Raw genomic sequence first — 65,777 nt, 5'->3', positions numbered from 1 at the left:
TCCATCACGAATTTATTTATTTTCCGTTGAAATAAGGTGAAACAGTTTCGGAAAGGGCAGTCTAAGCAAAATAAATTTAAAAATGCTTCCTAGGATATCAAGAGTTTTTAAGAAATTATAAATAGGTCCCAAATTGATACACATCTTCTGTCTCGAATGGCTCATTGGATGCACCGAGATAGGCGCCATATCAGATGGGATTGCTGCCAGTTACAGTGTCCTAAATCTGTAACGGTTACCTCCAACTTTTCGTGGGTTTTCGCCTTCAGCAGATATGACGTACTGATCAACCTCCGAATGTTGCTCCGCTAGACTAGAAGTAGGTGCCCAACTACTTGTTTGGCATCTCTCACCGAGATATTTTCCTCGTTGAAATGTCAAATGGTTTATCCGAACTACCAGCTGTCGGAATTTTAGTTCAACCGACCCGCTTTTGCAACCTTGCATCGGAAAGGTCGATTCATTATTGGCAAAGCATAGACGCTGCACTCTTCTTGAGTATAACACTTTTGAAAATGTATAACAGTTAAGAAATCAAAGAGAATGTTACTAATTTCTTCTAAACATTCTTTTGTCTTTTGAGCTTAGAAACGAAAATTTTCCACTGACTCAACCGCGATCGATCGTAAACAATAATTGCATCAATGCATTTAATCACATCCATCATACGGCTTTGGCCGGGTTTCAGATATTCCACCCCCTGACCGCCCACGTCGAACCGAACGTTTTTCGAGGATCAATCAAATAAATTTTAACTCAAGCTCAAATTTCCTCCAACCCGTTTTTCCTTTGGTTGTATTTTCTGGGAGGAAAACCCAAGAAAAAAAAAACGAGGAGGGAAGATCGAAAATCGAACGATATTTTAATGGCCGAAGTAAAATTTATAATTAGCGTCAAACATTTATTTATTACCACCGCCTCTTGCCTCGACTAAATTCTGCTGACGAAAATCGAACCGCTCGAGCTCTGGCTTAATGATTTCCATGTGGAAATCTGTCCTAAGTTAGTCGAAAAGGCCTAAAGATGAATTGATTTTTTTTACTATTTAGATCTCCGGAGAAACAGTTGAACAGAATGAAGATACGTCCCTACGCTATATCAAACTAGGAAAATCAAAATTTTCCTGTAGGGAAAATTGTGCGTTGGGCCGAAAAAAAGGAAAATCTGTTGAAAAAAAACCGGCCGTTGGGATCGCGCGAGAATCATAAAATCAGTGCTTCAAGCCTTCGACAGCAAATCAATATCAAAATTCTATTTCCCCAATCGAATGGACCGGGTCCGATGATGAGTGGCCGCCCCTTTTCCTATCATCATTGAATGCGTATCCGTACGGGAGGGAAATAAAAAACTGAATAATCGTAAAAAAGCGGTTCATCGATTTCTCTGCCATTGAGCGGGTTTTCCTTTCTTTCTTGTTGATTTCTCTGGTCCATTCCTATCAGTCTGCCTCTGCACAGCTGTGCAAGAGGCAGCTACGGGTGATAGATCATGTGAACGTGAATGAATTGCCAAATCTCGAGTCAAGGAATTCGCATGGCACGTTTCCGCACTATAGTGAATGAATTTGCTGTTCGGATGGTATCGATTGAAAGGTGCATGCCAAAATTAGATCTAACGACTATTTTTAATTAACCACCGGACCTTGATTTGTAAAATTATACTTTTTTTGAGTATAGATATATGCTATATTTTAAAGCCCATTAGTAAATTTTTCGGACTTTCTCGAGAAATAAGACATTGAAAACCCGAGACATTCTAAGAATTTTGAGTTCCAAAGAGTTTGGGTTGTCTGAAATCCTGTTTTGAAATAAAAAATTTCCAAATCTGATTTATAAAATTGATTGAAACTATGTCCTCTAATATTAGTGATATGCAGTTTAAAGGATCAAAAATTTGTCAGATTTTAGTAAAATTTGTTAAAATTTATGAGAATTGATAAACAAAAATAAAACAATTCAAAAGCATAAACAAGTTTGGATCAATTTGTGGTCCCTAATTCAGATCTGGTTTTAAATTTTAGCAAGATGTTTTAGATTCAGAAATAAGATTTTTAAGTAACGTTCACATAAGTAAATTTCATCAAGGTTTGTATAGGGAAATTGAATATTTTGTACTAAAAAATCAACCCCCCTTATTCTGCGCCGCGCGTGAGGTGACGATAGTCGAGTCGAGACCCTAGTCGCCCGATTCCAGTGATCGCTTTAGGTGAGAAACGACTTTTAGAATGAACTTTGTGAGTTCTTATCCTAATCTACAGCAGGGCATGAACCTCTGTCACATCGGCTTCGGGAATAAGGTGACAAAACTCACGTGACTCCGACTCGACTCGACTATCTTCACCTCACGCGCGGCGCAGAATAAGGGGGAACATCATTTTTGTTTCTTCTGGGGAACCAAGTCTGCTTATTGTTTTTGTGTCAACTTATTATTTCTCTAAAGGAAATTTTCCGCTGAAAAACTTTGTACATTATCGTAACTTCGTATCTTATTAGACAAAAAAGTTATTAGCTGTTGAATAGGGATATGTCTTCTGGCATTGAAAAACAATAAATTCCATTGACATCACTGTTGGTGTAAAGCGAATTATTGCATAAAACTAGTCATACAATATCTCGCTAAGCACTCAGCAGTGATGTCAATTGAATTTATTGTTTTTCAATTCCGAAAGACATGCCGCCATTCAACACCTAATAACTTTTTTGTCTAATAAGTACGAAGTTACGGTCTTCGACAAAGTTGCTCAGCGGATAATTTCCGTAGAAGAATTAATAAATTGACACAAAAACCATGAGCAGACACAGTTCCAAAGAAGAAACAAAAATGATGTTGATTTTTTAGTACAAAATATTCAATTTCCCTTTACAAACCTTAAAGTTGAAATTTACTCATGTGGACGTAACTTAAAAATTCTGCAAAAAACCATGAATAAGTTTTGATCCAAAACGAATTTTCTTAGACCAAAAGGTTTGAGAAATTCAAAAATCGACTTAGTCCACTGCTAAACTTATAATATCTTCTGGCTGCACTGGAAGACATTTTCAAATTTTGGATATTGAGAAATTTGGTTCATTTACATCTTTGTTCATCGAAAAACGTTCAGCATTATGCTGTTCAACATTTCCAAAATTAGTTGTTGTTTCTAGTTTTCTACAAAATTTTCACATTTTACCAAATTGGGAAGAAGAAACACATAGAAATTTTCTATAGCCTTTAACAAGTGGATCTTGATTTGAAAACCTTTGTGCGTTGTTTTCGAAAATAGTGTCATTATTTTGTAAGCAGTTTACCGATTATTTTAATTTACATCTTTTATCTCAAAAGTAGACCAACTCATTAAGTAAAATTAAAGGCAGGATAAGCCTATTTTTTTTATTCTTACATCTGTTTGTCAGTCGGTTGATTAAACAAACATAAACTCACTAATGGAATCGCAGAAACCGGTAGTTTCTTCCAACTGACAGAGTGACTTAAATTATGCAAAGTCCAGCGATGAAAAAGGTTCACTAAATAATATGCGAAAGTAACTCGGTGCTCAATTATTACTCGAATATTGTAATATTTACCGAAAAGACTTTCAAATGAGTTAAAAGTTTTTACTACAGAACGTTCGGTAATTTTTAATAGGATATTAGATGTAGAACATTTTTCGGATGGGATAAAGATGTGTCTCGATTTGTCAACGAATTAAACAGAAGAGGAATTTTGTTTAACACACATAAAGCAGCAGTATACTTTTTTCCGCTCCAAATAACTTTAAATTTTCATAAAAAACCTATATATCTACTAGCAAAACTCAGCGAACCACTAACAGACTCACAGTTTAAGGGGCTAACTTGACGTTAAGATTTAAGTGACCATGTTCCATGAGATCGATCACAGAGTTTTCGATATTTTTTACCGAAAGTTCGTAAATTTTAGCTGAATTACTGCATGTTTTAACCGTAAAGTCGGTATTTTTTACCGAACAAACTGGAAAAGATCGGTAGCTAACTGGTTAGTAAAATTAATTACTGAAGTCTTAATTGTCAGTGTGAACTTTACGATTCTTCAGCTTCAAAATATGAATAACTTTTGTAAGCTAAGTAAACCTAAGTAAACCTGATCCGTGCTTAATTAGAAATTCCATGAAAAAAAATTGAAAAAAAATTCAACTGTTATTTGTTATCAGGAAATTATAAGAACAAAATTTGAAGAAATATCTCTTACTGCACACTAATCCCACAGAGAACAGACGTACAAGCTAGCCCACGAAACTCGTGTAAAAATCCCAATACCCTTTTTGAACTATTTTTTGTTTTTTGGCTACGATTACGCCTTTTCGAAAACTGGGCACTTTAAAGTTGATTTGTAACTCTTGAACGGCGCAATAGATGGCACTGTTTGCAGTCAGTTTCTAACGTATTTTTTTGGTGATAGCTTTTGAAATTTTACACACTTTTTTGACGGTTTTTTGTTCGAGCTTGTACGTCTGTTTTCTGTGCTAATCCTTAGGTATTTTTTACAAACGCATGAATTTGACAATTTTTTAATACTATGTAACTGTTTGAAATCAATAAAGTGCTTAAGAAAAAGAATTAAAAATTGAACCAAAAACGCAAAGAAAATTGTCTGAAAGCAACATGCTGAGAAAACATAAAATAGTTTAAAAGTGGAACAAAACATCTTCTCAAATGTAGTGAATTTCAATTGCCACTCAATTTCGAAATCACAAAAATAGTAAAACTATTAAAATTGGGGATAAATTTCCTGAATTTCGGTAAAAGCCCTTATCTTGAAAATCGTCTTACTTTGACCTCTTTACCGAATTTAAGAAAAAAATCAGATTTGAATTTTTAAGCAAACTGAACGAAATAATTAAGTTGTGAGTTTTGAAGTTCAAACGAATATTGAAACAAACAAATATATAAAATTTTAAAAACAAAATCATTTGATTAGTCCAGAAACTTTTAACTGTTATACTGAACTGTATAAAAGTACAAAGACAAGTTGACTCAGCTCAACTGACATACATCGGATTAAACTGAGAAGAAAAGATTTTTTTTAAATAACACGTTTGAAATTTGAAAAAGTCATCACACTCGGGCAAAAGTACCAGTTAGAATGACCCCAATGTGCCAAAAATAATGCTAAAAGTATGTATGTTTCATTTTCGAGTTGGTGCAGTTACACATTGAAACATAGGCACAAATTTGCAAGTAACAAGTCTCGCTGCAACCTGTCAAGTTATTCATCACTTGCCATGACAGACCGAGGCAATGCACCGAGCGGACAACATCGGATCGCAATTCGACATTATAAAATCCTAATGGCAAAAAATGAAAGTGAAGAACAACACGGGTTTGCATTTACTTTCTTGTAATTTCCACACCATTATTGGCAGCCTTAACCGCTGCTGATAATGACGTAAATCGAAATTAAAAGTTCTTCTTTTTGCGGTGGTGGCTCATCCCGAAAACAATGTTACCCACTTTTGAAAAGGGAAAAAAGCTGCATGGGAGCGTTAATTGGGCGCAGCCGAAAGAGTTGGCAACCGAAATGAGTTACCTACCACACGATCGACCGGCCAACCAATGACGACCACACACCGGTGGAAATTATATTTATTTTAAAAATAATTTACTTTTAATCTAATATTGTAATGCGCGACCCTGGGGATCTCTCTCGAGCGGCGCGGAATCGAAAATAATTGCGGCCGCACGCGAACAAAAGGGAAAACCGCCGTTTGCTGCAGCAGCTGCCAAAAGTGTATCAAAAGATCTCAAAGTTTGTAGGTGACTGATAATGATGATGATGATGATGATGGTGACGGAAATTCACCACACTCCCATACACTTAAAGACAAAAGTCTGAAAAATTTGCAAAACTCTCGGGAAAACTCACATTTTCCCTGAGTGGGTACTCACCTACCGGTGAGTGCCTGGTTTGAGAATTGATTTACTTATTCGAAATTTCTTCCACAAAGTTTTTCCCCGGGGATCCTGTTAGGTCTAGTCCGGGAAAAAGTGGGAAAATTTTTTTGAGGTGTATTTTTCCCCAAACTCATGGTAACTCACTCTCCCGAGTGAGAGTGAGAGCCCCAAATCTGCGCACGGTTTCCAACTTTTGACGCCCAAACACCCCGGGAAAACTGCGACATCGGGAAAATATTCGACTGTGCTGTTGCGCCGAATTGGCAATTTTCTTTGGCGCGCACGCTGATCCTTGTTGCCGACAGTGTGTACTCAGTCGTTCACGATCTTTTCACCAGTGCGCTACTCAACAGCATCCCAGTCGCACCTTAGCCTGCTCCGCTTCTGGCCGGGACCCTGGGGTTTGTTATATAACCGCACTATTGTGTTTTATTTTATTGGTGTTTAGTGGTGGATCGGCAAATTTCAAGCAGAACCAGTGACATAGTGTAAGTTCCTTGCAGCTCGTTAAGCTGGAAAAGGGCATAAGTGATCCTTTTTTGCTAGTCCTTCAAAAATCTGTGATATCGAAGACCTCTTTTAAAAAATACTCCATCGGAGAGACCAATTCCGTGATCTCCAAAATATTGGCAACTACAGAGGGACGGCAGAAAAAAATCCCGCTGAAAAGTGTTCCGGAAGTCATTACGGGTGCGTTTGGACATGAAATATGACCTTTTAAATAACAACCATTTACACTGACTCCGGCCAGTAAATCAGGAGGAATTAAATTCATAAATTTATAAATAGCACCCGACCACTCAAATGATCTCCTCCGGGCCAGGCGCGCTGGTCTGGTCTGGTCACCCAGAAGCAGTGGCAGGAAAAAATCAACACAAGTGTTCTAAATTAAACTTCAAGCTCGCCCGTGTGATCGGGGCCGTCCTCGATCGGCTCTCGAGGGTAACCTGTCAAACCAACCTGAAATCCCCATCGCAAAAGGTAACCACCCGTCTTTGAAATGGAACAGCTGAACTCCGTAATCTTAACAATAACAACGCCCAAATTGGATTCTTTTTCGTCGGGAATTCGACCCTGTAATCGAAGACGCATCGATTACTTTAAGAGAAAAAAAAGTCAGCACCAAATGTCAATCGAAGATGTAGTCAATACTTTTTCGTTGTGGATTGCGTGGTGCTTCTTTTTTTAATTTAGAAAGAGCAACTCTAGAAACTCACCGGGTGTTCCGCAAATAGAACCAGAGACCAGGTGATCGTTCCATTTATAACTTGTATAGCCAGACGAGAAGCGCGAGGCCCCCTCACGTACAAGCCGCTGCCGCACGTTTCTTGGAAAACCAGTTTTTTGGCAGCATATTATGACATTGATGTTGAGGAAATTTTAATAAAAATTTGTGATGAAGAAATTATTTCCAAGTTAAATTTGACAACTCTATGGAGCCACCATTAATTCAATCCTGCGAGGATTTCGAAAAAAAACAGGTTATTTTAATTATTCCAAAGCCAATTTGAGAATTTTCGTGTAGTAGCGCAAGTTGGAACAGTTTTCCGTGTGAGTATATCTCTAAAAATGTGTTAATTTTTTTTTAATTGTTGAGGTATCTCACATTTCAAATTGTATTTTTCAGAAGTTTGAAGGAAAATAATCCCGAAAAATGTGTTCAGCTCACAAGTTGCTATCATATCATGCGACCTTTTCAAAACAAGCTCAATATATTAAATTGTGAAGTTTTTAGTGCAAAGTTTTTTGTTTAGTACTCACATTTTAGTACAAAGTTTGTCATTTAGTACTAACTTTTTCCGGAGTCGTATGGTTTTGATTTGCTATCCAATTTTGTCCATAACTGAGATTGAAATAAGTGACTTTTTTTTAACTAGATTTACTGAATAGTTAAAAAAAATCGAACTTACCTTATAAGCGATCCAATTTCTCGGAAACACGTTGAACTTGGATTTTCTTTCTCGACGCAGCTTGGCCATATTGTGTTAAATCACATAACTACATTTTCCTGTTCGATCTTTTCAACAATGTTACTCCGTTATTCAGAACAATTTCAGCCTCAGAGGCGAACCAGCCTGCGGCTGAAAACCTCTTCAATAAAGACAAAAAAAATCAGCCTTTTTGTGGACATGACGAGTTGGGGAGAAAAAGTGCTTCTATTTTCTTAAACATTTTCGACGAAAATAAAAACGATAATCTGCCTGCTATGTTTTATTGGCTTGCCTAATTGCAAGGTAAGCATGCCAGTATTAATTTTCCACTACAGTTTGGATAAATTTAATGAAAACGTTAAAGTTTTAATATTTCGTCTCGAAGTTATTTGGCTTCCGCCAATCTACAAATATATTTCATACATCACTTGTAAATATTCAAATAAAACCACTACTGTTGTGTTCCTGTCCAAATCATGTTTGTAAGAGTTTTTTTTATGACACACGATTTAAGAAAAAAACAAATAAATTTTCAGTCTATTTTTGGACAAGTTTTGTTATTGAAATAATAGTTTTAATATTTAGCTTTCTTCCAGCGGTGTTTGATGTCTATTTACGCTATCTAGTCAAAACTGTCATTATCGGTATAGCGGTCGGAAAAACTTAGACAGACTGCGAATTTTGTTTACGTGAGATGTCATTCCTTGACAATCCACTCCCATATGTTCAAAATTGTTCATTATTGAAGAACAGTCGTAGAACAAACTCGAAGAAGAATCCTTGGCTTGTTTCCATCGAACACAGACAAAGTTAATGGCAAGTCACGAAGCCTATCTTATCTTCTTGAAGATTTATTTTATAAGAAACATGGTTTTAGTATTATTTTTATTTACATAGTATTCCGTCTCACGACATAACTTGACGAACATAATTCCTAAAATTCCTAAAAACATGGTTTTAGATATTGGTCAAATTAACTTAAGGGGGGGGGGGGGTAGGGTCTAACACTTTCAAAAAATCGATTTTTTAATTTTTTTGTTTTCCTATTGTAAAACATTTCAAGAATGTTGTGTCAAATTTTCAAGTCAATTGAAGCAAAACTGTAGAAATTATAGGCCTTTATCTCCTCCTATCTAATACTGCAAGAAAGCAAGAGCAGAAACTTCAAACGTGTTTTTCTCGAAAGCACATTTTTAAAGTCCGTGGACATCGTCATTTGAAAACTACTTATCCGATTCTTTTCAAATTTGGAACATATTTTCTACATATGAAATACCAGACCCCAACGTTTTTCTTTTTGTTTTTTTCTACTTTGGGGAGATTTTACAGGTGAAAAATGGCGGATTTTTTCGTGAAAAATCGTATTTTTTACTTCAAACAGCCACATAAATTTCATAAAATTTTTTTAAGTTAAATTAAAACGTTGGGGTCTAGAAAAACATCTATTAAAAATATTTTGCTCTGATCTTTTGACTTCAGATGATTCTGTGCTGAGATACAGTGTCCACCGCAAATCCTGTTTTCTAAAAGGCATCCTCGAAAGTGCTCCGTCACCGGCTCATTTTTCAATATTTTTCTACGAAAAAATTACTAAATGTTCTTTTAACAATGCTTTGTATAATGCAAAAAATTTGAAAACATTTGTTTGAACGATAGCTCTAGAAAAAAATCGTGAAAATGGTGTTTTTTTTATAGCCTTTTTTTTATAGCATTCTGCTTTTTCCAAATTAGAGCTCTAAAAAGCCAACGGCGAAACTGTCAAAACCGAGTCCACTTTAACCGGTTCACGCAGCTAACCATTTTCTGTTGGAAAAGCGGGCTGGACTCCGGCATCCAGTATTTGTTATTACACGTCAAGAACTAACTGTGTGAATCGCAGCTACAGCAAATCACTAATGGACTCTGCGTTTTGGTATACAGACACCGTCGTACTATAAAAACACATGTAGGTATAGGTCGAGAAAAGCCAACATCAATTGTTTATCTTATCAGCTGAACACGTTTTGGGGAGGGAATGGGGGGATGTGTGGGAGTCATGACGTGTAAATTGACGGCATTCTCCATCAGTTTCGCGAAGAGAGGGGGATCAACTTTGAGAAAAAGGGATGCGGAAAGCGACGTGCTTCCTGCTGTCAGCGTTGGAGACTTTTATTATAAATTTAGAAATGTTTTATAAACGAATATCGTTAGGAACCCCAATAAGCGAAGGGTGGCGCTTCCTTTTTTCTGCACCCAAACCTGTGGTGAGAAAGTTTATTCTTAGTTCCAGACTGGAAGTGTCAGAAACATGCATTGCTTATATAAAATTGTTGTTTTTTTACTTTGGCACCGTTTTTCAACATCAATAAGCTCAATAAAAAAAAGCGGACGTCACACTCGGCCAAGTGCTCTGTCTGTATGGGTTTAATTTTTTGTTAATTTTTGCATATTTTTCGTAACTGAATGTAAACAAATCGGGTGGCGGAGTTGATCCTAAGCAGTATTCTCATGAAAAGAATGGCGAGCATTCATTTTCGGTTTGAGCGTTGGTAAAATTTCGCTTAAATTTTCATCCGAGTATGTATTCAGTTTAGATTTTGTTATATCATAAAATCTTAAAGAAGGTTAAGTTCCAAAACTCAATGTTATACAACTTTGAGATACCGTTTTTAATCTGCTACAAAAACAGAATTGTTCAAAAATGAACGATATTGGTATGATCAATTGAACTGTTGTCCACAAATATCCCTAAAACTTTCTGGAAACAATAGTATATCAGTTGATAGTTAGCTTCTTAATTCGGATTGTTGTTTATATCAAAAACGCCATCTAGAGGCAATTTTTGTACCCATCGATTATTTGCAATGCCGCCCAAGCCTAATTATAGATGCGTTCACAGAAGCTTTGTCGAAGGCTCGAACAGCAGAGGTGCCAGGTGTCTTAATTTAAGCCAAATTTAAGTTACCAGTTTATATTTGCAAACTAAACAAGAGTGCATCTCAAAAATTGAATAAATGGTAACACTACTTTGTAAAAACGTTTGTAAATTGGTTCATGAACTTTTAAGAAATGAGGTATCTACTAAAAATTAACAAATACGATGTTTTCCCTTTTTTTATTCAAATTTCCAAGATTCCAACCGTGATCTTTGGGGTTCAATACTCTTATATTAAATTTCATTCAAACCCACTGCAGCCAAGAGCCGTTGTCCGTGAAGCGGCCATCATTGCTCTCTTTCTTTCACCCCTTTCTCGTTTTCCCCTTCTCGCTTACTCTTGTACCGTACAAGGGTAACTGTCAAAATCAAGGAAACCGGTTCACGTTCGCAGTTATCACCAGCTGGTGCGCGGAGAGCCTTCACTGTAGTGGTGTGTGCATTTCTCGCACCTTTTTACTCTCTCTTTATCTTCCCACAAAGTCCAAATTCCAGTTTCGCTCCATCCAGAGCAAGCATTCAAGCAGTCAGTTTATTCTTCCTCTTCGTTGCTTTGGTCTAGTATCGGTGCCGTTTATTCTGTCGCGACCTTCCGCCCAACAAAGAAGACCGGGAGCTTTTACCACTTTGAGACAGTTTCCTGTGCCACTGGTTCGTTCGGTATTGTGTTTTGCAACAACAATGCACCATCACCGTTAGCTGGGACAAACCGTTTCCGGTTCGCGTCCGTTCGGGCTCCGCGGGTTTTCAATTTCCAATCATCTTCCCTCTACAAATAATGACGCTCGCGTTTTCGTACTTTAATAGTTTACTGTTGCTCGCTGCTGCTGTTACCCTTGTTGAAAATTCGTTATCGTTGCCGAAAAGCTTTGCTTATAATTTTTTTCCAAGGAAGCAATTGGCGAATTCAATCAAAAGTTGGATTTAAGGAGTCGTCTTGTGCAAAAAGCGGAAACGGGATACCAACTCACACACACTTGCTGCTAGCGCCGGTGTTTGTTGAGTATCCGTTAGCGGTGCGGGAGAGAAGAGAAGTTTCTTTACATCGGCTCGTGGAAAAGAGAGGGGAGAAGTGTGAGAGCGTTTACAGAACAGCCGAGTAAAAGAGAGGGCTGGTGTTGGGTGCACGTTCACAGAATATTCCGTCCCCCGGCTGGCTCGCTGGAGAAAAGAGCCCCGAGTAGCAGTGGTGTTTTTAGTAGTACAAAAAGATCCGCAAGTTTTACCATCATATTGCCGAGGGAGAAAAGATCGAAAATTCAAGCAAGCCTGAAACGAGGGAATACACGACATTGTGATACTTTAATTTATACATCGTAGTTGTTAAGTTAACAATATTTATATTTTACAAAGTCTGAGTAGAGTTAACTAGTTTTGTAATAAGGGAATTTATCCGAATTCGCGTGTGTGCAAAAAGTGCAAGGGGAATCGAGCAGCGCTGGGCGCTGGGGGAATCTCGAAATCCGGACGCGAATCGCGCAACATACCACAAATCACCACGTAAGTGTTTACGGAATAGAAGTAGGCCGAGGTTTAGCAGAAAGGGAAAAAAATGAATCCAAAAACGTGATAGTCACCAAGACTACGTACAGGGTGGGCTGTTTTGTGAAATGATTACAAATGGTGGTTCCCGGACGAAGTCGCTCCGGGAACGGAATGCACTGCCAAAGGTCCCGGATCTCGATTTATAGGTTATGTTGTGCTTGCTCGAGTCTTCTCATCGGACAATGTTGAACGGAATGATGAGGACGGTTTCGGCAGTTCCTGCACACATCGTCATTTTACATGATTATTTTGCCTTCCCATCTGTCATCAATACCTGGCCAATGTCTGGTTATTGGTCCGGCTGCATGCGTGTAGCTTTTCTTAGCACCATTTGCACCTTCCTTTGCCTTCAGCTGCTCCTAGCCGACACGTCTTCGATGTATCTTCTACGGCTCTCGCTATATGGGCTGCACCAATACAAATAGCGACCGGGGGCAATGGGTTTGTCGAAACTGTGTGCCGATTTGTAAATTATTAACTGCATTTACTTGGGAACTTAGCGCAGCATTTTAGTGGTAAATTAGTAACTTGTTCTACAAACAATTTAACAGCTCCATTTCTAATCAGTTGTCAGGAACCACGAAACGAAGTAATCGCACCTGTCGATTTTCTCTTGACGACGAGGTACAGACGTTGATGTAACGATGTCAATGTACCCTTGCCCAACAAGTTGTTTCGAGAACCGTTAGCAGAATGTTCAGCGGATGTTTTTTCTTTTTCGGTTGTGGAATCGAATTGTCACCACACATTTTCTGGTACCTATTTGGCGTTGCTAATTTTGGATTGAAACGTCTCTTCTCACGAGCAATCAATTATGGAAAATATATCAAAATAAATAATTAACACCTTTAAATGTCTTATAACATTCATGAACAACATGAAGAGCAACAATTAACAATTAAAAAGGTACAAAAAGTAGGTAATAAGTTCTGATCGATGAGCACAAACCTCTTTGCGCAATCTTAGGCCGCTAATAATTGTGTTTTCTTTTAATTGGTCTACAATCCCGTTCAGCTTTAGTGGATGAAGAAAGAATGATGTCTTCAAAGATAAATGCTTCGATGCAATCCATGGATAAAAAAAACCGATGGCTGATGAAACCATTAAGATAATCGAATAGATGTTGGGGAAAGAAAATATGACGATAAATTAATATCATTCGGTCTAGTGAATAAAAAAAACTTAGGTATTCTGCAATATTTGAGTTTAAAGGCTAAAATTGGCTTCCGTCATTAAGTTGTATGTACGAAATGATAAATCGAATATTTCTTTCGAATAAAAACACGTACAAATATATTTTGTTTTGAACTTGAAAAATATTTTTTTCAATAAAAGTGGTTCTCTTTGTTAATGCTCCTTGACAATAATTTCACACTAGACAACAATTTAGTTCTTCATTTTACTGGAATTACTGTCTGAATCCTTTTCGAAATTATAGGTTCTATAATTTTGATGAACTTCGACCTAGATAAAAACTTAATACTTTTTAAATCCTTTAAACTGGTTCAATGTAGGGCTACCTATGAAAGTTAAATTAGCATTAGCTAGCATCTGAACTCATTCTCAACTGTTCAACAACCAGAAACTGAATAATTATAATGTTAAGGAAATTAAACCAACATTGCTTAATATTGAAAGAAGTAACATTCATCTCAAAGCCTTTCATTTATAAATGTTCGATTTAAATCAGCTATAAAATGTACTGGGACTAAACATACATTAGGCTGCCCGCGAGCCCATCCCGAAAGAATTCAACAGTGTGTGCACAAGTGTTTAAATTCCACGATTCGCTCAAGTACCGGTCCCCTGCCAACGATGCTACTCCGGACTCCCATTTGTAGCTTATAGAAAATACAGAGCTTTGTTACTAGCAAATAATGTGTGATCTATCTGCAGTGATCAACAGGACTAAATGTCACCGGAGAACAAGTGCTTACGTAGACTGAAATCAATTATCTTTAAGGAACAATAATTATTGAAAAAGTGCCCCGAAAAAACGTTATCACAGATTTTTGGAATTACTCTGCAATCCCGAAAACAAGGAAGAATCTCGTGCCGACGATTTTAAGAAACCCCGAATCTCGAAGTGCTTTTGTGCTCATACCGTATTGTTCTTGTACTTCCACAGAACTGCCGGTTACTAGATAAATCACCATGGAGGACGGCCATTGTAAGACCGTCGAGGAAGTGCTTTCCGCCTTCCGAGTAGATCCAGAGAGGGGTCTGACCGCTGACCAGGTTAAGGAATACCAGAAGAAGTACGGTCCCAATGGTAAGTGATCTCTTTTTTTTCTTTATTATTATTGTTTTTCAAAAGTAAATTTGCAACGTTTCACAAATTGTGCCTCAATGACTGTTGTAACTTGTAATTGATCCAAGAGGAGCGATTGCGGGAAATTGCAACAGGAGCTCCCGTTTGATTTAATCACCACGCCACGCCGGTGACTCACCTTACCCCCTGCTGACGTCGCGCATTCTCCCTGTAAAGGTTAGCTAAATCAATCTTCAGGTGGTAGAGGGAAGCCGGGAAAGACGCAGTTGCTGCGAACAAGAGCAGCAGCACAGGTACCCACATACACGTATACAAACCAATCCAGCAAACAACGCCGCCCCAGAACAAACTCCTCCTAAACTGTGTGCGAGCTGAATCAAGTCTAGAGAAAAATGTTTCGCACTGGCTGGTTCCGCGCATTTGCGTCAGTCGCCCTCGACCATAATAGGTGTTTTTGTGTTGTTGTTCCGTACCTACGTTAGCTAGTTAGTAGCGAAGATTTGCACTCAAGTTACATCCGAGTCCCCTACCGACACCCAATAACTTCTTTCTTGGGGACACCGAAACATGCGCGTGCCTTTGAGTCTAGATTTTTGCACTTTAAAGAATCTCTAGTTTGAACCCGCAGAAGAAGCACTTGGTGCGCAGTCGAAAGTTTAGCTGCCTCGCGATAACAGCAGATGGTCTGCCAGAAGCTGGACACAGGGCAAGGGCGATTTGCATCTGTGATATGCAAAACAGTCTTCCCTGCATGGGATTGTACCGGGTTCTACACGTGAACAAGATGTTTGCGCATTTAGTCGCGTGGATTTCTAAGTAATTAATATATTGGCAAGTAACAACAGCAGCAGTTGTTAGAGCGCTGATTTAGGGGTTCTGTGGGAATTGGACGAATGCGCATCTGAATGAGATACCGATGTCGATTGCAATCGGTGTTAAATTGTTTAGGAGATTAGTCTTGTTTGCGATACTATCGTTCCGATGAATTTGATTGGAACAGGAGTCATATTTTGCTCATTTTTTTGTCGTCATCACGTTGTGTATTCTATTTTTAAACTAGGGTTAACGTCCAAAACACATTGGAAATATAAATTTATTTCCGCAATACATCTCCTTCATTGATTGAGTCATAAACAGAACTCATTGTTCTTTTTAAATTATTAAATGATCATTATCCCCACTGCTTCGAGTTCACCTTGAGCGACGGACTAGCTTTCCCCAACGATTTGTATAGTATAACTACATAGATGATAACCCGAAGCAAAGAAAAAAAAATCAAGAAACCAATTTTGCTCGTTGGGACCGTTTTACGAGGCTCCTACTCTTAAGTTTTAAATTCCGGTGTCAGGTGATAGTGTCGGTTTCCAACTTAATTAATAACTTTCCCTTCCCAAAAAGCTATCGCCCAAAAACGCTCTCAGTATTCCGTACCCAACTTGAAAAAGGACAAACCACTTTATTTGCTGATTCGCAAAAGGAATCTAGAAGCCAAATACAAAATCGGCCATTCCAAGACAAATTACTTTAAATGACTTAATAGTCCTTGACTAGTCCAACATAAACCTTCGGTTTTGATTGATTTCCAAAAAGGCACAATAATCTCGGTTCCTACGCTCATTCCGGCTATTTTCCATAACTGCTCACACAATTTTCCCCACTGCCATTTGGCGACTATCCATCACAATTCATGGGGACACCATGGTTGTTCGTTAATTCTAACTAGCTCTAGCATGTTAGTATTTCGCGAAAACCAAGTTTCGGGGAATGTTTTCCTTTAAATTTTATTCCCACGCCCACAACGGTTGGCAAACATGCTGCGATACAATTTTAAGGTTCTTGTATTTTTTTCTCTTTAAAATGATTAAAAATATTGTCAATTAAAAAAATTGAGCATGTCTCTGCAAATGGCAACAGCACACAATTACTTGAAAACTTTCAAAAACTAATCGAACCATTATCACGACGGTGACCCTAGCTTCGGTCGCGTTTCTATTTTGGCACTTTCGAGATTCCCTGCTGCGAAATCAACTGCGCTGTAGCAAATAAACCAAACTAACTGGGCGTTGTGATTTTATGGCACTAGCTAGGACATTGTAATCACATCCACCCCCGCGAGGCAGTAGGTCTGCTGATTTGCGTGACGCCACATCTGATGTACATTACTTTTCGACTGGGTTTGGTAGCCCAGAAAATTAACCGAAAGTCACGTTTCTCATTTTTCGCGTGATACCACTTTCTCTCGCACATTTTGACTGCCAAAGTAATACACATTGTGACTGCCAAAGTAATACACATGTTTGCCGAAATTAGCTGCGACCTTGACAGTGTACTAGCTGAAAAAAGTCATTCGTATTATGATTGAATGTTTTAATCAATTTGCCTTTATTTTCTATTCAACAAACACAATTTGGCCCTGGCTGCTAGCGACTATTACGGCTCCCCCTTCTACTAACATAGATTAATAAAGTGATACACTCGGCAAAACGAAACTTTATAAAAAGTAAAATGCCTTAATAAACAAACCTATGATTAAAAAAAAAAATTTGGCCCTGGCCCCTTTATTGGTCCTATTTAAAATGTTTATCGCTTTCGACAAACCTTTCTTATGTATAGTTTTCTCCACCCTTCAGAATTCAATTTGATCCCTTTTCAATTCCCTTTTTAATATTTTGCCAGTTTTGCCTCTTCACCTGGCCATAAGCTCATACTTGGGTCAAGTGTTTTACCGTTTTGATCTCTACCTTACTATGAGTCCTTAGTTCATAGTCGGGTTCAAGCTTTCACCATTTTGGTCTTTATCTGACCACGAACTCGGTTTCAAGATTTAACCATTTTGGTTTTGTTCTTAACATGAGCTTACATTTACCTGCCTGAGTCCATAAATGGTTCAACATTTTGGCCATGTTGCCTATTTACCTGCCCATTAATCTATACTCAGGTTTAGTATTTTGTCTCGTATCTCGTTTATTTTTTTCCAATTATTGACAATAAATTAAATTATCTGTCAAAATTCAGTGTACATGGTAAACATTCCATAAACTTCGACCTCGCTGCTTCGCGTTCGACCATGACACATTATTCATATCGCTCAATCCAGGCTCCAAATTCAATTTGGTAGGCCCATAAAATCCCACCCATAATATCTGGCCCACCAGCTACAGAGTGAATACGTACGTAGGCACACCCTGGCTGGCGTACATAAAAGAAAATAAAGCTGATGTCTTTAAGCACATTCGCACTCTAGAGGTGTTTTGTATCTCGATACAATTTTCCGCCCTCCGGCAGCAAGCGAATAAAGTCTATCGACTCGAGAAAACACCTTTCCGAGTGCCAGAATGTGGTATAGAAACACAGGTGTGGGAATCTGTTTTTCCCGTGAACTTGCCCCTTCACGGCCAACACCGGCAGAAAGGTAAATAATTCTTTCAGCTCGTTATTTTCCTGCTATCGCTTAATCCGGGGGGGAGCTCCACAAGTTTTAGGAAAGAAGGTTTAAGAAACTGATACCATCGTCGTCGTACCGAGAGCAGCAGCTCATAAACTCCCTACCTTTCAAGAGAGTTGTTTAATTATGGATTCCACGTGTACTTTTGCCGTATTAACGCATGCACCCACGTATCCAAATACGCTATAGCATCCTACACATTGGGACCGAGTAATTTGGGTGATTTGTTCACCCACTCGGCTTCCAACTTGTGCACGCACGATTTTCTCGGTCCAATTCGGCGTGATTTCGTGCGTGCGTATATTTGCTACTTGCGTTTTTTTTTTTAGAGAAGACAACCACCCCAATCCTATAGCTGACTCGGAGAGTCGTAAATAGACACCTCCATCAGACAGATATTTGCGAGAAGCTAGTATGTAATGTATTAAGATTTCTTTCGAAGCATCTTGATTTCGTATACGATTGTCATATTTTGATACATTGCAGATGGTTAAGCCTGTTAGCGTAGTAATAAATCGTGTAAAATTATTATTGTATCTTTGATAAATTACCACTGTTATGGTTATGGGTGTTCAGTGGCTGACTGATGTAACTGCTAATCAATTAATCACCAGTATCACCATCTGGTGGCTGTTGTAAAAGATTATAGCGATGGCCTCAACCCTTCAGACGCCTTGAAGTTGATCCACAACAAAGCGCTAATTGAATGCGTTCTAGTTGTTTTGATCGATAAGATCGATTGTTCGGCATCAAGCAATCAAGAAATTATCAATTTTATGCGCATTTTCAAATTTATTCTGACAGAAAGCTCTGTAGCCAAGTTAGGCACCATATTCAGTGTCATCTGGTGGCCAGATTTAGAACTACGTATACAAGCGCTTAAAAACAATTCTTTTCTGAACGATATTTTTAAATGTAGAGAAATGAAACCAACTGTGTTAGATGAAATTTCAGGGACTAGATAAGAGAAAATCGATGTTGAAAAACATGCGAAAAAAATTCGCCTTGTCTCCCGGTGAGACTTGAACCCACATCTTGCGCCTCTCCGGGGCCCATGTATTAACATTCTACTACAGGAGACCAACCTGGCGTATGAATATTATACTGGTTGAGTGTCGATGTCTATCGGAATGAAGGGAATAGTTCTCCCATGTGATCATAATCATTTTTCTTGGTCTATTTCTATTCCCATCTTTTCATCTTACGGTAGTTGGACTCAAACTTGGATATTTTTAGGTACGGCAAGATTTGCATTGCCTTCTCATATACTGCACGGGTTGTCAGTTATGATGAGAAATGATGCGTTTCCGATAGACATCGACACTCAACCAGTATAATATTCATACGCCAGGTTGGTCTCCTGGTAGTAGAATGTTAATACATGGGCCCCGGAGAGGCGCAAGATGTGGGTTCAAGTCTCACCGGGAGACAAGGCGAATTTTTTTCGCATGTTTTTCAACATCGATTTTCTCTTATCTAGTCCCTGAAATTTCATCTAACACAGTTGGTTTCATTTCTCTACAAAAAAAGTTTCGCTGACTGAATGTTTGAGTCAAGACCCATCTTTGGGTCACAGTTTAAAAATAGATATTTTTAAACATTGCGAAAAAACATCCCCAAAAAATATTGCATTTAAAAAAAAACACATGATATCATTTTTTTAAGTTTTTTTTAGGGAAAACACCAAAATTTCTAAATGAATTTTTACTTTTTCATTCAATATGTTGATTTCTATAATTTGATAATCACGTCTATAGTTTTCATTTTTATAACTCAATGACACGTTTGCTATTTCCCATACCGATAATTGCCAATTCATCGGTGCTTCAGCAGTTTCTAGGTGGATTCAATATAGGGATTCGCTTATCATTTGTCGCGTTTTTATTTTTTTTTTTTTTTCGTTCTGTTACCCACTGATAGCGATCGATGAAGACTTTAGGAACGCGGGGGCGACTAGGGAAACGGGCAGTTTCAAATTGTAAAACGTAACCGACCGGTATTTACCCAATTGATAAGACCGTTTGCTACAATCGAACTGGCTGGCTCCTCGGGCTACGGAAATTATTCCATATTGGATATTGGAGCTCAAAGTAATCGTTCGAATTGCGCTGCAGGGGGATTTTGATTCTATTGGAGCTGACCGAATGTTTATTCCCACGGCTCTTTAAAATGATAGTTGAGTTCTACATTGTCGATTGTAAGATAATGATGAATGTACGGAAGTCCTTTAAACATACCTTCGTGAAAAAAAATATTTTTCTCGGCGAGGTAAATAGAAAACATCTCTTAAGATTATTTACATCACTGATCAAAGTTTAGCAAAGTTCTGTCAACATTTTTCTTTCCAGACTGAGGAATTACAAATACACAAAAAAAACTTCCTCAATCCGGCTGATTTCGGCGTGATAATCAGCTGTTTTTCTCTCTGACACCGTTGATGTTTTCATATACCTTTCCCGAAGCAACAAAGCACAGCAATCTTCAAGCTGATTAGTGCCACCGCCACCAGTCAGTCCCCGCGACCGCACCGTTTCGAATTAAAACGAGACGAGAGGATGCCGTAGGCAAACATCCTTTTCTGCTCCCATATACCGGCATCATCGTCGACTTCGTCGTCGTCGTCATGGCTGTGAGACATGCCGATAAGACGGATTTTGTCGTGGTTTTTATTGTACCCACGTCGGCTCGAGCTTTTATCCTTACGAAGGCATACAAAACAGCTGTTTGTTTGAAGCTTAATAAAATAATTATTAGGTCGGCGCTTTAAGGGGATGAATAACACGAGAGTGTTAAAATCCCAGAAAAACAAAAAAACAAAAAAAAAACATTAGGTCGGCGCCTCACAATGCTCGCTATACGCTAAGCAGATGAATAGTTTTGGGATGTTTGTTTGAAACTAATAGTTTAACGATCAAGTGGCATTTGTGAAACCGGCAGACTTCCAATTTGTCACAGATTTACAAGCAAGTAACCTTATCAGTCGAGACTGTAAACAAAACTAAAAGCTTTGAGCTCGATTCGTTATACAATTTTAAGCTCAAATCGAATTGAAATATTTATGGTAGTGACATCTAATGACTGGTTTGAGAATTTTAAGCAAGGCTCATAGCAAACGCTTGAAACAAAGTTAAAATCAAAAATCGTTTGATCTCTGTTTTGGATACTCATTAACGATTGACCAGTATAATTATTGATCTTTTATACTTTCATTTTGACGAGGCGAAGAACTTAAAACTAAGTAACAACTTTATCGAAACCGCGATGATTCCTAAAAGTTAATTTTAGTGATACAGTCATCCTGGTCAAATTGATGAATCCATCTAGTGGCTGGACTTTGAACCTCATATGTATGCCAAGAAAACGCTTGAATGACTAAAAATTTGTTGCAGTTAAAATTGGTACAATTTCGCATCTAAAATTGATTCAAGTTTTTTTTAGCTTTTCTTTCAAAGAATTGAAAAAATACTGAAATTCTTTTGATATATTTTTAGTTGAAGCTGTCAAACATTAACACTGCGTCCTTTTTTCGACATTGATGCTTCAAGTCTATCACACACTCTAACGGTCAAGTCCTTTTTTAAAGTGTTGAAAAACGACAAGTTTCTTGACTTTCGGAGTGGTGAGAGAAAATCGAAGAAAGACGGAAGGAAGGCTCGTAATGATGACGAAGGCACTGATTTTCCCGTCTCATTCTTCGGTCAACCCATTCGAGTGTTTCCCCATGCCAAAGAGATATGTACCTACATATGTGTGTGTGGGAAGAAACCCATCAAATGTCACACTTGACATTGTACTTGTCACTAACCTTGTTCCCCAAACTCCTCAGTGGTTAGTAAAGCAAACCGTAGATAGACCAGGGCAAAATTCCTTCGGTTCTTTTCCCGGTAGTTTTTTCCCACAATTTTGATATAGGCACATATGTATGTGATTGTCATGTTCAGTAGAAAAAGTATTCCTTTCATTGGTTATTGAAAGCGTAAGAAATCTTGCTTTTGATATTCAATGACTTGGATACATGAATTGATTTTTGGTGAAATTCATATGTTGTTTTCGATTTATGATCAACAAACGTTTATTTTTTTTAAATTCAATTTTAGTTCAACCTATTAATTTCTTTCTGAATGATTCATTCAACGAATGTTGAGTCTTTTTTAATCATGAAAGGAACATCAAATGCAGATCATTCTACTACCCTACAGGCAGTGTGGGTACTTGAAGCGTGACACTCAAGTGGTGTCTCTATATCGATGTAGGTAATTCTGCTTCACATCGGTACATCCGATATATCTGAAACGCTTTTAACGATAGCTTATGCTATGTGCAGCATCATCCTCGCCACTGGGGATCATCGCCAGACCCCACGTGAATTTCCGTTTTGGCTTAGCTGGTGGTTTTGCGTGCCCACTATATCGAAACGAATCGGTCTAATGAGTACATTACATTAGAGTGCAGGAAAAAAAAACCTAACACGGTTCCCATCTCCCCATCATCCATTGATTGATTGGTCCTCACTTACTCACTCGCCTGCAGAGTGACCTTTCCTGAGGCGTTTATCCTGCGAACTTTGCTGTTGTAGTACAGACATTGACTTCGCACAAGGGCAGCCAGAAGATGCATCGATGGCCCATTTTCGTGACGGGGTAGATAAACAGACCAGCAGCGAGCAGATGCTGCAGTTTCTGTGTTGTAAATCAAACCTGACCCCGTTGCTCATCTGCTTTCTCTGGATGGAGCAATTTTCATTTCCTTCTTTGTCAGAGAGCAAACATCAAACGCATCATCATCTGCTAAAGCCATCAACCGGTATGTGAACCCAGCAGCAGTGGAAAGCAACTGGTAGCGAGAGGGAAATTTTCCTCTTACACCCACCATCCATCGGGAATCATGTGGCGGCCTTGCTCAGTTCATATGTTATTTATTGTTTTAAGAGAAAACATTTTCTCTAGCGATCTTAATATTTGAACGCCACTCTCGTTTCCCCTAACGCTTATTCCCAACTCGAGCTTCCTAGAATCCGCACAGTCATTTGTAATATCTAAATGTTCCTTTCCGATCTACAAACAGCGCACCCAACACGCAATACTCCCACTCATGGGGCAGCGTCAAGCCTGGAAATCACCAGGGAGGGGTTTGAACCGAAGAGTCCATAAAAGAAATTTTATTGTAGTCTGAAAATAAAATTATTACAGCTGCGAGATTCGAAAAACCGATCCCGGCCCTAGCAATCGATCGAGAAAAGATACATTTCTCCTGCCGTCGGTTTTCCCGATACGGATCGAATGGGTAGAATTAAGATGTCTGATGTTTATAATTACAAACGCTTTTCAGCCTGTACATTCCCCTTACTATTCTCCGAGCAACGCACCACTCACCATGGATGAACGTGAGCTGTTCGCGTTTTTTTCCATCACGATATTTACAACTGTGCCGAAAGCGTGGAAATATTGCCAATACACGCACCCACCTACCCGGGTTTGGTTTGCGTGATGATTTGCACACCTGTGACGTCACTCGTTCCACGTGTTTTGGTTGGATTCCAGGGAAAAGAAACAATCATAGATATACGGATGGAAAGTAACGCAACGAAACCGTCTGGTACCTGTCAGTTTGCGTGGTGTGAAGAAGCGTTAATTTAATCCTCCTTCCCGATTTTTTCGAGGTTCTCAATCCCTCCTAGATTAATCATTTCGGAAATTCTGCAGATCACAGTTACTCATTCGGGTGTTCGCGCACGTATCACCGGACTGATTCATTTATGACTCGAATTTCGTTCGAAGTCTTTGATCTTCTCCGGATTATAGCGCCTTCTCACTGAAAACCGGGCCAAAAAAGCCAATCTTTTGATCTGCGCCTGATGGAGAGATAATAACTCCCCGGTCTGTAATCCAAAATCCTCAGAACCCGTTTGCGTGCTTCAACAGCTGATATATATTATTGGGAGAAATATTGCCAGATGACTGACTGACTGACTGCCTTAGCAGTGCGATCGCACTTGTGATCGCATCAAATTACCACCATCATCAAAGCGAAGGGATTAACAGCATCACTTTTTGGTTATTTTTGGCAAGCGCTATCTGCTTTTCCAGATATGAACAGATGGGGTGCGGCCAATGTTCAAAAATAAGTTATGCTTAACGCTGTCCTCATAATTTCCACCTTTAAATACCCCAACTTCAAACGATATGTTCGGCCCTCCGTTGTACATCATTTCTGAGACCTTCTTTGCTAGGCCTTCGGTTTTTTTAGTAGTTGTTCACCCAGATGATAAATTCAGAGAGGGATCGCGTCTCCTCAGTTTACTACTCTGTATCTGACTTATTCAAAGCAATAATACTCATAAGCGACGCCACTTCCTGCATACACTCATTTATGAATTCTCTTGAAGTCTCGCGGCCTGATCTCTCTCCTGACTACTCAGGGTCCGACCAATCCTCGTAAACACTCGAGAGTCCAGAGTTGTGTGTCAAGAGTTCAGAGTCGAATGTCGAGAGTCCAGAGCTGAGTGTCAAGAGTTCAGAGTCGAGTGTTGAGAGTTGTGATTTGAGGGTCGAAAGTGGAGTGTCAAATGTTGAGAAAAGAGAGTCGAAAGTTGAGAGTCAAGATTCAAGACTCCAGAGTCGAAAGCTGAATCGAGAGTCTAAAGTTAAATCGAGAGTCGAAAGACGAAAGTCAAGAGTCAAGAGTTGAGAATAGATCGAGTGTCGCTCCTTTCACTGCACACGGAACTTCCTTTAAACTATGACTTGGTTGATTCCCGAAGAAGACATCACCTTGTTCGACTCAAATGACTCCTCCGCATCGATAGTCACTCTGCCTTAAGAAACGATATTAGTCAGCCTATGCAAAAGGCTTTCCTACATCATGCATGACCTAGCTCTAACCTTAACTATAAAGCTTCAATCGCGAGTTCGGACGCGTTCTACGCAGAAACTCGCTCATACTTGTCGCCCGTATCCTCACCTCATAAAGGTTTTTGACTCAAGCGATCACTTTCTTGGTGAGAGCACGTATCTCTGCTTTCTCGACAAGACCTCCCTAACCTTCAAAGCTCGCTCGATGTTGCCGAAATTGTAAGACTAGACTAACTATTATCAATCCCTAGGGTCGACACGCTTACCACTCAATAGCCTATGTTGTAGGGAAGTTCGGAAAGACTAAGGTTAAACTCCTAGGCTAATTAGTACCTGGCCCCACCTTGGATGCTGAACTAGGTACCGATGTAGGTCAATCCGACGGCGTAACGTTTGTTGGTCGACGGCGTAGAGCTTAGCGCACGAAGCTCTCGAGTTGAGTTTAACTGGCTTTTAAACTCGGAACAGCTGTTGATGTTCAGGACGAATTAGGGAACGGTGTTTTTGGACAACGCACAAAATGGTGGATAGTTACTTGATGAGCATCCTTTTGAGCTAACCAATATATCACAGGTCCACAAGTTTGTCCAATATCAGACTTATATTTGATACCACTACAATTTTGCTTTTAATGTAGTTAGTGTACAGCTAGTTGTGTCTTTAAAAAGCGGAAAAATGCCTTGGCCACTTCATTCTTGACCGGCCTTGAACCATCCCTGATCGTTACCCTCGTTTTCGCTCGTATATTTCGCTCGATTGTAGATTTCGCCTCTTCGCTCTACATGAGCGGCTCACATCTCCTGGTGGCCCTCCGGTGCTGGGTTGCTGAACGAACTTTTTCGTTCGTTCTCCACGTTAGGGTGGCTGGGTGAACTACCTCGCCAAAGAGAAACCCTTAACCCCCACGAACACCACTGCAACATTATTCAACCAAACTACAGCAAGATCACTGCGACCTCCTTCGAATGACTAGCAACGCTTACAACATGTACTTCAACCACAGGAACCGGTAGTATCTTTTGCTCTAAGCTCTCTAACCGCTCTTTGAGACTTCTTCTAAATACTTTAAATTTTTACCAGTAGACAGACACCCTCTTACACATGGCCGTTTCAACTGGATTTCATTTCCTTAGTAGAGTAGCGGAGGGGTGGTTACCAGCCCATGTCGTCATATCCAAAAAAAAAAAAGAACAATCGTATTCGAGTACATTACCAAAGTCTTCAACGATAGAAAGAGGAGAGTGTATGATCCAAGAAATGAAACTGGATGATAACATTTGACATCCACTCCAAAAACAACTTTTTGACAGTCTTGCGTTCGAAGGTTTCATAATTCTCGGATCTCATCAATCCAACTGGCAAATTCTGTCGATCCAAGGTTAGTCTTGCTCATTCTGGATCAGGGCTATTTTTTTTATTTTCATAGTATTCCGTCTCAAGACATAACTTGCGAACATCATTCCTAAAATTCACTCGGTCCATGGCAACCGTTCTCCAATTTCTCGGACATCCCACATTCACCAGATCACGATCCACTTGGTCTAACCACCTCGCTCGTTGCGTCCCTGCTCGTCTCGTTCTTACCGAAATCGTAGCGACCACCTGTTTTGCAGGAGAGTCGTCCGGCATTCTCGCAACATTCCCGGCCAACCTTCATCACCTTCTGGATACTGGGTTCACCGTAGAGTCGCGCGAGCTCGTAGTTCATTCTTCGCCTCCACATTCCGTTCTCCTTCACACCGCCAAACATGATTCTTAACACTCGTCGCTCGAATACTCCGCGTGTACGCAGGTCCTCCTCGAGCAATACCCATGTCTCGTGCCCGTAGAGAACAACCGGTCTAATGAGCGTCATATACAGGTTACACTTCGTGCAAGGCTACGTCTTCTCGACCGCAGTTGCTTCTGGAGTCCATAGTAGGCACGACTTCCGCTGATAATTCGCCGCCGGAACTCACGACTGGTGTCATTGCCGGCGGTCACCAGTGAGCCGAGATAGACAAAGTCTTCGACTATCTCCAGCTACGCTATATTACTTTTGAATCGGCTAATAAACTATTTGGCGTTAAGTTGTTCGATGGTTGTTGCAGAATTGTTTTAATGTGAGCCTTACACGCTTAGTTACTTTTAGTCAAAACTTGATTATTTTTAACCAAAGCTAGAATTAATTAATGAAAAGAGTCCTTCAACAATTTAACGACAAATCTGACGCCAAAAAGGTCACGTCAAATCATGACTTCAAGGTTTATTTTTCCTCTAAATGGATCAAAACGAACTTCCACCGACGCAAATCACACCTGCAAAACGTATGATATTCCTCACGATTCTTGACACATTCCGGTACCGGCCAACCCACATGAAAGCAAAAAAATCATCAAATTATCACCGTTTTGGCACCTAAACCCTTTTCAAACGAACGCGGCGCATCGAACTTGATACGGCGCACCTTTCGTCGCGAAGGATATTTCAAATAATTGGCCACACCGGTAGCGTGTGTGTCTTGTGTTGTGGTGGTAAGTAAATATTTACCTTACGGCACCACACCAAGCAGCCACGACGCCACACTAGCGAGTTAGTTGGTTGGTTAGGGCGGCAGCTATTTTGGGTCACCCTCGGAGCGCAGTCGACGAAGATGAAGGCAGGCAAGCTTTGCCAAAAACAGTCTCAGCTGCTAAAATGTAAACAAATTGATGAGAATCAACGTGCCCAGGGTACTGCGCCGTAAAAAAAACCGGAATAGAAGATATTCGGGAACCTTGGGAGTTGACATAATTTTTCCTCGAGGAGGAACCATCAGCGTGTGTCACGCGAGATGGATCAAAGTGTGTCTGATCGATTAGGTTAGGTGTTAATTGATCGGGTAATTTTTTCGAATGACAGAGATGATCCAGTTTTTTTCCTGTTAAAATTTCGTCTTGGTTTTGGTCCAGTGCAAGGTCACGCATGTAAACAAACCGTTCGCTTTGTGCGAGTTTTCTCGGTTCTGGAAGATGGTTCCAGTTTGTATTAAATTGTATGGAAACCGAACTAGGGTGTCCAGATTACCCTTTTGTTTTTGTTTTAAGATTGAAGAAAAATACATAAACACGTTTCCTAACCTAGAACTAGGATTTTCAACTCAAGTGAGCTTGGACTGAGGTGTGGTAAAAATTAAAATATTCCATGAAGGCGTTCAAATGGATGCACACATCTTTGACGGAACACACAAACTTCCACGTTGCTCGAAGTCGGAACAAAGAAAAGGTGTATTAACGTCATCAACTAGAACCAGTACCAGCTACAACGAGTAGCTTGAAGTGCATAGTTAGTCTCAATAAAGTTTTGTCTTTCCTTTCTAGGACTGGAAAACAAAACTCACACCTCCCTTTTCAAATCTAAAAGGGTAGAATTTTCAAGCGTTCCCCTTTCATGCATCGGGTGGCTCTGAGCTAAGCTGTCGTCTCTAGACAAATGGTTGGCTGAACTCCACTCTAGAAGATGATCGCCCTCTGACGTCAAAGCTGACCTGGACCAACAACAATCCGCCTTCGTCGTCTGTGTCTGTCATGGATCGATCGATGTCGCGCTCGTTAAAGCACGATCTGAGACTGACTAAGTGCATCAAGTTATACCGCAGCAGTATTAGTAAATTGGGAGTACATTACACCACCCGCCTCCCTCTTTTTCTTTAATAGCTCTAGCTAGTCCGTTTGTCGTCAACTAAGTCGCATGTCTGGCAGAGGCAAGACAGCGACTCGGTCTGTGTGCTTTTGCAATTAATAAGATTATTTATAACGCACCGCCCGAATCGTGTCAATGTCGATATCCCAAAGACGACGACGCAACAGATCGATTAACGCGGCAGCACGATTGCCCATTGATGCGCGCCATAAAAGCTATTACTGCTAATACCTATCCGGATAGTTAGCGCAGTTAATCCTTGGATCAATCAAACGGCCAAAAAGATGTGGAAGTGATTTGCACACTCGACCGTGGCTTTGATCCAAGGGATTTGGATTGGCAATAGAATGATCCGCCCGGTACAAAGTCTAAATGTCAACGACGGAATCTAAATTAAACCTGCTCTATAGGTGGATCATCCTCGTGCTGCGCGAAGCTACTCGAAAGCCGCCATGCATTCGCGCTTGTTTAGCAATCAGAGGGAAATAATTATTGCTTTCGATTGCCTATACATACAGTCTAATGATTGCCATTTAGAATTGTTTGAAAATGAGATACATTTGCGATAGATCTACGGATAGTAGATGTAGTAGAGTAGAAATTTTCTTCTAGAACTCTTGTCTCACTTACCTCCCAATACATTAAAATTCCTCACTAATTACTCATAAAATCGCCAGTTAGTGCCACATCAGCGCTGGAATAGTGTTTTCAGCATGTTTTTCACAACCCAATCACAGCTTCCGATCAATTTCCGGTGCTTTATTAGACGTCGCACTCTCATTTTCCCGGGTCCCAACCCCGACTGGGACATATGGATATACCGAAGAATTTTCCCTCATCCACGTTATACCCGCGGGAAAAAAAATTCTCGCGCGATGGTCTCACGCTGTCTAGCTAGTAGTATACTTGTGGCGGCATGTTTTTCGGGACGCAGCGAAAATTTCCAAGGAAAAAATATCTCCACAACACCAGCCGCGCGTTGGCGGCGTTTCCCTGGAAAGTCGAAACACACACACAAGAGGGCAATAATAATTTGATAGCATCATCCAAATATTGCAATATATTTATTTATAAACATAAACCCCGGGTGGGGGGAGGGATAAACATACATGCTTGTGAAGATTCTTGCCGGGAATGCGCGCGCGTTTCCGAATCAATCTCGGGGCGCTTTAAAGAATTTATTCCCGTTGCCATTCGACGCGGGGATTAGATTTCTCCAACTGGCTCACTAGCTCCCTGGTACAGTCTGCACGAAAACGGCCTATGGTGTAATTTGGGTTCGGAAGTATTTTTAGACCAGTTCAGGGGTGTTGTTTTGGCCGCGACTTGATTAACTCCAATTGTAGCCATAGGAGAACATCTTCCGGAGTTCGAAGTTGTACAATAATAATAAACAATCCTCGGATCATAACTTCAGTTGGTTATTATGTTTATTTTCGAGATAAAAAAAAACATGCACCCTTGAAAATGATTCAAAATTTGTAAATTACTTTTTTTTTAATATGTTTTAGTAAAGGTGTTCCCTAGGGCAGTAATTTGGTGTCGATGTTATATAACCTAATTATCATTTTTCATTACCTTTGAAAAGTTCGTAGACTTTTCGCTTACGACGTGGTTTTCCAATTGTAAACATTATCTATAACAAACATTATTTTATTTCGTTGAGAGTATATATTAAAAAAACCCACAGTAATTCAAATCTGGTCGAAAGCTTTTCATTTGGCATAGATTCTCTCCCTAAGGTAAATCTTAGAAGCAAGTGGTTGAATCTTCTCCATATGATTCCGTTCCACTGGGATGACTTCTAGCACGAGAGCCATACTTGGAGCATTTAGCACTCGTGCACGTTTCCGGTGATAAATGTGGATAAGAGTTTTGCCGAGAAACCACTGAAGAGTAGGATAGGAACAAAAATCAATCCCATTTCCCCATCCATCCATTCCTCGGATTCTGAAGCCGCAGAAAGCAGCTCGGTGTCAAATTTAAGTAGTTCTACTCTTCCAAACTAACCCATAAAAGAAGCAGGAAATCATTTTCCTTTTTCCGTCTGCTTCCACCAAAGTACGACTCGAGTGTATGAATCGAAACCATATACGTTTTCAATCATCCTGGCGTCGTGACTCTCGAATGATAACAGATAACAGCTTCACGTGGTTTTCATCCAATGATGATGGTGATGATGAGGGCGGCGTTCCGTCAATTTGTCTGTTTTCGTACCTGACTGACTGTATGGTTGATGTCAGTCGACAAACGGATCTAGGTCATCGCATTTTCACGTACAGATAACACGGAAATCTTCGGGACAATTGAGGCATCAATGTGAAACGTTACGAGTTAACCACAAAAAAAAGTGTGTCTGATTACATATTTGAATAATGAGTAATATTAACGCATTTTTTATCTTATTTGTTTCGTCTTACAGAGCTCCCAGCTGAAGAGGGTAAGTTTTGTTTTTAATCTATCTCAGCATCGCCGAACGAAGAGCAGAGCAACATCCTGGTTTGTCATCATCGTTATCTACGCTGGAAATGAATTGGGTTCAATGCCATAAACGTACGGCTATTGAAAATTTGTCCATCCAAAATTTTCGAATCAACGACGAAACACCTCCTAAGTAAAATTCAAACTTATACGTCTCAAAGTTAGTTACTCAATCGGAAATTTGTCAAACCCCAATCTAAAATCGAATGTTTACCCCCTTTCCGGAGCTATATTTGATAAGATTGTTATTATCAGATGACTGTACGTTTTTCGGTTGTGCTCGACAAAACTCTTTTTGGCTGATTTCGAGCTTAAGCTATTACTTGAGAATCCGTTAATCTTCAAGTATAAGTGAAAATAGTCCATTGGATGAATTTTGATTCCAAATTTTGTATAATCTTAAATGATAATCCCTACAAGTGTGTCATGTGTTGAAGCCATGCAATAAAATGAACTTTATTATCGAAATCAGCTCATAGAACGTCAGCCGCGTGGCTTTTATTGAATTTGTGCTATTCAGATTTGTCAGCAAATTTATGCATATAGACAGAAATTGACAAGACGATGAGGCAGACGTTTAATTTGTTAATATTTCAGCATAGATCCCTTTTCAAGACAGAATGCTTGTTTTGCTATCCACATTGATGGGCAAAACACGAAACTCTTCAATTATGTAGCTTCGACTCGATTTTTCACAAAGGACTACGTGGAGTACTTGATCTTAACGGTATGTAGCCCTTAGAGCGTCAATTTGACGACTGTACAAGTTTGGAAGCTTGTAACTGTCCTCAGAAGCTACTTAAAAAAAACAAATTATGAGACCCATTAAGAATTAAGAACCAAACACCATTGTCGTCGCCGTCATCCCCATGAACTCCACTTAGTTCCTCCAAGGGCCTGCTACGCTCGACAAAAATTGGGATGTTGTCAGACCAAAGTTACCGGGAAGTCGTCGAGCTTGGAATCTTCCGAAAGTCATCGTCTTGGAGCCAAAGGTGGGTCGTCCAGCCGGAGTCTTTAGGAGGTAGTCGAATCAGAGATATTGTAAGGAAGTCGAGTCAAAGGAGCTTGCCAATCTTCCAAAGGTCTCTCGTCCGACAACCTTCCAGTGGCTTCAGGCTCCCTATTTAGCGACGACCTATCAGTAACTCTCGGTCCAACAACTTTTGCATAACTACGGTCCGATGACCCCTAAATGGCTTCGGCTCGACGACCTTCCAGTACCTCCCGGTGCTTCAACCTCCACGCGAGACAAGATAGATGACCTTCCTTCGCCTCCAGTTCGACAACCTTCCAGTGGTACTACTTCCAGTTGCTTGAAGATCTTCTATTGGCACTGCCCCACGATCAGGTCCGAAGACACTTGTATCTGTTTCCCTGCTCGATTGCCTAAAATCTGATTCCGGGCTTGATGACCTTTCAAAGGTTCCCGCCTCGACGACCTTCTGTGGCCCTTTTTCCACTACCTTTCATGGCTCCGGTCCGACAAAGTTTCAATCGATTTCACAGCTCGACATCCTTGAATCTGGTTCCGGACTCGACGACCTTAGTGGCTTCCGGTTCGACAACTTGCTCATGACTTCGGTCCGACGACCTCCCGGTCCTACAACTTCCACCTGGCTCCAGCTCGACGACCTTCCGGTGGTTCTAGTCCGTTGACCGTGCGTCTGATTCCAGGCCTAACGAACTTCCAGTAGCTACTGACTCTATGGCCTTAACCTGGCTCCGGCTCAACGAGTTCTTAATAGCTCCAATCCGACGACTTTCCAATGATCCCAGTCCATCTGATCCGATGACCTTACTATAACAGCTACAGCTTGACGACCTTCCTTTGACTCGAGGACTTTCTTTGACTCTTTACAGTAGCTCTGGTTCGACGACGAGCTCCTTCCAACGACTTCGGCTAGACGGCACACCTTGACGACTTTCCGGTAACTCTGGTCTGACGACATGTCAATGTCTCCGGCTCGATGATCTTCCTTTGCCTCCAGCTTGCTGATCTTCCAATGGTCCCTAGTCCGACAACCTTCCAGTGGTTCCAGGCTCCTTCTCTAGCGACTACCTATCAGTAACTCTCGGTCCAACAACTTTCGCATGACTCCTGTCCGATAACTCCCAAATGGCCCCGGCTCAACAACCTTCCAGTACATCCCGGTGCTTCAACCTCCACCAGGCACAGGATATATGACCTTCCTTAGCCACCAGTCCGACAACCCTCCAACCCTACTACTTCCAGTGGCTTAAAGACCTTCTATGGACATTGCTCCACGATATTGAAAGGCTCTGGTCCACCGACCTTTCAACCTGTTTCCTTGCTCAACTGCCAAAAATCTGATTCCAGGCTCGATGACCTTCCAGTGGTTCCCACCTCGACGACCTTCTGTGGCCCTTGTTCCACGACCTTTCACGGCTCCGGTCCGACAAATTTTCAATCGATTTCACAGCTCGACAGCCTTGAATCTGGTTCCGGACTAGACCTTCCGGTTCGACAACTTGCTCATGACTTCGGTCCAACTGGCTCCGGCTCGACGAGTTCTTAATAGCTCCAATCCGACGACTTTCCAACGATCCCGGCCCAACGAACTTCCCTGTAAAATTATCTCTTAATGGCTCCCCAAACTGACTACTTTCCAGTTCCTGGTTCCGTTGATCTACCTTAACTCAGTTTCGTTGTCCTTCCATGGGCTCTGGTTGGTCTAAATATCTGTCATGATTGTAGTTCTTTCCTCTGTTGCTGGGCCCATTAACTGTTCTGCACTTTGGAAAGTGGAAGGACTCAAACTATCCCTAGATTCGCTTAGAGTACTAGAATACCCCTAGGCTACTATGGATACGTTTACTTACATTGTTTGGTTCCTCGCCATTGATTGCCTCGATAACTACGATCAAGAGGAAAGCAATAATTTAAGTACGCACTCTTTTTTTAACTCAAGATTAAGTTTGACCGAGCTTCAAAACATATTTCGATTCTATGAACTTAAAGTTAAGTTCCCTTTTTCCTCCTAGCGACGGTTCAAAATGGAGTTCTAACTGCGAACTCAAAACTTATCCATTTTTTTTACTTCAGCGAGGGAGCAAAACTGAGTTCGACTGAGTTGAACTGAAAATTGAACTCTCTTTTTTGGACTGAAAAGGAACTGGGTCCAACTGAAGGAACGTCATAATGGAATGTCCGCCGTTGTCAGTGTAAAATTCTGTCCGTCATTGTCATCATATGCTGAGCAGCTTGAAATGTGCAGAAGTTTCCTCTGTTTGCTTTGACCGGGAGTGTCCATTTTTCCCACCGCTCTGTAATTGCAATGCAATTGCAACATTCGGTTCCGCAAACTTCCTTTATCTCCCTGAAAATAAAAGGATAAATTTGAGTTCGGCTACCGAACTTAGTTTTAAGTGTGCCTAGCAGAACTTAGTTTTGATATAGCCCAGTCGAACTCAAATTTGAGGGCTGCCACTGAGGTGCTGTTTTGAACCAAAACAACTTAATTTTGAGTTCGAAAAAAGGAGCGTGTAGATGTCTCTCAAATTCAACCATAATTATGCTTGATTCAGTTTTGGGGCGTATTACTCCGTATTACTACGTGAAATACAATTTCAAATTTACTAATTATTGTTAATCGTTAGCAGATTTACTCAAATAATCCTTCTTTGGTCACTTACGTTGAAAATTGCAGCCAATGTAAACAATGCCATGTGCATAGTTACGTCTGTTCAATATCAGCGTCTGGCCTGGCCTGTTTGATACTTTTATGATTTCTCAGCACTTTTTTGCTGCTACCAAGTGCAATGATGCAGATAAGAACGTAGAGTAAGTAGTTGATACGCGGTTTGTAAAGTATCCCGACGACGCTCGTCGGTTGAACCAGTTTCCATGACCTATACCTGGATTCAGACTGTATACAAATATACAGATGTATATTGGTCGCTCGAATTAGGTTCCTCCTTAGGGGAGATAAGGGTCCTTTAGACCAAATCCTTGCTCTCTGATGTTCCAACTGGAAGGACGTCTAATGTCCCCATTCAAATTAAACTTGTGTCTTTCTTTCGCTTCACAAAACCCTAAAAAAACATAAAGCTATCTATATGCATACGTCCTATTCAATAATTAACAGCTATCCAGACTTGAACAAAATGCAAAAGATGGTTTTGTGTGCCTTCTGTCCTGTCTTTTGCAACCTACGAACAGCAGGTTGTGCCATCGTCGTCTTCGTTTATTTTTTTTTTTTTTTTTGTTTTTTTGCTGTTGCCATTCCAAATTTACATGTCCATAATCTAGGTTTGGCTCTGGTTGCTTCCACGGTCCCTGGTCTGGGAAATTAATGTCGACGTAGAAACAGCCACATCGTGCAAAGTAGAAGGTACAAAAACGTTCTTTCTTTCTTTATGGATGGTGGTTGTTGAAAAGTGTAATCACGGTTGCACGATTTTGTCGCTTGGAGTCAATTGTTTATTTTTTTCTTCCTACACCGAAATTTCCTTTTCTTTTCCTTGTTTGTTGTCGTTGAGGGAACTATAAAGCGTCATCCACTCGACAATAATGCAAATCAAATTTGACTTTGACACAAAAAATCAGAAGTCCTAACACTCTGAATCATTTATTCTCTTGTTCAACGTTTTCGAAAGATAAGAAGTTTAACTGACTATAAACACGAAAGATTCTAAATATAGGAAGAGACTCATACGCTACAGCCATCAGAGAAATTAATCTGTCTTATTTTTCCAGAATTCTTAAAAAAAACTTGATAACGATGATGACAAAAACGGAACCTTCAACAAACCGGTATATTGCTCTAATTTAGCTTTTTTGCTTGTGAAATGAAAAGAAAAATACTTACCACCTATCCTTTTTTCCTTCCACAGGAAAGACCATCTGGCAATTAGTCCTGGAACAGTTCGATGATCTGTTAGTTAAAATCCTGCTGCTGGCTGCTATCATTTCCTTTGTAAGTATACCACCATACATATGGCACCCAGGTGACTTCACTGTCACTTGCTTGTTAGATGGGTTTTCTATTTTACCACTTTCCCCATAAACCAAATTTTCCACCCCCAAAATAATACCTTTCTGCAACATGGTTGAAACTCCATGATGATTCTCGTCGTGCTCGGTTTATTTGTCTGGCTGGGAAAAGAAAACACCCAGTGTGCTACAAAACAGAAAATGAGAGTAGCAGCGCACTGTTGACACTGAAATTAAATATTCATTGACCTGGAAAAAGACGAAACGGAATCGATCTTTATTTGTTTCGAACGCGATTTCCAGCTCTCCAGCTCCAGTTTGATCCGTGATTCGTGACGGTTTTACTGAAAACCAATTAACATATTTTGATTGCTCTGTTGTAATGTTACGTTTTGTAAAGGTCGGAACTACTATACAGTTTTTTTTTGTCTCTGGAACTTTCCTGCCATTACGGAATTTCGTCAAAAAATATTGGAAAAGTTTTTAAAAATTTTAACAATTAAATATTAGTCTTTAGCTTCCTGTAAATACTTTTCAACAGCTTAAAATGGTTCTCGAAACCCAGAAAAAAAACAAAACCGGATGATCATATTTTTCCTGGTCATGTTTTTGTATGTTAACTCTGTAGTTCTCTTTCAAAATGCGTTTTGGCATTTTTTTTTTTCTTCAAAAGATTTTGAATATTACATCTTACTAACAAATTAAGTGCAAACTGTAGATGTCGTATTTTAGGAGCGTTAGAATCGTTAGATCTCTCCGTCAAATTCTGAAATTTTTCATAACTTTGGAAGAGATTAACCTCGTAAGATTCATATTTTAGAGCACCGTTACGAGAGTAGTTAAATGTGTACTTACGTAGTTTGTTTCCTGTTTTAGACCGTGTTTTTTTCTTTAGTTACAACTGAAAATCATTTTAAAAACATACATTCCTCAGTAGAAACACAGCTGGTTGTCTCGAACTGTCTGGATTTTTTCCAGAAAAACTTGAAAAATTTCGATATTCAATGTCTGAAGTAACGTGTCTCAGGAAATTTTTGTTCCGAACTCCGGTAACTTATTCGGCTCCAGAGATCAACTTTTGAACACACTCTTCTCAGCCTTTTCTATACTTTTGATGGCTGGAGGACCCCCAACCTAAAAAAAATTGATAATACCATGTTACTCAGAGCAAGTTCACTCGTGTTGGGAAAAAGTGGTAGAAATTTTGACACTTGCATCACAAGATCTACTGTCAAATATTTTACAACATTGTTTCTATTTCAGCTGTATGTGATAGAAATTCAACTATTTTTGCATCACAGCATGCAAAATAGAACAACTGATATAGAAAAAACTTGACGGCAGATTTTGGAAAAATAAATTGCAAGGTGAAATTTTCAAAATGTGCTAAAAGTGTCCAATTTTCTACCACTTTATTCCTACACGAGTGAACTTGCTCCAATAAAAGGATATGGCCAGTGCGAAGTTCTAATTTTAATCTATGTTTGCTATGTCATGTCATATGCACAAACAGGTCTAAAGCTATTCCACTTAAAGTTAATTTGCCTGCTATCTTCCTCAATTATCTAATTTCTGTCCCGTCAATCATGTTTCCAGGAATTACAAGTATTCTTGCACAGCACGCACAAACTTCGGAGTTGAATAAACGTTCTAGAACATTTTAAACAAATTTCAGAAGCAATAGAATTCCTCGAGATCCGAGATTTGAGCAATTTTTCTGGGTTCAGGATACTTTTTGTTCTTAACGCTGAATAATTACCGGTGTTATTCGCATCCTTGCAACTCGATATTTATTTACTTATTTCAGAACTTATTTCACCTGTAGTTTTAACAGAAATACATACTGTCAGATTGTTTAATAGATGTACGGACCTATCTTTCCTCTGAATATTCAGGGAATTGTTTCTTTTCGAGAATTTGTTAATTTCTTTGTTACAAAATAAACAACACAAGTGTGTATATTCATGAGGATTTATAAATCAAATCTAATTAAGGTATCCGACGTATGTTTAACTCAGGATATTATTTTTCCGAGATTGTAAATTATGTTGGTTCCGTTGATCAATGCGTAGAGAATCTCTTCAAATTTCAGTAGTTTTTAAGAAAATATAAAAATGTACACAATCTTTCCATCTTTTCTGTCATTCTAAAATTGGTTGTTCTTTACCAATCTTTCTTCGTTTACCCTTTCCTTCATATAATCTCAACCTATTTTCTTTACCAGAGGAATTCCCGCAAAAAGTGGTAATAATTAGATAAAATCTCCCATCGTTCTCACAGCATCGGCACCTTTCTTAAATTGTGTTAATCTTTATTTTCTCTTTCTCATTTTTCTCCAGGTCCTCGCCCTGTTTGAAGAACATGAAGGTGTTGAAGCCTTCGTGGAACCATTGGTCATTTTGCTCATTCTGATTGCCAACGCCTGCGTCGGTGTGTGGCAGGTAAGTTGATTAGCTAGCTGTACAGTAAGACAGTAAGTCGAGTGGCCCTAATGGAGAAAAAAAACCATTTACAGTTAGTTTTTTCAGTAAATTTTGAGCATATGATTCTTCAATCAAAATGGTTTCTCATTTAATTTAGATGTTTAAATATTAAATTTCGCTTGGAATAATTTGCGTTGTTTTATCAGGCCGCTCGATAGAATACTGTGTTTCAATCAGTGTAGTGCTAATCCCCCGCTGTTTTTCCACACCTCCCCCAGGAACGTAATGCCGAATCCGCTATTGAAGCCCTGAAGGAATACGAACCCGAGATGGGCAAGGTCGTCCGTGGTGACAAGTCCGGTGTGCAGAAGGTGCGCGCCAAGGAGATTGTCCCCGGTGATGTCGTTGAGGTGTCGGTCGGTGACAAGATCCCCGCCGATATCCGTCTGATCAAGATCTACTCGACCACCATCCGTATCGATCAGTCCATCCTGACTGGTGAGTCCGTCTCGGTCATCAAGCACACTGATGCCGTCCCGGATCCACGTGCCGTCAACCAGGACAAGAAGAACATCCTGTTCTCCGGTACCAACGTCGCCGCTGGTAAGGCCCGCGGTGTTGTCATCGGCACTGGCCTGAACACCGCCATCGGTAAGATCCGTACTGAGATGTCTGAGACTGAAGAAATCAAGACCCCACTGCAGCAGAAGCTGGATGAGTTCGGTGAGCAGCTGTCCAAGGTTATCTCCCTGATCTGTATTGCTGTCTGGGCCATCAACATTGGTCACTTCAACGATCCCGCCCACGGTGGTTCCTGGATCAAGGGTGCCGTCTACTACTTCAAGATTGCCGTCGCTCTGGCTGTCGCTGCCATTCCAGAAGGTCTGCCAGCTGTCATCACCACCTGTTTGGCTCTGGGTACCCGCCGTATGGCCAAGAAGAACGCCATTGTCCGCTCCCTGCCATCCGTCGAAACCCTGGGTTGCACCTCGGTTATCTGCTCTGATAAGACTGGTACGCTGACCACCAACCAGATGTCCGTCTCCCGCGCTTTCGTCTTCGACAAGGTTGAGGGTAACGACAGCAGCTTCATTGAATTCGAAATCTCTGGCTCCACCTACGAACCAATTGGTGAAATGACCCTGAAGGGTGCCAGGGTTAAGGCCTCGGACTACGAAATCCTGCAGGAAATGGGCACCATCTGTATCATGTGTAACGACTCCGCTATTGATTTCAACGAAGTCAAGAAGGTCTTTGAAAAGGTCGGTGAAGCTACTGAGACCGCCCTGATTGTATTGGCTGAAAAGATGAACCCCTTCAACGTTACCAAGTCTGGACTGGATCGCCGCTCGTCTGCCATCTGCGTCCGTCAGGAAATTGAAACCAAGTGGAAGAAGGAATTCACCCTGGAATTCTCTCGTGATCGTAAGTCCATGTCCAGCTACTGTACCCCATTGAAGGCTTCCCGCCTCGGAAACGGACCAAAACTGTTCTGTAAGGGTGCCCCAGAAGGTGTCCTGGAACGTTGCACACACGCTCGTGTCGGAACCACCAAGGTCCCACTGACCGCTACCCTGAAGAACCGCATCCTGGAGCTGACCCGCCAGTACGGTACCGGACGCGATACCCTGCGTTGCTTGGCCCTGGCCACCGCTGACTCTCCAATGAAGCCAGAAGACATGGACCTGAACGATTCGACCAAGTTCTACACTTATGAAGTCAACCTAACCTTCGTCGGTGTTGTCGGTATGTTGGATCCCCCACGTAAGGAAGTCACTGACGCCATTGTCCGTTGCCGTGCCGCTGGTATTCGTGTCATTGTCATCACTGGTGACAACAAGGCCACCGCTGAAGCTATCTGCCGTCGTATTGGTGTGTTCACTGAGGATGAAGATACTACTGGCAAGTCCTACTCTGGCCGTGAATTCGACGATCTGGCTGTTTCGGAACAGCGTGAAGCTTGCGCCCGTGCCCGTCTGTTCTCCCGTGTCGAACCTGCTCACAAGTCCAAGATCGTTGAGTTCCTGCAGAGCATGAACGAAATCTCCGCTATGACTGGTGATGGTGTCAACGACGCCCCTGCCCTGAAGAAGGCCGAAATTGGTATTGCCATGGGTTCCGGTACCGCTGTCGCCAAGTCCGCCGCTGAGATGGTGTTGGCTGATGATAACTTCTCCTCCATTGTCGCCGCCGTTGAGGAAGGTCGTGCCATCTACAACAACATGAAGCAGTTCATCCGTTATCTGATCTCTTCCAACATCGGTGAAGTCGTGTCCATCTTCTTGACTGCCGCTCTTGGTCTGCCAGAAGCCCTGATCCCAGTCCAGCTGCTGTGGGTCAACTTGGTAAGTTAAGGAAGATTCTAACCTTAAAGAAGTCAGTGGTCATTTAACTTTCTTTCTCCTCAACCAAGGTTACTGACGGTCTGCCAGCTACTGCTCTTGGTTTCAACCCACCGGATCTGGACATCATGGACAAGCCCCCACGTAAGGCCGATGAAGGTCTCATCTCTGGATGGTTGTTCTTCCGGTTGGTTTCGCAATACCTTTTGCAGTAGTTTTGATTCTCTAACAACTTTGTTCTCTTATCCAACAGTTACATGGCTATTGGTGGATATGTCGGTTGCGCTACCGTCGGTGGAGCTGCCTGGTGGTTCATGTTCTGCGAAGACGGCCCACAGCTGAGCTACTGGCAGCTGACTCACCATCTGGCCTGTCTCGGTGGTGGTGACGAGTTCAAGGGAATGGACTGCAAGATCTTCAGCGATCCCCACCCGATGACCATGGCTCTGTCCGTTCTGGTCACCATTGAGATGTTGAACGCCATGAACAGGTCAGTAGAATTTGGCTCTTTAGACAATAAGTGTTTGAAAATATAACGCAAACCAATGGTTTCATCTACAGCTTGTCTGAGAACCAGTCCTTGGTCACCATGCCTCCATGGTCCAACATCTGGCTGATCGGTTCCATGTGCCTGTCGTTCGCTCTGCACTTCGTCATCCTGCACGTCGATGTCCTTTCCGTAAGTACTCTAGTTTTAAACCACAGATACCCTAGGTGCTGCGCAAAGCGAAACTGACTACGAGTTTATTGTTAACCCATCGAAATCTTCTTCCTTCTTGTAGACTGTGTTCCAGGTCACCCCACTGAACGGTGATGAATGGATCACTGTCATGAAGTTCTCGCTGCCGGTTGTGCTACTTGATGAAATCCTCAAGTTCGTCGCCAGAAGGATCTCGGACGGTGAGAGCTATATCAGAACTATGCATTGGCTAGTGTTAGCGTGGGCCGTGTTCTTTGCTTACATCATATGGGGTCCATACTAGAGTGTGACAACCTCTCGCTGGAAGAGGACACACACACAACGATGATAGAGAAGCAAAAACCCTTTTTCAACCTTAGCTAAAACTTGTTGTGGCAAAGTGGTAGCAAACAGTTGAGAGCCGGTTAGAAAATGAGCAAGAAAAAACAAGCGATCTTAAAGCGGTTTAAGGCAAACTTAAGTTATAGACAGTTAGATTTTTCGCGTATCAAGTTATCAATTTTTTTCGTCGGATGTAAGAGCTCGACGGCGTCTGAGGTTAGTTGCACCCGGCCTCGATTCATTCGGTTGTGCCTTGGAGGTTACACGGGGTGATGAATCGAGGCGCAAAACCACCCGATCGACTATTACTTATTATTACTATACTAATTCGCAAATGTGAGTGCGCGTGAACAAGATATATAGTCCGAGTGATTTTTAGCGGAAATAATCATAGCTGCTGATAGGATATTTTCTAAGTAATTCGTGTATGCGCGGTAGAGATTGTTGAACGTGTTTTAATTGATTATTCTTTCTCGACTGTACTCTATACGTCTTCTCTATACGGTTTTAATTGCTTACGCGTCTTCGTTTTTCTAAAATTTTGTTTTTCGTCTTACACGCAAAACTACGATTCCGTTAGCAGATAGCAGATGGTTGCAAAATAGTTTTACGTCTCAAACCAGATTGATGGACCCCATAGCGAAGTGTGTTTTTCTTCCCTAAAAACTACAACAAAAAACCTAAAACACCTCTCTTTTTACGATTAACCTCTATTCATTATTTAAAAACAAATGAGTCCTAACATGTTATTCGCAATTCATTATACAACGTTGCTATACAATCGTATATATTTATATACATCCTTCATCTCTGAAACGAAATCAACAAAAATTGTAAATTGTAATGCAATACTATTATTAATACATTACTATACAAAAAACACACCAATACAAAGTTATGAATCTATCTTAACCAAAAAGGAAAAAAACAGTTTTGAAAAACAGACTTCCAGAGTGTAAGACACACACATACAATAACAAACACATATATACACCAAAACACACACTCCCAACCGGAATGAATACAGTTACACTAAAATCCTTCTGAAGACACGTGTTAGCTGCTATAACGAAAAACCGATACTGATAAGCTGCAACAAGTGTGTGCGTGTGAGTGTTTTCTTCTGTAGTAAGATCAAAGTGCTCGCGCATATTTCCATCTAAAAAAACATGAAACGAGTGTGTATTAGTAAGAGGATTTCATTGATTGATTCTTTTTCTTCCAAACTAATAAGTTAAAACAAAACAAGAGGACAACAATGACCTATTTTGCTTGCGATTGAGAGTGATTCGTTTAACTTATTCATTTCTTCTCTACTATGATTCATAAACAACAATTCGAGAAAAAACACCCTTGAACATAAAAGAAAACTATCAGGAATTTAATTTGAAAACACGGAAATCCGAAGATCAAGTAGCATTTTTTTTTGAAGATTTAACCCATAATGATTTTATTTGATTAATTAGCTTAACATTTAAATTCAACATGTATAATTTAAATAATATTTTTCCTTCCTATCTTAAGTAGACCAAAAGAGAGAAAAAAAAATAAAAACACATGAATGAAAATACATTTGCGCAAGATACACGCAAACCAAACCATACACCATCGAGGCTGTTCTTCTTTTCGTCACCCTTTTGTCTTGTTTTCGGTTTGATTTCTTTTTCCCCTAAAACACATGTTTCCACACACACATTCAGTACCTTTACTAACATGATTTTGAAACCCTCTAAATTCTAACTCAATCCATGTTTGTGCTAGTACTTGATTGGCATGACCCTTGCGACCGTTTCTGAATTAATAATCAAAAAACAGTCGCAAGGCTTTCAAATTAAACACAAAATTAATACTTGAACAGGGATGTTTGATGACAAAAATCTCCTTACAGTTGAGTTTTTTTTTACTTTGTAGGTGTCGCTGGTTATTTCTCATTATTAATTTTTTGAGCGAAATCAACAAAAAATTACTTTTGAATATGTAGGTAATAAGTCTTTAGCAAGATGCGCCTAATTTTGCCAGAAATGTTTAGCAAATTGCACTAGTTTTGGAAACAATTTTCAAATGTTAACGACTTTGATAGCATTTGATCAGTTAGAAAAAGAAGCACTGTTTTAATCACTTATACCATCCATTAGCTATGCTGTTATCTTGTAAAAAAATATGAAATCTAAAATTTTTGAAAAAAAATTGCATCAGTTGATTCAAAATGATAAACATCACCATTCGGTTAAGCTTTTCTGTTTCTGTTTTGTTATACCGTAAAGGTATTTTTGAGTTCTTCTAAATGTTGAATTTTTTATTGGCCTTTATTTTCCTTTTCTGTAGAGTTTATTTCCCAACAGCAAACAGAACTGATAAATTTAGATGTTCTTAGCATAACGTTTCGTTTCACTCTGAATGTCTACAACAAACTAACGTATGTAGCATAGATTGTCCTATTCAATTACGGAATACATATTTCAAACGTGTTATTTATATGAATGGAACGTTTTACGCAAAAAAGCGGATGATTGTGAGGAGGAACTGTTGGTTGCACAATTTACTTCAATGCACATTTAGCAAAAGAAGCCACCTGTTGATATGGCAAATAGGAAGTGTTTAAACAGAAAATGATGTGCAAATAGGAAACAATCTTATGTATTCAAAAACCTAAAAGTTCATCAGGAAGCCAACCTTTTCCGGGACTTCCAAACCTACCTATTATTAGTCGTTATTCAGAACCATGTTGCAGACAGTTTGTAACAATTCAAAGCCAGTTTTGTTCACCAAAATCAAAATTTCGGGAATATTTGTGTGTGTTTAATATTGGTAATGGCGCAAATATTCGCTTTGTCTGCATATAATATGCTGGTTTAGGCAAAGGGAAAAATCTCTTCGAACATTTTCCTTTTATTACTATTAAAATATACTAACGAGAAGCAAAACAATGAAACTGAATGTTGTTAAAATATTCCATGATGATGAAAATCAACTGACTGTAAACTTTTGTTCAACAGTATTTTTTAGACACATTCCATTAAAATGGAGCCAATCCAAAAGTAGTTCATAACAACATGTTAAAAATAACCAACAGCGACAAGCAGAAACAGTTAGAACAAACAATGCAGACTACACTGAGAAGTCTTCATTGAGAATAAAGATCAAATTGACATAAAAAAAACATAAGTTAAATCTGAAACAAAACAAAAAGCATTTTAAAGATACATTTAAATAATAAAAATCAAATACAACATGAAGTGTTTTATTCCGATTTTTTTTTACACCATACTAACAACTAATAAACCCGTTCCACCTGCCAGTTTTTCTGTATGAGCTTGATTTTTCTAGCACCGCACTGAAGAAGATAAAAACATTGTGAAGCGAGATGGTTGTTCCGAAACTGGAAAATGTCCCAGCCTGCGAACTTCCTTCTCCCCATCGAGAAAGCCGAGTGGGTCGCAGTACGAAATCAGGCACTGCCGGTTTCTTGAGTGAGCATCGTGTTTGGTAATGACAACTCAAGTGTGAAGCATGACCCTTTTGCTGCTATAGGATCTAACGAAATGAAGAATTGAACAACGGAACAGTCAGAAAGAAGTAAACACCATCAACCCATGGCATCATGTTATCATACCGTGCGAATGTCCTCTCTCAACCTTAACGTGTGTGCAGTACTGCTGTCGAACATTTTCAAACCAACAAAACTATAAAACACTATCTACCAAAATAGTAATAGATATGCATTTGTGTAAAGTTTCATTCGAGTCAAGTAAGTAAACAGATCTTGTGTAGTAAAATGTTATCCAAAAATGTTGCTGACAATTTCCAGTGTCCTTTTAAATATTTCACTGTGATTTTTTCTTGTGATAGTAGAATAGTTAAACCGATGTAGGATGTTAGTTCTTAGTTTTCGGAACCTTCGACGTTTTAAATAGCAAATTTTAATCTATATTATAATTTTCTTCCCTTCACAGCGAACCCCGATTTCCATTAAGCAATCGACCCCAAGAGCTTTTAAGTGTTCCAACAAAAAAAACACCTCTCGCCCACCACCACCTACAACCGACAGAAAATCCCTCAAATCTCCAAACGAACATCAACCGCACAACAATGAAAACCCTAAACGCTTGAAAACCCCAACAAGGATTTTCCCACCTCAACCATATAGTGCTTTTAACAGTCACGTTACCTAACTCTGTTGGGTCAAACAGAACTTGGAGATTTGAAATGTTGCTCATAACCGGCGAAAGTACCCACAACATACCCACCTTGCACCCCTCGTAATCCCAAGTGCGCCTTTTACCAACCCTGTCACATCGAATTCGCGGAAACACGTCGTGGGCGGAACCGACGAGTACACAACACTCATCATTCATCTGAACCACCAACCAACCCGCTTCTCTTTGTTGAGTGATCCCAAACCTTAAGCAATCAAATACGCCTCTCCAAAAACGCCGTCGTCGTCGGTTTGTTACAGTTATTGCTCTGTTGGATTTGTTGTTCTAGTGATACACATAATTCTCGAAGAGAGAGGCAGCCCAGTATAAGTAAATAGTAACTTAATTTTTTAATTTATTCGATAGTGATATTAAGTAAAATGAGACAGGTGTCAGTATGTCACGCTTTTTGAGTTTATTGTTTCCTCCATCAAACTAGTCACCCTGCACAAATCAAAACTCGCACATCAGCTTTATCCGAACAACCGGGAAAATAACCATTGTGCTTTTGTTATGTCTTCAATAATCGAAGTTCAGCAGTTGGGAATCACTGCTGAGGAATGTCTTGTTGAACTTTTCATGAAAAGAATTGCCTTACATTACCCCACCAGTGGTTTCAAACTCATCCCAATAACATCTTATCGAGCTGTTAACGACGTTTCCGTTCAAATGCTTCGACTATTGTGAACCACGTGAACTCCCCAAGCGAAGAGCAACCGGCATGCCTTCACCATGAAACAACAACACTTAAAACAGCTTCCGATGAAACCATACTATTCCAACCACCGCTTCCGATTGGATAATGATTTTGGAACGTTGCAACAACAACCAAATGCTTAATAGGTTTAAGGGAAACGGCCAGCAGGGGGCTCGCGACGATATTCGAGACATCGATTCAGCGACGCCCTCTCAACGGTTTGGCTCGCTTGGTGGCCACCATGACCACATTGAACTTAATCCATTTTTTCTTCTTTTATTTCTTTTCTCATGCATTTGTTCCCGCTGCTCGTTTCTTTCTCTTTTTGCATTGGTCCGCAAACAGGCGAAACTATCAAGAACTGGGAATAAGTTAGTAACCGTACACGTGGCTACTAACTGTGCGACGTAGATATGTTTTGTTGTTTCAGCAGAAAACAACATGATAATGCAAGCAAACCAATTTACTAAAGAAACGAAGCAATAAAAAAACAAGGAATAATTAATAAACAAAAAAAACTGTTATTTATTAAAACTACAGGAACATCACTTACATCGATGTCTTCTGATAGGAAGTATTACACCAGGAATTTAAAACAACATGTAATGGATTAGAAAAAAAACAGCGGAAAACATCTTATAGATAGTTAAATGACAAAGCCGATTTCTTTTTCCTTTTCTCGTTTTACAACGTATTCTAAGAGCTAATTCGAGGTTTATCAAATACATAGTGAGCGTGTTTCCAAATAGAAGAAAAAAAATCAAAAAGCATGAGTTTTGCCAGTTTTCTTAACAAAAACCGTAGCGGAAATGAGAATTTGATCCAAACCGAACCAAAAAACAACCAAACCTCTTGGGGCGTAGAGTATAGGTTATCAAACCAAAAACAATCGTATTTTAAACCACCAACGACTTTTACTTTTTCTAGTGAAAATGAACAATTGAAGACATTTTAATATCTTTCTCTCTCTCGGTCATTTTGCGATACCTACGCATAAGTTTCGATATAGTTTTCTCTGTTTTCTAGTAATAGAGCAGCAGATCGCTTTCGACTTTTTTTGTTACTATTTTCGTATTTTAAGTTTTCCATTATCTCTACTCCGAAGCTTTTACCTTTTAAGTTAAAACTACCCTCTCTCTCTGTACCTTCTTTCGTCTTTGACTAGTCCTACTTGGAACTAGTTTCAATTTCTCTCTCTATGTTTACCCTTTTGTTCCCTTATTAGTGAATATGTGAGACAATCACAAAATGTGTAAATAAGTTAATTAAATAAAAGTGAAAGTGAAGGTTTTAAAACAAGAGAGGAAACACACCTTCCCGAACAAAAAAAAACCTTCTGTTATTGAGTTGTGTAGTAGTGGTCGAAAACATTTTTAAAACATAATGGCAAGTTAGATATTTAAATAAAGGAATTAAAACTAAAAAACCAAAAACCTACAAACCAGCAACAACATACAAAGAGTTTGAAACTGAAACAAACAGAACAGCAAATGTGTGACGTTGACCGCCATCTTTATGTTCGTTTCGCCTTGGTTTTATTCTTTTTATTTATCGTCTTTTTCTAGAAAGAAATCGCTGAAAGTTTCGCGAAAGATTCAATAAAAACATGAAAATGCCGTTGAAACGATGGTTTCTTCTGTTTTTTTTTCGGATATATGATGACATCCAAATCAACGTCAAAACGACAGGCGCAAGGTAGCCATCTAGGGCCGATTATTTTCCTAGTTTATTTGAACGACGTGTTGTCACTCCTCGACGTCCCCAAACTTTGCTATGCTGATGACCTAAAGCCGTTTTACACCATAAACGGCCATGACGAATAAATTTTCTGCAACGTCAATTCAACCTTTTCGTTGATTGGCGGTGATTTCCCGTAAGCGGCAGACTTTAATTGCGGGGTACTTCCTTGGAGACGAACCTATCGCACGTCTGAACCACATTAACGATCTTTGCGTTATCTTATATCAGCGCGTAGAACTCAAGGCACACACCAACTACGTGATTGACAAAGCATCTAGAAGTCTCGGTTTCATTTTTAGAGTGGCGAAGGACTTCAAGGACGTGTATTTCCTGAAAAGCTTATACTACAGCATTGTTCGTTCCATCCTTGAATACGCATCAGCTGTCTGATGTCACTATTACCAGAACGGTGTCGATCGGCTCGAGGATATTCAGCGGCGATTCTTGCGGTGCGTTCTTAGACAACTGAACTGGCAAGACCCTTTTCGCTTGCCTAGTTACGAATATCGATGCCACCTTAGAGATATCGATACCCTTCAAGCCCGCAAACAAACACGCGCATCATTCGTCGCCGACCTCCTGACATCGCGAATCGACTGTCCCACACTACTGGAGGCTATTCCGCTTTAGTGTACGACCCCGTGGTTTTAGAAATCAGGATCTTCTATTGTACATTCCCATTCGAAGAAAAATTATAGAGCTAACAGCGGCTTTCATCGGTGCAATGAGATAGTTCAACCGTTTTACGAAGCATTTAGACTTTGACGTTTCGAGAGATGTTTTCCGAAGAAAAATGATGAGGATCTAGAGAACCCCATAGTAAGGCTTAATGTTTTGTTTTTGATTATTTAACCATTTGGATCAACGTGTGATCCCTTGATCAGACAGAAGTACCTAAATAACAAAAGTCTTTTTAATCTGACAGCTTCCTTTTTTGATTTTTTCTAAAAGCTTACACAGGTCAAAATTCTGACCGTCAAAGCTAATATGTGAAATAAGTCTGTTTTTAAAATTTTCTCACAAACCCCTCTGGGTCAAATTCAAATCACCCTTATTTTCCCATCACTGGACTTGGACTACAAATTCGATAGCAGTATTTATAACATAAGAAAAGATTTCAACTGTTTTGTCGGACATGGATTCCTAATTTTTTCTTCAAAAGGTGTTGGTCGCGCGAGTCCTGGCTTTTTATTTGCACTAGCACCACTAGATGTCACTGTCGGTAGATGTTCCCTTGGGAACACTAGAGACATCTTGTGATTGGTAAGAGAGTTTTTGTTTGGTTATGCTTCAAGAGTTTGCGGGTGCGATATCTGGCGACTGGTGTGAGAACTATTCACTAATTTTTCCTTGAGTTTCGAGCAATCAGCCAGTTGATAGATTCATACACGGAAAAATTGAGTGGTCATCCCAAAGACGCTGTCATGATAATTTTACCATTTCAGCGCTATAGTATTTTCAACCACGAAAAGTTTAACATCGTTTTTGTGAAAGTGCGCATGAAACAATATTGAAATTACTATGTACCTGGTAATTTTCGATAACTCTCAATGTTTGTTGTCGAAAATACTATGGTCATGATAATTTCATCATAATTTCTATCACAACTACCGTCCGCATAGTAATTTTGACATTGTGGCACATATCAACAAAATACTACGCACATCGTACTTTTGAGAACAAAACATATTTGACTCAAAAACATAAGTGCGTATGATAATTTTACTATGGTAAACATTCTTGTTGTTTACACTAATTCAGGATCATTAATCATCAAACCCGTTTGTAAAAAAAAAACTAATTTTGAGCTAGCCAGCGGCTTCGGCGTAGTGGTTAGAGTTCAAGTCATCTACGCTAAAGTTCATGAGATCGAATCCCGGTCATGGCATACATAGTACACTTTCTGTGGTCTGGTGGTTTTAGCATTTGTGAGATGCTAGCCATCATTACTTCGAAAGATGTGCGCTTAGAAAGAGACGAACCAGCCCAAGGCTGAAAGTCTCTATAATAAGAAAAAAAAAAAAAAAATAATTTTGAGCTGCTTTATAGTTACATAACATTGAAAATCATTCCAGAGCATCGGAAGAACACACTAACATTGACCGACGTGTGTCGGAAGTGTGAATTTTCTTGTTTCAAATAATGTCATAATGCATGCATGCAAATAAACAAACAAACTTACATAGTAATTTTACTATTTAAATCAAGCTCGTCGCTTCTCCTAATCTTTATCATAACACATACTAGTTTCATCATGAAACATATTAATTTTACTAGGGACGAAGTAAAACAATGCATCATTTCATTGACAATTTTACTAAAACGCAGTCGAATTTACTATGCGCAGCAAAATTGGGCACATGGTAAAATACCTATGCTTAAGGTATTATAAGCAACAAAACATATTTGACTCAAAAATATGGTCGCCTGTTGTTCGTTTAAACCACGGATTTAGTATTTTTACTATGCTTTTTTTTGTGTGTAGTAAGGTTTTTTTGTAAATTCTTTATTCGAAACGGCTCACACCTTTAGGCTTCAAGGAGCCAAACTCCTTTTGTTTGATTACAATTGTGTGCTTATATCTAGTTCACTTTAAAAAAAAATAAAATAGATAGAAAAATATGAAAATAAAAAAGAGTTATAGACGAAGATCGATAGCTTTTAGAAAAAGGTAGATTTTGAACATATAGTCCAAATCTAGCACAGACTCAGATCGAATCTATTGAACCATGCATGGTTTAAGGCTTACCTTTGGAATAATCGAGTGGAGCCACCGACCCAACTCATCCTTGTCCCATTTGCGCTGCCAGTTGACAAGAGATTTTCTTCGAACCAAATAGTAAAATTCGTTGAAGACGTTTTCACGTGGATACGTGTCGCCTTCCATCGCCCCCTACCTTTGCCAGAGAGTTATTCATAGTAAGGTTCGAAGATATAAAATAAATGTGGAATTATACAATGGGCCATTTGACCTCTGAACAAAATTGATGGCCTCGGTCAATCACGGAGTAGCAACCATTGGCGATGTGGAACTTGTTCTACTGAGCCACACCAGCGATCGTGGAACTCGAACTGATTGTAATCATAATTTGATTTTGGAGGAAGTTATCCATTTTCTATAACTATGCATTTCGGGTTTAACGGTTTAAGGTGGATGTGAGTAGTTAATCAAGCTAAGCTAAGCTAATTATACAATGGGCCTTATACGCCACGCGTAAGGTGACGATAGTCGAGTCACCTTATACCGTCACGGAGCTCAAGTCACCTTACTCCGATATAGTCGGTGTACGTGAAGTGACAAAGGTTCATTCTCAAAGATCATCCGAAGTGACGTTCCTCACCTTAAGCGACTCCTGGAATCGAGTGAGTCGAGTGACTCGACTATCGTCATCTTACGCGCAGCGCAGAGTATAAGGGCGAATAAGTATCCGTTTTTGTTCCTCTTTGTTGCTCGGATTCTTTTGCCAAAGCAGAGTTGTTTTTCCTATTGTACTCGCTAGCTTTTGCGTTTCCTCAATGAAAAACTAAGAACCATTGTTGACGCAGAATGAAAATCTAGAAGAATGGTATTGCTGAATAAGGTTTATAAAACAAACGATATTGTGTGAAACATAGAAGAAAATAAAAAGTTAGGAATAAAGCGCATGGAAAACGCAACAAAGAAGGTAGTATTGTAAGACAATATATTTAAAATACAGTTCATTTGAATCGGAGAAATACATGAAAGTGACAACTTAAGCTACAATATCCTCAACGGACTTGTTATTTGATGGCCCATATTGTAACACCAATCGATCAAACTCCGACTGTTTGCGGTTGTAGTTGGAAACCAGAGCACTGTCCTTGTGCTCATCAAGCAGCTGGGACAGATAACGACTAAATTGGCTGTTGGTTTTTTCCTTCTGCTGTGACAGAACTAGCAAGTTTATCAGCGCATCGTAGTTGTTGGGATCCCGATTCAAACATTCTCGGAGCACGTTTTCCGCATCGTCGTACTTCTGCTGGCCGATGTAGCAAACGGCTTGTCCGTTTAGCAACAACAAAGAGGGAGAAAATTTATCGCAAAAGTCTTGAAAGATGAAGAATGCGTCTTGCAACTTTTCACCACCCAACTGAATGTTGAGCCATGCTTGGGATAATTGCGTCAAGGTGGCGTCATCATCCTTTTCCTGCATCGTCTGCAACACTTGCTTGGCCAAATCTACCCGGGACATGTGCAGAAGGCACTGAAGCTGCAGCGACAGGCACTCCAGATGGTAGTTACCGTGCAGGATTCTGGACGAGAAAAGATTCTTTAGTAAAAATTTTTATATCATCTAAATAGACATCTCACTTCAAAGCCGACTCGTAGGTGCCTTCGTTATTGTAAATAATCGACCCGACGATGATCCACAGCACATCGAGTGCGTTGATGTCACCCTTGAATTTCTCATCGAACAGCGCCACGATGGCTTCCTTCCGGGACTTGTTGGACAGGTACTCGGCCAGATAGCGGATCGCCAACAGCGGGGTGTCATTGTTGGCCTTAATTTCGTCCAGCACCACCCGGAATTTGTTCTGAGCTATGTACGCCCGATACATGAAGATGTCCTTCTCCAGTGATGGTTTCTTAACAAGAATTTGAATTATAAAATAGATCAATTTTTAAAAAAAAACATGAATACTTACAGAAATCTTGTTCGCTTCATTGATGCAATGTTGATAGTTGCCTATGTAGAAGGAATTCTTCACATCGAATAGCTCGTCCACTTCGTTGGATTGGCGACTCATTTTAAGATTTTTAGAATCTGGTCGGGTTAGAGATTGAACTTTTTATGTTTTTATAACCGTAGATAACGATATTTCGTGTTAAATTCGTAATTTTCTGGATTCGACCGAAAATGACGTGGAATGGTATATGAAAATGTACACAAAATTCCAATTTGACATTTTAGGGAATCCTATCAGACAACAGTGACGTCATCAAATTTTAGTCAATTCACGCTTCTCCAATTGAGTCCATTTTTAACTTTCTAATGCCGTATTTTTTTTTGATTCCGGATTTGGCTCTGGAACCGTCAGAATAGAAAAACGAGTTTCGGGTTTCGAGTTATTCCATACGTAGGTGTGCGTGAGAACGAGCGCAATGTTTACATGCAGCTGTCATTTTGTTCTCCCTTCTGGATTTCTTCATTCAGTTCTTCACATCCGGATTGCCGTTTTTCGTGTCCGGATTGCACTGGACTGCATATAGTACGATTTTCCTTGGCTGAGAGGTTCAAAATCTTGGCAATAATCATTTGCCCGTTCATTATTTCAACTGTTTGTTTTCAGCCAAAAACAGCTGTTTAATGTTTTGACAACAACGTTGAGAGTAATATTGGTGGACTTCTCGCAAAACTGACTTTTTTCTCAGGGCGACTCCGTCCCTTTTTCGAGCGAACCTAGGTTGCCTCTCGAGCAATAAATGAGCACGATGACAGCAGTTAGAGCGAACCTATAGGTTGCCTCTACACTGAACCAAATCTGGAAATAAAATTTACTAGGTCATTCCAATAATTTTTAAAGTTAATCGCTCATATACAAAGTAATGATTTATCCTGTACAAGTTATTGGAAAAATCAATGAATTCTGCAAGTGTATTTTATCGCTGAAAAACATACTTAAAAGTATAGGAAAATCTAATGAATACCATGAGCTTAATAATCTTCATCAAATGTATTAGAAAATCCATTAATTTTCAAATGTTTATATTAATATAGAATTTATATTTTGCATATCTGATAAATTTACTAACAATTCGCATCGACTCGACGTAGACTGATTTGTAAGATTTGGTTTGGTAAGAAAACCCGTAAAATGGCCAAAAAAGTAATGAAAACTGTACGCACCGAGGCCGAAAACATCGCTAGCGATGAAGGTAAGTGGAAAAACTGTTTTATTTAGCGATAATTTTAATTTTATTCTACCCCCCGTACAGCTCGCAGTAGAAGCGAAAAAACTCTACCATCCGGCTACCAAACGCCGGAACAGTTCCAGCGCCGAACGAGGTGAAAACTGGGCAGAAACGACCATGCATTCACATCCTGAACAGCAGGAGCAATAGCAGATATCCGCCGGAAACGTTTCTCGCATCGCATCACCCCACCTGCTGTAAGTTGTCTTTTTTTCTTCTCCCACGGTGGAAGTGGATAGGATAGGAGATATAAATAAAATATTATAATGCTTCAAGCCCAGATCTTTTATTTTTCATAACAAATCCATTTAAAAATCGAAAGTAGAATTAAATACATTCATTTCATTGTCTAGAATAATCATTTTTATCAAATTACGATTAAATTACTTTCACTGGAAATTCCTATAAAATTTATCGGAACGCTAAACTATATGCGCAAAATTTTGCGCTCATCTATAAAAAGTATTGGATTTTCTAGTAGTGCAAAAATACTAAAATTGCCAATACTGTTTATAGCCCGATTTTGCTCAGTGTAGTTTGCCTCCACACGCTGAGCCAGGCTAAACCATTAATGCTTGAAAAATAACCATAATCGAAGTTTTCCTGGGTTAACTCATTTAATGACTTTACCGCGAATACTCATAAAATGAGATTTTGAGAAGAACTTGGATTATGGTTATTTTTCAACCGTATTCCAAAAGGGAGATATTCAGGATAATGGTTAAAAAATAACCGTTTTCATTAAAAAAGGGGAATTGAGGACCATTCTATGCTAGATAAATCCAAACTTTTTGAATTAAATTGTAATTTTATTGCAAATTGTTCATAATATTATTCTGGGCAGCATCGAGGCCAAACCGGATGCCTTAATCCACCATCTCGAAAATTTTTCGGAACATCTCTCTCCTGCGTCAATCGTGCCAGGAAGATCCAGGGTCAATCAAAGCAGATGTTAATTTCCTGCAGGAGTAAAAAAATACCCCGGATCGGAGCGAGTCTCACAAACGGACCGATTTACTGTCAAAGTAATGGTTGTCAGTTTGAATCTGTCCAATTTTTATCTGATTTCTATTCGATTTTTCGGACGATTTTCCCGCGCCAAAATGACAGAAATCGAACAGTACGGATCTGCTCGATTTTTATTCGAATTCGGTTAGATTTCCTTGGCCGGGTTTTCATCAGTCGAAAATAAAACGATCAGTTTTCAGATCTCATAGCAACCATCGCTTTGTTTACTTGTCAAAGCTGCAGCACATGTGAAATTCTTTATTTTTCATTAAATTTTTTCGATCCGTTTTGGTCGGTTAGAAATTGTTTCCGTGCGCGAATGTCGAGACGGATTTGAGGTCCACTGCCGCAAATCGAACAGGTGAAGAATGTGCATTTTGACCGAAGCCAACGGGGAGGAAGATGCACATCCGAGCTTTCCTCTTAATTTGCACGGAATCGCGCAGCACATAGGCGGCAACATTCAAGACCCTTCTAGAAGTGGTCAATACGGATCTGAAAGCATTTCGGGCTATGAGATTTTCCCCCAAAAGTTGAAACTATACGAGTGCTGTTTTCTCTAAATGTTTGTATGTCATGTTGACACACAGCAATTAACTGCCGGATAGAAGAACCGATCGGAATTAGCCGAAATATAGTGATCCCAACTTTAAGGCACACATGTCCTCGCCAGAAAATTGAAAATTTACTTCGTTTTAGATGAAACAAGGAGAATTCTAAAGTTTTTACGACGGAAAATGTAATCAGGTAAGTGTTGCTTAAGTTTTCAAACTCAGTTTAGTAATAATTTTTACTTTTTTCAGCTTCTGGAAGTGCTCGAGTTCGAATTGGAACCTACGTTGATTTTGAATCTCGGTGCAAAATCTATGATACAATGGCCCTTATTCTGCGCCGCGCGTGACGTGATGATTGTCACCTCACCTCGGAGTCACCGTGAGATTTGTCACCTTATTCCAGGAGTCGATCTGGGTAAAGTGACAGAGGTTCATTCTAGGTGAGCGACCAAATGAACACATCTGTCAAAATGGCAGAATTCGGGTTGGTGCTGTTTTGATTTTGCTCTCGCTTCGGATTTTTCGAATTAAGTTTTTGTATAACTGGTTGGAATTTCGGTTCGAAAATGGCCATCATCGGATTTTACGGTCACAGCAAGCTGCTCAAGGACGATAAACGGACGATTTATGCGACGTAAGTTGAAATTTCGCTCATCAAAACTGGGGTTGGATCTGGGTCATAGTGCCGAAAAAAAACAACAGCAGATGCCGACGGCTGCTGCTCCAAAAAAAAAAAATGTTTGCTAAACATTTTCCTTTTTTCCAAACATTTATCAGGTAAGTAAAATATATAGTTTGTGTTTTGTACATGAAACTGTTCGATCAGAATGGTTTTCGTAAATTTTGACCATTCAAGATTAGATAAGTTTTATTTTTCGTTTTCAGTATAAGTGCTGCTGATAGTTCTAGGGTGAAATTCCATTTATTCTGAAGTGAAATTAAAAAAAAGATGGAAAAAGTGTACCCGGTGGAGCAAGTGTCAAGGAACCAAACCAGGAATACATCCCGGGGGAGCAAACTGTCTTTTGTGTTCAAAGACGGCAGCAACTGAATTTGCATCTTTAAAAATTAATTAAAGTCTTAGAATGTGACAAAAAGTGCAAATAAAATAAAAGATTATTATACATATTTTACCACTTTTACAATCAGAAAACTAATTCCAACAAACTAAATTTTGCATTTATATTAGGATATCAAATTTAAATGTTTGCATTCAGTATTCAAATATGAATGATGGATTTTAGGTAACAAGGTTTTTTTTTATTAAATTACATAAATAATAAATTTAATAAATTGGTTTCATTATTTCCAAAACTACAATTCTTTAGTGTAATTAACTATTCAGAGCCTAACATTCCGCTTTACATAAATTTAATGCTCAATTTCTATCCCGTCACCACCTGAAAAGGTACCGACAATTGTCACCTAAAATCGTCACCCGAATGCGACGATTCTCACCCACGGTGACTACGAGAATAGGGTAGAACTCACAAAGTTCATCCGAAGTGACGTTCCTCACCTAAACCGACTGCTGGAATAGAGTGACATGGGTGACTCTACTATCGTCACGTCACTCGAGGCGCAGAATAAGGGCCAATATTCAACAATGAGTCACAGTTGCGAAATCATATGAAAAAAAAAAACGTTCTGATGTGAGTATATTCAACGTTAGTTTTTTAGAAAAGTAGATATAAGATATTTTCTTCCTTCCAGAAACATTGCTATTGTTTCCGCGAGTTAGTGGACCGTCACAGCTTCGAAGCCATTTGGTGCGTCATAAGAAGGAAAGAATGCATCCATGTAAGCATTGCGATGTCAGCTGCGAGGAACGGTCGATGCAGACCGCACACTTAAAAAACCATGCGAACGAGCGGCCGCGCGCTTCTAAATTTTGTGGCAACACCAAGAGTTCGTCAAAGGATCCATGCCGGGGAAAAGTCGCACATTTGTATCTTCTGTGACAAAGGTTTTACCCTTCCGTGGTAGCTGAAGGTCCACACGAACGAACAATCATTCGAATGTCGCTGTCAGAAACGATTCAACTAGAATGGTACCCATGATACATACTCGAATTCACACGGGCGAGCGACTCTTCAAGTGTACCCAGTGCGAAAAGACCTACCCGAGTCAGGGTGAACTTGGCGTGAGTATCATTTTGTTTGCCTAATCACGTTACATTTAATTTAAGTGCTTCCTTCAAATTTTTTTTTTCAATTTTAGCGGAGGCCAAATCACAAGGGTTCGTTCCTGCCGGATGTGTCTTCAAATTTATCGCGGAGCCGACATGCAAGAGGACAATCCATTTAAATTACAGCTGGAGAATAGTTGTCCAGGCACAAAGTCACAGGCACAGAGGCACAGCAGCAATCGGCTCGTCCAAAGCAGCAGCATAAGTGAAATTACAACATTTTTGCGATTATTATATCTTACATATATCTATATGTACAAATTTTTCTTTTTTCAAAATAAAGAAACACTGTAAAATGGTTGAAAAATTCATATGATGACGCAATGATGAAATAAATAAAAACAAATTTCTACATGATGGCAATTCGTTCGAAATCGTTCCAATTTTTGTCTGGATTTTGGCCGAAATCGAACCGATTTTTGTTCGAAATTGAGCCGATTTGGTCCGAAATCGGACCAATTTGGTTCGAAATCGAACTCATTTCCGTCCGAAATCGGTCGGGATTGGATTAGAAAACGAACTGATTGTTCTGACAACTCACTCGCCAAAACTTATCGTCGTCAGGAAAGTTGTGTCACCAGGGCACTGAATTCGTCGGAAATCGGTTGGATTTCTCGTCTGTAACTCGCGAGCAGCTACACTCAGTGGGTGGGAACATGGGAGGAGAGATTATGGTTGGACTCAGGGTCGTTGCTAGAAAGTTCACCACGAAACACTGTCCTCTGGAGGTATCTCACGCAGGTAATTCCAATTCCGGCCAACATGTACTTTCAAGGGTGTCGAAATGGGTGGGTACCTCTCATGCTATCAACCAGAGCTGAATTAGTTAAACAAGAAAAGGAAATCTAGCCTGAACTTCTTAAGATGACCACCCCAGGGCGAGGTTTGAAAATGGAGTTCGAACACGAAACAAATTCCGGAAGTGTAAAGTGGTTACCGGTTTCTACATTTACAGTTTGGTAATTTTATGTGCGAAAACAATTACATATTTTATTCTAAGGATGGGCCCTAACGTGACGTCACATAATGTTTATACTTGCGATACAGCTTATGTTTATGTTGTCGGATCGCAGCATCGCTACGATGTTACTTTCGGCTTGCAATTTTCCGCCACAGCCAGTTACGAAGCCAGACGGTTGAGAACGGCAGATCTGCAGAACCATGCCCACCTAACGGCGGTTTTGGCACCGCTGGGAACGGCTCAACCCGAAGCGTGTCGACTCGATGTTGGCAACTTGGTTTCCGAGGTGGCATTCTGCTGGTTTCAGTCGGAAGGTGTGGTTTTTGGACTTCTGCACACGCTTCGTTCCGAGGCTAGGTTATGTCACACTCGAGGTCAAATTTTGGGTCTAGTTCGATCTTGTGTGTGCTTTTCTGTCCGGAGTTGTCGGTAACCTGGGGACGAAGAACCAGTCGAAACCAAAAGAAAAAGGCCCTGTTGGACCTATCCAAGGACGTTAAGATATTGTTGACGTCTATCTTATGTAATTACCAGCACGTGGTTTTGTTTTGATTTTAACAATTATAACATTTTAGACATTATTTTACCTTTTCCTGTTGTTTAACAATGTGCTTCGTCTCTTTGTTGTTTACTTCGATTTCGATTGCTTTTAACACGTTATTGTACTATAAATGTTTTAATTTTTGTTATTTTAAAAACGCATGTTCTTTTTGTTGTCTAGAACTACTAACCGTACTAATTTAGCTTATAGGATACAATTTTGCTTCACTTTTAACGTGTTGTTTTAGTCGCACTGTTTGTTTGTTCCCTGTAAAGTAGATTTTTAGTAACGTTTTTACACTTTAGTTATATTACAATTTACTTCGAGTTTAAAGAACACGGCGCGCACTACTGCTCCCTCAGGCGGTCACGGACAGAAAGAACAGGAAGCGGATTACCGCTGCAGGATAAAGCGAAGTATTCTTTCCAGCCAACACACACATTTACGTTGTAAAACAAATTCTAGTGTGTTGTTTCCTGGGTGACCACACTTCCCCACTTAGATCCTGAAAATACACGACGCCTATGGAATTCTCCTGAGAGAACCGTGTGTCAATGGTGAGATCTTGGGAAGGGATGGCAGTAATTCAATGTTTGGATCTGTTTGTATAACTGTTGTAGGGTTCACTTAATGGAACAGGGATTAATCAATTTTGTGACAGAGTCACATTTACAAAAGTAACGAACGGTTACACGTCAGAATTCTAACCGATTCACGGGTTGAACAGACCGAAATCCATTCGATTTCGGTTCGTTTTTCCGATCCGGGACGGTATCCCAGACAGGAAAAATCGCCCGAAATCGGCCCGATTTTTGTCCGTACATCTGCTCGATCGGTCCGAAATCGTATAAGAAATCGGGCCGAGTTCAGTAGAAAATCGTGCGAAAATGAAACACTTTTTCGGACGACGATAAGTTTTTCAACCAGTTCGAGCAGGTCAAATGTCAAAACAAGCGAACCGATTTCGGACCGAAACCGAACGGTTTTTCGAACCGTTTCTGAGCCGATTGCCATAGCGTCTATCCAAAAAAAGGACCGATATCGGACCGAAACCGAACGATTTTTCGAACCGTTTCTGGGTCGATTTCCCTAGCGTCCATCCGAAAAAAGAACCGATTTCGGGTCGAAATCGAACGATTTTTCGACCCGTGTCGGGACCGATTACCCGGGGTGCCAATATTTCAGGTTTTTTTGTTCTTTGCAAAAAATCTAAGGTTTTTTTATGTTTATTTCTTTTTGCATATTTTACAAAAATACAATCAATTATTGTTATCATTTATCTTAAATCTATCAGTACAAATAACATAAACTAATAGTTACCATAACAATCATAGATTACAATTGAATTTTCTTAATGCTGTTGCATGACATTGGGTAACATTATTATAAGTTCTAATGTGCCTGTGCCTGTCAGGATGCTAATTGAACCGATAAAATCGAATATGGCCCAAGAAGAGATAGTTTTTTTGTTAAAGAAAAATGGTTTGAAATATAGAATCCAATGGTTTGTAATTCAACTTACTGCTAGTCGAATTTCGGCCGCCACAAATGCTTCAAGTTTACAAAAGGTTACAGCTACTTAGGTATAATTTTTCATCCAGCTGATGGCCTCGCAGAATTACGGTCGACATTTTCCAGGGGACCAAAGATACTCCTTACACCTAAGTGAATTCTGATTGCGTAGAATCTTGTTCGCACCGTTTCTGTTCGCGTTTTTGATTTTCCGTTCGATCCGTTTCTGCCTGGTCCATTTTAGCTCCCTTTCTTTGTGCTCGATTAACAGATAACACGTCGGAAATGCTTTTCTGGCAAAGTAGAGCCTTTCTGGCAGTCAAAACCAGTTTCCGATTACCACTCTTGGTGATCATTCCTTTGCCAAACGGAACAATCCATCACCACCGATTAGACAGGATACTAGAGTACGGGACTGGCGGGCCTGGTGATGATATCGTGGAATGGTAACTTCGGTGTCCGATGGACCAAATCCAAAACCAATCTAGAAATGAACGGCGTGAAAATGACGATGTAGTCAAATTGAATGCGATAATTATGGTACATTATTTACCTACCTTCTTCATCGAAATTTAACAAGATAAATTGTGTAGCGGTGGCAAATAACTGTTTTGCTGGAATATCCGTACGAGAATCGAAGGTGATTGAGTTTGTTGCTACCGATGTTGGTTGCCTGTTAGTCACCGGAGGTGTTGAAAAAGGCATCCCCGGAATCATTTAATATGTTTTCCACTTTTGAACACAAGAACATCACAATGTAGTTCTAGTGCAATGTTTGTTCGGCCTGAAACACTACTTTTCACAATTTTGCAAAACATTTCAACGAGAAACGATGCGAAACGTTTAACGCGATGACGTTTAAAAATTTCCCGCCCAGATAGGAAAAACGGCACGAAATCGGTTCGATTATTATTCGTTCATCGGCCCGAAATCGTAATCAAATCGAACGGATCTTTGACAAAAATCCAATTTCTGCTGCACTGCACTGCCCGTGTTTCGTTTTGTTCATCGCAGCACTGCAGAAAATATCGTCTGTTTTCGAGCACTCGAGCAGGCGGATGGAAATCGAACCGAAATCGGATCGAATTCTAACCGCTAGAATTCGAGTGGCGCCAACTCTGTTTTGCAATCGGCCCGATTGAGCAAACCTTCCTGACAGGGATAAAACACAACATTTTGAGTTTGAAATGAGAGTTGGAAACATAAGCTATATTTTAGACTTGGCAGTTTAGCTGGATGTCAGCTCGCCATGAGAAGAAGAAGAAGAAGAAGACAAGCTATATTTTTAAGTAAGTTGGGATTTCCGCAATATAATTTATATTTCGATAAACGGAAAATGAGATTTTACGGCAAAGTCAGTCAAAGTGCATTACTTCAGAATTTAACCTGCACGGACAGAAAAAACAACCCACTCTAGGTACTTTTGACGTAAATCGCCACTTCAGTGCAGGAACTTATATACTAGTAGGTTAAAGCACAACAACCTAGAAGTAGGTAGTTGTGCTTTAAGGTACCAGTGGGTAGAAATGACTTACTTCGTTAATTTATGGGAAAAATTAAATAGTTCTATTAAATTAATGTTTTAATGTTCTTTTAATGTAGAATTTTTTCCTGGCGGATGTATTTCGGATAAAAGATTCGTTTTATCAAAATTTTAAGTTATATATATTTGATTTTTTTTTATTAAGATGGACAAAAACACTCTTCACATACATTTTGGAGGACATACTTACGGTGCACTTTCGGCTAAAATTTACAGCACAGAAAAACAGGACGTAGAAGAATTTTCGGCCAGGGAACAGTCGTTGCTGGGGTAACACGATAAAAGTCCAACCATAGGTTATTCTAGGACTGACGGCAACAAAATCACACTCCGACGACCTACTTTCTGGACTGTGCGTGACCTCCATGAGATACTACGAATGGCCAGAATCGGAATAGCAAACATGGCCCATGTTTTCTCTATATTTTCACTACAAATTGAAAACAGAATATGGTCAATAGATTATCAATTTGATTTATGATAACACACTAACAACTTACAAAATCTCGTTTTCGGATGTTTGCTGGGATCCGTTCCTTTTGCTGTTTCTGTCCTTTTGTGGTCCATGCTGGTTTTCGTTTTGATCTCTCGATGGTGCTGAGAACAACAAGGTTGAATTATGTTCCATTGTCAACTTCCGAACTGCTGCTGAAATCTCCAATACCAACTGGAACCGAGCAGGGCTATGCTTTTAAAGATGCTGCGAGCCACTCGTTGGTCATAAAAAAACTTGTCCGTCAAATTGTTATGGCACTGAGAAAGAAAAAAGAAATTGCCGGAACCCTATATTAACCCTATATAACCCTATATTATATTTGCATTCTTGGATCGGCAGCAAGCATATACTTACCGGAAACTCGGTCTGGTGGCCGCTTCCTGTTCAAGGATAAAATATTTCTGCCTTCCAGTGAGCTCTGCTCGAAAGTTTGCAGCAAATCGACACACGCGTCTGTTAAGTTGAGAAAAAATGTCGGCCAATAAAAGAAAAAATGTTACCCACCAACTAGGTACTTTGCTGTAAACCTCCAAGTAGATCAAAACTACCCACTCAAAACTACGTACTTTGGGCTTAATAGGCATCAACCCAGTAGTGAGTAGTTGAGTGGGTAGTTTTGTTTTGTCCGTGTGTGATTGAACATCAGTCAAATAGATTGATTTAGATCGAATATTAAGGTAAAAATTATAAATCTCGCGTGAGCTTTCATTACGTCGAATGAAACAGAAACACCGAACCGAGAAAAACGCTTCTGAAATTTAAAGAGTGTTTTTCAAATCCTATTTTTATTCCTGCGCCGATAACCCTTCCAAAAATACGCAATATTAATGGAAACTATTTGTTTCAGATATTTCACATTATGAATTTATTTTTTTTGCAATTTTTAGAGCTATTTTTTAATCATACACAGTAAACGAAAATTACCGAGTTCGGTAATTTTTTTACCGAAATCCTAACATGTGGAGTTCGTTAAACCGTTCGGTAATTTTTCTCATGGCAGAGAAGTGACAGCTGTCAAATATTACAGACCTTTTTCGGTAAAACTTTACCGAACCTCGGCTGATCATATCTAAGATCATCTGTCAAATTATGACAGTTGTCAACGTGACAGTTTGCTATATTACCGAACAACCGGTATTGTTGAACCAAAATGCCTGTAATTATAACCGAAAGGTCGGTAATGTTTAAAAGGAAAACTATAAAAGCTCGGTAGTATATACCGAACAACTGGTAGAATTTACTGTAATACCTTAATAAATTACCGAAAACCTGAAATTATTACCGAAATACCTGTAATTTTTACCCAATTATCTAGAACTATTACCGAAATACCGTAATTTTTTTACCGAAAAGCTGTAAATCTCGCGTGAGCTTTCATTACGTCGAATGAAACAGAAACACCGAACCGAGAAAAACGCTTCTGAAATTTGAAGAGTGTTTTTCAAATCCTATTTTTATTCCTTTGCCGATAACCCTTCAAAAAATACGCAATATTCATGGAAACTAATTGTGTCAGATATTCCACATTATGAATTTAATTTTTTGCAATTTTTAGAGCTATTTTTTAATCACAATAGGAACATACGACATATTCAAACATAAATCGTTCATACGTCTGAACACATTCGTCGTTTGGAGGGGAAATTTGTTTCATTCGTCTCTTTTCTTTCGTCCTTTGATTCGTTCAACTTGCACATACGCCCAAATGTTTCTGATGAAAATACTATGGAAAATTTTCAATTTTCTCGGCGTTGTGGCTGTTTAATAAGTGGTGTAGCGGTAAATTGGTGAGAAAATGCATAATGAAATGTGTGAATCGGGTGCGACATCGATCAAACCAACTCGCTGCTGCTGATCAGCTTTCTGTTGCCGATCAGCTGGAGGGGAAATTTGTCTCATTCGTCCAATTACCGGCAATTACCGGTAAATTTTCAAATTTTTTGGCATAGTGAATGTTAACAGTGAGTTATCGAGTGTAGCGGTAAATTATTAGTGAATGCGTAATAAAAGTGTGAATCGGGTGATTGGGTGACTAACAGCAGCAGGCTGCTGCCGATCAGCCTACTGCTGTTAGTTGTTAGGTTTGTTCCCAGGTAACCATTTAGCACTGTTTTAAGCCGCTTTACAGCCCTATAAAAGCACTTCAGTGCCTATAAGCCGTAAATATTGTTTTCAAATGCTAATAGGCACTGTAAGATTGAAGCCCTGAAATAGGCTGTATATTGGCATTAAAAGCCGTTCCTCAGAGCTTTCAAGCCCTGTATGATAGCTGTCATTACGAAGAGAGAAACAAAAAAGAAAATCAACTAGATTTTATAAAAAGAAGAGCTGTGAATTTATTTATTTTTCATCTTTTGGCTTAGGAGAAAAATAATGTAAGTATTACGTTGATTTCAATAACAACCGACCATAATTATTTTTGTAATTGACTCCACAGGTCATCGAAGCGCTCGATAGGAAAATGGAATGCTGTTGGTATTCTCCATAGAGGAGGATCAGATGCTAGGAAACATTATTCGATGACCGGCCGCAGCTGCAGAAAAGATAAGAGTTTGTCGGAATGAAACTACTGGAACCAGTTGTTCAGCCGACAAACTTTCTGTCTTAAAAGGCAGGAATATCAGCCAATTTGCCACCCAAGCTGCTGTTTTTAGA

At 39.7% G+C, this 65,777-nt stretch overlaps 2 protein-coding genes and 2 long non-coding RNA genes across 6 annotated transcripts; 2 read left to right on the top strand and 2 right to left on the bottom strand.

The window, feature by feature from the left end:
- The first annotated feature begins 6,215 nt into the window (after window positions 1-6,215).
- On the top strand, window positions 6,216-48,268 carry LOC129740505 (calcium-transporting ATPase sarcoplasmic/endoplasmic reticulum type). 3 transcript variants are annotated; one of them, XM_055732202.1, is made up of 12 exons: window positions 6,216-6,397; window positions 14,428-14,571; window positions 30,950-30,967; window positions 35,866-35,948; window positions 38,305-38,406; window positions 38,667-40,733; window positions 40,802-40,917; window positions 40,984-41,220; window positions 41,292-41,409; window positions 41,513-41,630; window positions 45,705-46,277; window positions 46,990-48,268. In XM_055732202.1, the coding sequence occupies exons 2-11, from the start codon at window positions 14,454-14,456 to the stop codon at window positions 45,722-45,724; spliced, it is 2,997 nt and encodes a 998-aa protein (XP_055588177.1). In that variant the 5' UTR covers window positions 6,216-6,397; window positions 14,428-14,453; the 3' UTR covers window positions 45,725-46,277; window positions 46,990-48,268. The 3 variants fall into 3 exon arrangements, with proteins under 3 accessions (XP_055588177.1, XP_055588175.1, XP_055588176.1); XM_055732200.1 differs by lacking the exon at window positions 45,705-46,277; XM_055732201.1 differs by lacking the exons at window positions 6,216-6,397; window positions 45,705-46,277 and adding an exon at window positions 11,658-12,254.
- Window positions 48,269-52,050: 3,782 nt separating this feature from the next.
- LOC129740507 (coatomer subunit epsilon) lies at window positions 52,051-53,318 on the bottom strand. The gene is made up of 3 exons (XM_055732205.1): window positions 53,053-53,318; window positions 52,718-52,992; window positions 52,051-52,659 (listed from the first exon to the last, which is right to left on the bottom strand). Exons 1-3 carry the CDS (start codon window positions 53,152-53,154, stop codon window positions 52,119-52,121), a joined length of 918 nt encoding a protein of 305 aa, XP_055588180.1. The 5' UTR covers window positions 53,155-53,318; the 3' UTR covers window positions 52,051-52,118.
- Window positions 53,319-57,475: 4,157 nt separating this feature from the next.
- On the top strand, window positions 57,476-58,239 carry LOC129740508 (uncharacterized). The gene is made up of 3 exons (XR_008736268.1): window positions 57,476-57,533; window positions 57,595-58,024; window positions 58,102-58,239. It is a non-coding gene; the product is annotated as an uncharacterized LOC129740508 (long non-coding RNA).
- Window positions 58,240-59,284: 1,045 nt separating this feature from the next.
- On the bottom strand, window positions 59,285-59,940 carry LOC129740509 (uncharacterized). Its single transcript, XR_008736269.1, has 4 exons — window positions 59,893-59,940; window positions 59,762-59,838; window positions 59,618-59,695; window positions 59,285-59,513 (listed from the first exon to the last, which is right to left on the bottom strand). It is a non-coding gene; the product is annotated as an uncharacterized LOC129740509 (long non-coding RNA).
- Between the last annotated feature and the right edge of the window lie 5,837 nt (window positions 59,941-65,777).

The sequence above is a fragment of the Uranotaenia lowii genome, chromosome 1 (genome assembly GCF_029784155.1).
Source record: "Uranotaenia lowii strain MFRU-FL chromosome 1, ASM2978415v1, whole genome shotgun sequence".
NCBI classification, from domain to species: domain Eukaryota; kingdom Metazoa; phylum Arthropoda; class Insecta; order Diptera; family Culicidae; genus Uranotaenia; species Uranotaenia lowii.
This window is presented reverse-complemented; position numbering and strand designations above follow the sequence as displayed.

Coding starts and splice junctions, on each gene's coding strand:
- LOC129740507 (XM_055732205.1), bottom strand. CDS start 53,154: ATGAGTCGCCAATCCAACGAAGTGGACGAGCTATTCGATGTGAAGAAT. Junction 52,993..53,052: donor ATGAAGCGAACAAGATTTCT/GTAAGTATTCAT, acceptor ATTCTTGTTAAG/AAACCATCACTGGAGAAGGA. Junction 52,660..52,717: donor ACCTACGAGTCGGCTTTGAA/GTGAGATGTCTA, acceptor TTTCTCGTCCAG/AATCCTGCACGGTAACTACC.
- LOC129740505 (XM_055732200.1), top strand. CDS start 14,454: ATGGAGGACGGCCATTGTAAGACCGTCGAGGAAGTGCTTTCCGCCTTC. Junction 40,734..40,801: donor AGCTGCTGTGGGTCAACTTG/GTAAGTTAAGGA, acceptor TCCTCAACCAAG/GTTACTGACGGTCTGCCAGC. Junction 41,631..46,989: donor CGCCAGAAGGATCTCGGACG/GTGAGAGCTATA, acceptor GTCCGCAAACAG/GCGAAACTATCAAGAACTGG.